The sequence below is a fragment of the Stomoxys calcitrans genome, chromosome 1, assembly GCF_963082655.1.
Source record: "Stomoxys calcitrans chromosome 1, idStoCalc2.1, whole genome shotgun sequence".
Taxonomy (NCBI): Eukaryota; Metazoa; Arthropoda; class Insecta; order Diptera; family Muscidae; genus Stomoxys; species Stomoxys calcitrans.
This window is the reverse complement of record NC_081552.1, coordinates 829,262-881,961: the sequence shown is the minus strand read 5'-3', so window position 1 is coordinate 881,961 and position 52,700 is coordinate 829,262. Positions and strand designations below refer to the sequence as shown.

At 38.5% G+C, this 52,700-nt stretch overlaps 1 protein-coding gene and 1 long non-coding RNA gene across 3 annotated transcripts; one reads left to right on the top strand and one right to left on the bottom strand.

The window, feature by feature from the left end:
* The first annotated feature begins 12,103 nt into the window (after positions 1 to 12,103).
* Positions 12,104 to 30,103, top strand: LOC106096200 (organic solute transporter alpha-like protein). 2 transcript variants are annotated; one of them, XM_013263836.2, is made up of 6 exons: positions 12,104 to 12,163; positions 27,546 to 27,705; positions 27,769 to 28,250; positions 28,308 to 28,433; positions 28,521 to 28,647; positions 28,792 to 30,103. In XM_013263836.2, the coding sequence occupies exons 2-6, from the start codon at positions 27,615 to 27,617 to the stop codon at positions 28,869 to 28,871; spliced, it is 906 nt and encodes a 301-aa protein (XP_013119290.1). In that variant the 5' UTR covers positions 12,104 to 12,163; positions 27,546 to 27,614; the 3' UTR covers positions 28,872 to 30,103. The 2 variants fall into 2 exon arrangements, with proteins under 2 accessions (XP_013119290.1, XP_013119289.1); XM_013263835.2 differs by having other exon boundaries at positions 12,121 to 12,353.
* LOC106096201 (uncharacterized) lies at positions 18,000 to 18,922 on the bottom strand. Its single transcript, XR_001222874.2, has 3 exons — positions 18,703 to 18,922; positions 18,272 to 18,392; positions 18,000 to 18,209 (listed from the first exon to the last, which is right to left on the bottom strand). It is a non-coding gene; the product is annotated as an uncharacterized LOC106096201 (long non-coding RNA).
* Positions 30,104 to 52,700: the final 22,597 nt, after the last annotated feature.

The following is a 52,700-nucleotide window of genomic DNA, read 5'->3' as shown; positions in this document are numbered from 1 at the left end:
TTCTACTACATAGGACAATAAATGCACCTTTTGCAGGGGGCCCAAGCCCTGAAATCGAGAGATTGGTCTATATGGCAGCTATATCCAAATCTGGAACGATATGAGCCAAATTGAAGAAGAATGTCGAAGGACCTAACACAAATCACTGTCTTGTGTTTCAGCAAAATCGAGCAATGAACGGGGCTTTTATGGGCTCAAGACCTTAAATCCCGAGATCGGTGTATATGGCAGCCATATCCAATTCTGGACCGATCTGGGCCACATTGAAGAAGGATGTCGAGTGGCCTTACACAACTCACTGTTCCAAATTTCAGCGAAATCGGATAACAAATGTGGCTTTTATTGGCCTAAAATCTTAAATCGGCCGATCGGTCTTTATGGAGGCTATATGAAGATATAGCCCGGCATAGCCCATCTTCAAACTTAACCTGAGAATCTGTGCAGAGTTGCAGATTAATCTATCTATTTTTAAAGACTGTAGGTCGGACATGGCTAGATCGTGTTAGATTTTTACGACGATCAAGAATATATAAATATTTCGATGTGTTGCAAACGGAATGACGAAATGAACATACCCCCATCCTTTGGTGGTGGGTATAAAAACAAAAAGAATTTTTTGTTTGAAACGCATGCCCTTCAATTCTTCTAGTTGAGTATTTTAGGTCCGAGCATAAAATTGGTAAATTGCATTTATGCATTTATATAGAATGTGCTACAAAACCACAAACTGATCCATGCACCACTACTGTGGCTGTGATAAAGTGGGTAGTTTGACTCAGAAATTCCTGCTAATCCCGCTTGCTTTCTGTGCTTATAGACCGTCTGTCGTTTTTTGTTTTGTAACTAAGGTGGAGATCGCGCTTGTTATCCAATCATCACGAAAATTTGCATGCCTAACTTTTTCCGTTTTCAACGGATCGCATTTGTCGAGTTCTTTTCCCGGAATGGACTCTAATCATGTGAATCAAGTCGTCTTAAAGTGCCCTGTTCAAACTCAGATGTGAGCTTTGCAATCTATTCTAGTTGGGTTGGTATGTGAGGCACCATGATCCATTTGACAAATTTCTACTGATGAAGATTCGGGCGAATCAGAAATCGCGATACAGAAAGCCGGTCAAATGCTTTGAAGCAACATCACACATTTCGCCTTACTTTTGAATGTTCTTTGCTGTGCCATTCTTTGAATAGAAAGCATTGAACGAAAGCATTGGTTTATAGCCGGACGCAATTGCAATGGAATCGAAATTAATACGAATACTAATTGAACAACTACCTCAACTAAAGAATTTGTTGAAAGTCTACAAAATTGCAATGATTTCGTCTGTTAAGTCTGTTGTAGAGGCTTACTTACCTACTCCAACAAATAAAGTATCCGATTCAATGCTAAAATTCGTTGAGAATTTAAAGTTCCACATACAAATTTGGCAGCAAGAAATGTATTGAACAGAAAAAGTTTGGCAACAGCTGTTATTATACCCTACACCACTACTCTGGTACAGGGTATTATAACTTAGTGCATTTGTTTGTAACACTCAGAAGGAAGAGAGCTACACTCATTGATAAGTATACCGATCGACCCGCCTATCTGTCCGTCTGTCTGTCTGTCCATGTTAATTTGTGTACAGAGTACAGCTCATAATTTGCATCTGATCGTCTTCAAATTTAGTATGGGCCTCTTTTTTGCCCATGACACGAAACCGATGGAAATTGGACAAATCCGGTTCAGATTTGGATATATCTCCCATATATATGTTCATCCGATTTGTACTTATACTGGAATAAAAACGTTATTTGTAAACCGATTCCCACGAAATTTGGCACATGGGAGTCTTTTATGGGTTCACATACCGATATAGAGCCCATATATATATTCTTCCGATTTGGACGAATTTCATTTAAAACGATTCAGAATTAGATATAGCACTCTATATTTGTCGCGCGATTTTCTCTTCTAGTGCCACTTGCCAACATTTTGCATAACGCTTTCCTAGACGTCTACCACAATATCTAAGGAGTTTGGTGGAATTCAGATTTAGATATAGCTCCCATACGAACATGTCTATGTCCGATTTTGAGTTATTTGCAATTATGTTGGCATTTGTCAACTGATTGTCACGTAATTGTTACATTTTATAAAAATCGAGTCAGATTTGTATTTAGTTTTCATACCTCCCTATTTGCGATTATGGAGCGTAGTTATTCAAATCTGAACATTGAAATTTGATGGGGATTGTTTCATAACCCGTCTGAAAACCTCCGCCTAAGTGCATCAAAGTTGGCTCAGAATTTGTACTTAAAAGACGGTTGTAGCGTATTATGTTGAACGGCTTTTTTATTTTAGCCATTCAATTCTATTCATTCCACTATGCTCTAACTAAGTAGATGCACATTCGTTTTGGACATCCTTCAACAGCCGTTCGAGTTTCAATATTCCCACAACTCGCACTGCACTGCATTTACGATATTCGCTTTGCTTTAAAAACGTAATGCCAGCAGCCATTCCCCCCGATTTCAGTTCAGAAATTATAGCTTGATAGCTACAGGTCGCCATTTAGAGTGAATGAATCCTTTGTTATATTTCCTTCCAAATGTACAAGCAGATCCTTGAATGGAATAATTCTTTTTTTTTTTTTTTTTTTGTTGCAACCTGTTTTCATTTCGGATTAAGCTGCCTTCTTGTGACTACCGACCGACCGACCGACCAACTTGAATGGCATGGCAAAAGGCACATTTCGGTGATGGAGGTTCTCGCTGAGGAAAATGTCCCCATAAAAAGCTTTCAACCACAATCGTTTTAACGCTGCCGTTAATCGAAACAAAAGACAAATGTGATTGTTTTGCGGGCGTCCAAAATGGGCCAGTAAGCAAATACGTCCGAGTGGGGGATAGGAGGGTGGTGTGTATCATTAAAACTTTTTCGGATTTGCTTCGTTAAACATTCAAAGAAATCTGCATAAGGAAAAGGGTTAGCACACGCGCCCCAGGGCTACTATTTCGTTGGAACGACAGCATTTGCTTTTAACAATTTGATACTTTTTCTTTGATACTTAACAAGTGGCTTCAACAACAAAAAACGACACACGCACCCACACAAACATACAAGTGTGTGCCGTATGTGCTATAGGATATTATTTAAAAACAAGTAAAAGCGTGCTAAGTTCGGCCGGGCCGAATCTTATATACCCTCCACCATGGATCGCATTTGTCGAGTTCTTTTCCCGGCATCTCTTCTTAGGCAAAAAAGGATAAAAGAAAAGATTTGCTCTGCTATTAGAGCGATATTAAGATATGGTCCGGTTTGGACCACAATTAAATTATATTAATGTTGGAGACCTGTGTAAAATGTCAGCCAATTCGAATAAGAATTGCGCTCTTTGTGGGCTCAAGAAGTAAAATAGAGAGATCGATTTATATGGGAGCTGTATCGGGCTATAGACCGATTCAGACCATAATAAACACGTATGTTAATGGTCATGAGAGAATACGTCGTACAAAATTTCAGGCAAATTGGATAATAATTGCAACATCTAGAGGCTCAAGAAGTCAAGATCCCAGATCGGTTTATATGGCAGCTAAATCAGGTTATGAACCGACTTGTACTTTATTTGACATAGATGTTGAAAGTAACAATAAAAAACGTCTTGCGAAATTTCAGCCAAATCGGATAGGAATTGCGCCCTGTAGAAGCTCAAGAAGTCAAATCCCCAAATCAGTTTATATGACAGCTATATCAGGTTATGAACCGATTTAACCAAATTTGGCACAGTTGTTGGATATCATAACAAACACGTCGTGCAAAATTTCATTCCAATCGGATAAGAATTGCGCTCTCTAGAGGCTCAAGAAGTCAAGACCCAAGATCGGTTTATATGACAGCTATATCAGGTTATGGACCGATTTGAACCATACTTGGCACAGTTGTTGGATATCATAACAAAACACGTCGTGCAAAATTCCATTCCAATCGGATAAGAATTGCGCACTCTAGAGGCTCAAGAAGTCAAGACCCAAGATCGGTTTATATGGCAGCTATATCAAAACATGGACCGATATGGCCCATTTGCAATACCAACCGACCTACACTAATAAGAAGTATTTGTGTAAAATTTCAAGCGGCTAGCTTTACTCCTTCGGAATTTAGCGTGCTTTCGACAGACAGACAGACGGACGGACGGACAGACGGATGGACATGGCTAGATCGACATAAAATTTCACGACGATCAAGAATATATATACTTTATGGGGTGTCAGACGAATATTTCGAGTAGTAACAATCAGAATGACGAAATTAGTATACCCCCATCTTATGGTGGAGGGTATAAAAAATTGGACAGACCTGGCTGAAGATGGGTCAATAGCATAAAATGGAATAAAATGCAAAAAAATTGTGAAATTTTCACGCTTAGAGGGAAAAGATTTAAAAGCTACTAATTCAAATGCAACAAGCAAACGGGGGCAAACTTCTCACATATCAATGAGTGCTGTCCGATTTAAGTTTAAGCCTCGTTTTTATAGCCGAGTCCGAATGGCGTACCGCAGGGCGACACCTCTTTGGGGAGAAGTATTTACATGGCAAAGTACCTCACAAAAGTCGCCAGCATTGGGGGAGGAAAACCACCGCTGAAATTTTTTTCTGTTATTCTCGCCAGGATTTGTCATAGGCGGATAGAAACTTAGAATGAACTTTAATCAAATTTACTTTTTTCACACTTTTTTTCTAAAGCAAGCTAAAAGTAACAGCTGATAACTGACAGAAGAAAGAATGCAATTACAGAGTCACAAGCTGTGAAAAAATTTGTCAATGCCGACTATATGAAAAATCCACAATTACTTTTTGGGCAACCCAATATATCAAGTTATGGTCCGATTCGGACCATAATTGAATTGATTGAATATGGGAGACCATAGTAGAAGACTTTGTGTAAAATTTCAGCTTGTTTGAAGTGGTACCAAAACACTACATGCATAATTTCAGCTAAATAAAAGTCAAAACCCAAGATCGGTTCAAAACATAGACCGATATGGCCCATTTAAAATTCATGATCTTCTTTTGGTTATAAAATTTTAGACCAAAAACTTAGACCAATGGGTATTTTTTATACCCACCACCATTCCGTTTGTAACAACTCGAAATATTGTTCTAAGACCCCATAACGTATATATATTCTTGATCGTTTCGACATACTGAGTCAATCTAGCCATGTCGGGCCATATCGGTTCAGATTTAGATATAGCTCCCATATAAACCGATCTCCCGATTTGATTTATTGATCCCCTGGAAGCCGCAATTTTTATCCGATATGGCCGAAAATTTGCACAAAGTATTCTGCGAAGACTTCCCACAACTATGTTGAGTATGGTTCAAATCAGTCTATAACCTGATATAGCTCCCACATAAACCGATCTCCCGATTTGACTTCTTGAGCCGTTGGAAGCCGCAATTTTTGTTCAATTTGAATTAAATTTTGCACATAGTGTTCTGTTATGTTTTCCAACAACTGTGCCAAGTACGGTTTAACTCGGTCTATAACCTGATATAGCTCCCAGCTAAGCCAATCTCCCGATTTGACTTCCTGAGTCCTTACAAGCCGCAATTTTTGTTCGATTTGGCTGAAATTTTGCAGGTGGTGTTCTGTAACGACTTCCAACAACTGTGTTAAATACGGTCCAATTCAGTCTATAAACTGATATAGCTCCCATGTATAACGGTCTCTCGATTATCCTTGTTCGGTGTGGTATTTAGAATAAAATTGTGCCCTTCGACTAAATTTATTTGGTGTAAATTTTTAGCAGAATCCATGGTGGTGGGTTCTCAAGATTCGGCCCGGCCCGGCCGATTTTACTTGTTTTTTACCCTACACCACCACTGTGGTACGGGGTATTATAGGTTTGTGCATTTGTTTGCAACGCTAAGAAGGAGAAGAGCTAGACCCATTGATATGTATATTCAGAATCACTTTCTGATTCAATTCAGCCATGTCCGTCTGTGAATCCATGTATTCTTGTAATCAATGTGCAGGTCGTATTTGTTGTCCAATCATCACGAAATTTTTCACAAATCACTTTTTTGGCTCAAGGACGAACGCTATTGATTTTGATAAAAGTCGATTCAGATTTAGATATAGCTGTCATATATATGTATCACCAGATTTGCACTTAAATGGCCGTATCAACCGATCTGCACAAAATTTGGCACGGATTGTTTTGCTACTGATCTTAACATATCTGCTAGATTTTAAGGCAATTTTTATTTTTGGTAACATAACATAAACTAGACCATAGTACCAACGTTGGTTGCCACAACAGCAATGTTGCGGTTGGCAAAAACAAAAATGGTTGAGGCAACAATTCTGTTTTCTGGGTGAGAGAACATGAGAGTGCGTGAAAGCGAGCTGTTTAATTCAAATACATAGCCAAAGAGAGTAAAAGCTGTTCCTACTGGCAAAACTTTTACTGGAATCTAACTGAGCCTAGCAGACCTTATCTTTTGAGAGTTATTTAAACTTGAGATTGGTATACGCAGGGATGATCTTTATAACGGTCGGTATGTGAAATTGACAACGCTCACATAAACACCTTTGTGCACAGTGCTCCCGCCCATACGACATACCGATGTCGGCAATCAATGATTTTAATTAGGTCGATCTTAGAATATGACAAACTATTTAACTATAATAAATTTTTCGCAATTTATAACGGAACTTTTTGCCTAAAAGCTCCATAACCACAATTCTTTTTAACCAAAATATCGCATTTGAAAAAGAAGAAGAAAGGTGGCAGAAAAAAGTCAATATCTCCGTGAAAACAAAAGTGATAAATGGGAGTTGTAAAGAGGAAGGGTTAATAAAGAGAAGATAAGACCTTACCGATCAAATGCTGAAGAACAAGTGATCGTTCTAAGTTGTTAAGAAAGGAAATGAGAAGTTAGTGTTTCAATCCCATCTTGTTTTGTTAGTACAAAATGCAGAGTTGGAGAATTTAAATTATAATTCATTCAATTCAAATAAAGTATGTGCAGTACATTTTAGGGGTTAGGACAAATTCATAATTTAAGGACAGGATTGTCCACAAGGACAGGCTTTTTTCATGCAACTACATGTGGATACTTGGATACTAACAATATGAGCTGAGAAATAATGCCAAATCTTAAAATAATAATATTTTCAGAAAAAAATTCCATAAAGTTTTAACAACTAGCACAGTCTGACACAGCGACCGTATGTACATTGTTTAAACGCCTCGGGTCTCTAGAAAACGAAAATGTTGTAATCGGCTGCAGCCGTTTGCAGCTATATGTGCAGTATTCGCTTGAGAGATATAACCTCAATGTGAGAACTAACTAAATATTGAGTTGACACAAGGGTTGAACTTTAGTAATTCTTTTAAAATGCCTGTACATGTTATACATTGTTGTTGTGTCTTAAGGTAATCTATTGGGTTGCTCAAAAAGTAATTGCGGATTTTTCATATAGTCGGCGTTGGCAAATTTTTTCACAGCTTGTGACTCTGTAATTGCATTCTTTCTTCTGTCAGTTATCAGCTGTTACTTTTAGCTTGCTTTAGAAAAAAGTGTAAAAAAAAGTATATTTGATTAAAGTTCATTCTAAGTTTTATTAAAAATGCATTTACTTTCTTTTAAAAAATACGCAATTACTTTTTGGGCAACCCAATATATTCTTTTCGTTGTATGTACATTCTATAATATGATATATTTAATATCGAGTTTATATATATATATATATATATATATATATACATCCTGGGATTTTAAATCCGATTTCATTCCTAGCAGCATGGTTGGCAAATGTTTTACCCTTTGGAGGGTTTTTGGGGGAAGACCAGTGCCCCAAATACATGGTCCCACAGTTGGATTTTCGTATTCAACTCCCAAATACCTTTATTTGAGCCCCATATTGCGATGATGAGTAAATAATTGCTGTTTGTGGTCTATTTTGGGAAACGGGTAGACCCGCAGAAAATTGGTCCCGAAAGTGGGTATCAATTTCACATGGGTGTTTTGGGGAGAGGGGTGGTCCCCCAAACACTAAGCCCCTCAGCTACGTGCTCTATTCTCATGCATATATATATCATTTATTTTAACCCCATATTGGCATTGGCCTCGAAATTAGATATAAAATTCGTTTTCTAATCTCAAATACCTTTCATTTAAGTCCCTTATTGCAAAAGTCACCAAATATGTCCGGTTTGGGGTATGGACCCTAAAAACTATTTGGGGGTTTTTATGGTGTTGAGACGTCCCCTAGACAGTTGGTCCTGAATGTTGATATCTGATTCGTGGTCTACTCCCAAATACCTTTCGTTTGAGCCCCATATTTCCATAGTCGGCAAACATGACCGGTTTGGGGGATGGGGCGGCCACTCAGTGACTCGGCCTTGAAAATATATATCAGATTCGTATCCTACTCTAAAATACTTCTTATTTGAGTCCCATATTGCAATGGTCAGCAAATACTTCTTATTTGTGTGGTCTTATGGAGGTGGCGGTGGTGGCCCCATAGAAACTTTTTTCCGAATATTGATATCAGATTCGTGCTTAAAGGTCCTTGGGAGACCTTTCATTTGAGCTCCATAGTAAATTTAGAAATCAGATTCGTATTTTACGCTCAAATAGCTTTTATTTAAGCCCCATATTGCCACGGTCGGTAAATAAGTCCTGTTTGGGAGGTATTTTGGGGAAGGAGTGTACCCCCAGAAACTTGGTCCCACATTTGGGTATCAAATTTGTATTCTAATCGTAAATGCATTTCATTTGAGTCCCATATTGCCATGGTCGGTAAATATGTCCGATTTAGTGGGGTTTTGGGGTGGTCCCCCAAACACTTGGTCCGACAATTGGATATCAGATAAGTTTTCTAATCGTAAATACCTATCATTTGAGTCCCATATTGTCGTGATCGGTGATACCCCATCCGAAGTTCGGATACCAATTTTTTTTTTTAGGTTACTATAAGAGAGCACGAAAAATGTCGCTTAAATCACACCACCAATCTCCGATATCTGGCGTTTCTTAAAATTAGGGTAAAGGGGAGGGTCCGCCCCTTTCAGATATCAAAAAATGCCCTTTTATGCACCATCTGTGAACATTTCGAAAAAATCGGTTCATCCGTTTTAAAGTCTATAAGGAACACACAAAACAAACAAACAAACACATGAACTATTTAAGACCGGAGGCGACACGCTGATAAGCCGTATGCATCAGCTTATCTGCGCAATCTGGCTAGAAGAACGCATACCCGATGATTGGTACCTCAGCATACTATGTCCCGTACACAAGAAAGGAGACAAGACGGAATGTGCCAACTACAGAGGAATAAGTCTCCTCCCCATCGCATACAAGGTTCTGAAGCATGGGTACTTGTGAAAGCAGATGAGGCAATGCTTGGAGTATTTGAGAGAAAGATTCTTCGTAAAATATATGGACCAGTTTGCGTTAACGGAGAATATAGGCGACGTATAAACCACGAGCTGTATGAGCTGTATGGCGACGATAGCATAGTTACACGCATCAAAATATAACGGTTGCGTTGGCTAGTCATGTTGTCAGAATGGATGAAGAAGCTCCAGCAAAGAAGTCTTTTGAAGGCAAACACGGTGGTACACGCAAACCGGGAAGACCAAAAGCCCGATGGAAAATCAAGTTGTGGGAGACACCTCGAAACTTGGTGTCAGAGATTTTAGAATGAGCGCAGAAGATCGAGGCGCTTGGAACGCTATTCTACGTCCGGCTAGTGGAAGAAATATTCTGTCATAGCCAATTAAAGTAAAGTAGGTAAAAGCGTGCTAAGTTCGGCCGGGACGAATCCACCATGGATCGCATTTGTCGAGTTCTTTTCCCGGTATCTCTTTTTTGGCAAACAATGGAAAAAGGAACAGAATTGGTATGCTACTGGAGCTATATCAAGTTATGGTCCGATTCGGACCATAATTGAATAAAATGTTGGAGACCATAGTAGAAGTCATTGTGTAAAATTGCAGCCAAATCAAATAAGAATTGCGCCATTTAGGGGCTTAAAAAGTGAAATCGGGAGATCGGTTTATAGGGGAGTTGTATCAGGCTAAAGACCGAATCAGACCATATTCATGGTCATGGGAAAAAATTTCAGTTAAAGCGGATGAGAATTGCACCCTCTAATGGCTCAAGAAGTCAAGATGCGAGATCGATTTACATGGCAGCTATATCAGTTTATCAACAGATTTGAACCATACTTAGCACATTTGTTGGAAGTCATAACAAAACAAAAACAAAATTTTAACAAAATCGGATAAGAGTTTCTCCCTCTAGCGGCTCAAGAAGTCAAGATCCAAGATCGGTTTATATGGCAGCTACATCAAAACATGGACCGATATGAACCATTTACAATTCCAGCCAACATACACTAGTAGGAAGTATTTGTGCAAAATTTCAAGCGCCTAGCTTTACTCCTTCGAAAGTAGGCGTGCCTTCGACAGACTGACGGACGAACATGACTAGTTCCTCTAAAAAAGTCATTACGATCAAGAATATATTTTCTTTATGGGGTCTTGGATGAATATTTCGAGGAGACGAAATGAGTATACCCCCATCCTATGGTGGAGCGTATAAAAATGCCACAATGAGTGCTGTCCGTTACAAGGTTAAGCTCAATAATAAGGGACTTTCATTTTATTGGCGACCTTTGTATTGTAACCTTTGTATTGTAAATATTCTGATGTACGCTCTGTGCCACAAAACTACTAAAATCACTCCCATGTGTTAGAATATTGTGTCTATAAATAGAAACTGAACATTGATAACGTGGTGGTGGGGAAAGGCGCGAACCTGTTTGAGTCTATGAAGTTATTTTTAGCAACGTTCAATTAAGATAGTATGCCATTATTTGTTGACAACTTGTATGCTTAGGCATAAGTACCTATTTTTTAACTATTGGTATGCTTGTGCGGAAGGACTTTTCTCCTAGGACATCGGCATGTAAAAGTAATCAGAAGCAATGCCTAAAAATAAGTAGTTATTTGTTTTTGAATGAGCTTACCTTTCTGGTTATTTGGTAATGAGAGCTTTTGCTGGGTTTTTTTCATTGCTTCTTGAATTGGGACTTTAGTACCAATAGTTGGTCCTTATAGCACAACCTTTTTACATCAACAATTTTAAGTGTTGCAAACTAATCCATTTACCCAATTTCAGATTTCCAGCTCCGTTCGTTAAGTGATACGGGAAAAAGTACAATTCGAACAGTTGTACGAAAAATCTTACCTTTTTAGTGGAAATGTGAACAAATCAAGTTCTATCTGGCCCCTCTTAATTCGTTAAATGTTAATGTAAAAAGTATAACCGATTTGTCTTCTATTATTCCCCCTTGAAAGATACATGTATACTATAATACAGGTAAATCATGACCCGATCATGTCCAATTTTAACATTTTTCACCTTTGTGCCAATGACCCTTACCCATAAATTTGAAGTCGATAGCTCAACTAAAACTATTTTTGTCGCACCTTCCCATACACATGGAACCAGTGTGCATCGAGGCATAAGGCATTTTCTTTCACATATCTAGGAGAGACCAAGCCATGACATAACCGACTGGCATGGCTGTTATTTACTTAATCTTTAGGAGAGATCAGAGTTGCTGGGTGCAGAGAGCAAATGTTGGCTTGGGCACAATAAATTGCGGCGCACTCTAATGTTCAAATAAATGCTTACTTATGTTGTTAACTTTGTTAGTCGACCGTATTATTCGCATAGGCAAACCTCAGCTTCTTAAGCTTGACTAAGAAAGGCGAAGATATGTGTTTGGGTGCGTGTGTGTGTGTGTGTGTGTGTGAGTTTTGTTAGCTAAACCTTGTAAATGAGAGATGTTAGGTGTAGACTGCAATGCTTGCTGAACGCCAAAACATTGGCTCTTTGTCCGCCTGTATGGCTTACCCAGCCGCAATTCGCCAACACACAAATGCCACTCGTTGGTACTTTTCACAGACTGTCAGAGAGTACAGGGTAATAACAGCCAACAACTACCCATCTACCTATCGCTTAGGCTAAGTGTTTGAGTACGTGTGTAAGACGATCGAGCGTTTCTTTTGTAAGTTTCGTAAATCTGGCTGGCGCCTGAAGACCACCAAGCAGCAACGATCAGTTGCACTTGGTTGCTCACTGAACTCGGTCGTGGTAGGTGCTGTGTGTGTTAAGAAAACTCGTCATCGCTCAATTCGGGTGCGGAAAAATTCAATTCTCACATTTAACCAAGAAATTGCTAAAATCTCAAAGAGCATGAAACTGGCAGCTGCGCGAGTACTCGCATAACAATAGCCGTAGCCGCTGCTGCCTGCATGTGCGTCATTTGTTTACCCGTGTTCAAGTATGTATGCCCGTACATATGTGTGTGCATTTGCAAAGATTTGTAATTTTCAAGAAAACGCAAGAGCTGCAGCATTTGAAATCACTGCTGACCCAGTTGGAGACTGGTTTCTGTTTACACAGAGCGTCGGCCGCCGTATTGACTTACGAAATGTTATGCAATGCCATGTAAACAAATCCTCAGATGGCTTTTCACTTTTCCCATTAACGGCCTGATTTTGTTTGTTTTGGTCACTCAACATGAAATTGTTTCGCTTGTATGTGTGGCACCACCAGAAAAGGTTCATCCTCTTCCGCATTCCGATGATGATCCCTTGTGTCAACAGTGGCATGTGTTAACCACCTAGCAATTTTCACATCACAGTACCAATGGCCTTTAGCCACCCGAAAGCTCCATCCCTTTCAAATTGAAAGTGGTCCAACGCATACGGGCAGTCGCCTTCATACACCTCGACTCCGTCCAACGGCACACAATGGGCTAGAGACGAGCCGGCTGGCCCATTAGATGCTCTAATGGCAAATTGGCATGATGTGTAATATGTATGTGTCACCATGATGGTGCGACTAAGACGGAATTGGCGATGATTCTCACACCGTCCACGGAATAACCTTTGCTTTAGTGTGCCAAAAAAAAAATGCATTACAATTTTCGACACAGTGTGTTGCGAAATAGATCCGGCTGTGCATTCTGGTTAGAGAGGACTATCAGCATTGGGTACGCTGCAGACATACACATGACCGACTATGCAGTGGCCATGTACCCAGGTACATACATGCGTGAATGTCTACGTCACAACGCAATGCAGCACGTTGACAAGAAAACGTGCAGATGTGATGTGAACGACTGCCAATGCGAACAAGACCTGCACAATTTGAACGACGTTGTTTTTGCGAGGACACAGAAATCGCTGCTTGACTAAGAATTTTGTGTGATTTTTTCATTGTCTCGGCCACAACTATTTTTGGGAACGGCCGACCGGCTGTAAAGTGCCATACACTGCTACGACCACCAATTGGATAATTTTTCACACTTTAACAAGCAAATACTAAATTTGCGTAAAAGGAATCACAACAAAATTATAATAGATTCTAATTGATTCTCATGGGGCCGGTGTGGTCAATGCTTGAAAATATTTAACAAACACACACACACACACACACATACACACAAAACAAATATTGGTTCATTATGGCTTCTGCAGCAATGCAATAAATTTGTTTGCCCACCAACGCTATGACTACGCTATTCAAAAGAGACTTAAATTATGTTTGAACATTCATTTATTGGGGCACTCGAGTATACAACAAATTTGCCTCCATATGGACCAACCTACACGTTTGGCTTATTTTAACAGCAGTTCCCTCTGTTTGAATGTTTCATCGGAATTTTAAACTGGTCGATTACAATGTGCCATCGTAACTGCCATGTAACTGAGTACTGAAGTGGGCCAACTATGGTACAGGGAGTTATAACCACCCTATGGGAAGTGGGACAGGTCCCAAACCTGTCACGGGATAGGTCCTCTGGTGATAGGGACCGGTCCCAGTTCTCGTCCCCTTACATGGAAAAACCTATCACTTTTATAAGAGTTAGTCGCACGAGGTGACGAATTCTAACATTGTAGGATGGATAGGTCCTGGGGCAGAAGAGTATACTTTGCAAGTACTTTTAAGGGAGATAACATTAGTTAACAGATATATTTAACGGATATGCGACTTTTTAAAAAATAATTAAGAATCGTAATTTATGACAATTGAAACTTTTCATTCCCAGTAGGTTATGTCCTGTGACAGGTAACTTATTCTCCAGTTTAGGTCCTGTATATTAGGGGCAATTGACTACACATTGCTGCCGTTTTTGGTAGGTTCCTACCAAAATTGGGGGATTTTTATTCTCTTGGTAGGTTGATGGGCTGACCTCTATTTTTGGTGGGTTTTTCCAACACATAAAACCAAGTTTATTACTGAACGAATGTCGTTTCTGTGTATTCGTGTAGAATAAAACCACGGATGTCGAGGGGCACTTCTTTATGTTTAAGGGAAAAGTTCTGAAATCGACTGTAACTGTAACGAATGTGAGTGTTGAGAGATGAAGTGCGGCTTTGGTGCATTTGATGCATTCAGTCGGAAAATAGGACTTTATGGCATCCGCATACAAATGTGGGCAGATCTTGAGATGTTAAGAGGTCCATGCAACTCATTGTATTTTTGGCTTAAACCCCTAAATTGGAAGATCGCTTTATCCAAACTCACACGGTTGTTCATTGAAATCGGGGCAAAAATAAAACTTTTATGAACTCGCAATGCGATTTCTTATCGGGAGATTGATAGAAACGGTGCTATATCAAGATAAAAGCCATCCTTTATATTTAGGCTGTAGAGTAATTTCAACAGATCGTCTATCAATACAACGACGATCCTGGTATGTATATTTTGTGGAGTGTATATTTTTTTAATGAGTTGCAAATGGAATAGTAAAAATGGCAACTCTTCGGTGGTGGGTATAAAAGCAAGTACCCATTTTTTGACTTTTAGAAAATTTGGTAAGTTTTGGTCAGATTTGGTAGATTTTTCTTAAATTTTGGTAGGAAATAATTTTCTCGAGTGGCAACACTGGTTATAACAAAGTGAATTTTTTTTTGTAAAACCTGGTTGGAGAAGAGAGCGACCCAGTGTAAGGGAATAACAATCAACTCAGAAACACTTCCAGATTTGATTCGATTATCTCGAAATTTGGCAATTGATTCAGTTTTGGATATAGCTCCCACATGCATAAATGTTCGCTCGATTTTGCTAATATTAGAATAATATTACCAATTAGCTTAAAGCACAGCAATCGGTTAAGATCTTCTCGACCGATAGTCTCAAAATGTTGAACAATATTTTCTTCTATGGCTTCCTCTAGACATATGGCGAACCATAGCCGCCAAATTTTATGATTTTCTACTCACTGCTAGTCATCCCGTTTGTAACTCCTCTGCGACTCCATATTCTAAGTCAATCTAGCGGTCGAACGAATAAGGATATCTACTTGAAATCTTGCACAGGTACTTCTTATTGATGCAGATCATTGCATAGAAAAAAAGTTGACCGAAATTTAAAGATTTTTCCTTATTCGAAGGGTTCTACCAAAGATACAACACTTTAAAATAAACAAGTAAAAGCGTGCAAAGTTCGGCCGGGCCGAATCTTGGGAACCGACCACCATGGATTCTGCTAAGATATGGGAGCTATATGGTCCCACTGATGCCTAAGTTTGTCTCAATCTCACGATAAGATGCATGACGATCTTGCAATATCAGTTGGTGCACAGCATCAATGGTTTTTGGAGTGAACTACGGCCTCGGTTGCATTCACCATACCATCGATAAACACTGGTCCATGATGGAGCTTCATTGGCAAAACTTGAATTAAGTTCATCGATGCACTGTTGTTGAGTTAATCCCCGTCGAAAGTTGTAAAAAATAATCGCACGAATATGTTCACGATTTAAATCCATTTTTGGGCGAGATGCATCTTTTAAGTTACTGTAAACAACACAAATAGCGCCCGTATGTCAAAACGTTCTGATACGTACTCAGAACCTCAAAAATTTAAAGCTTTACGATAGAGCTGTCAGTTGGCAGATTGCGAAATATGATAGGCAACCCTAGCTGTTATATAAGCCGATTTCCCGACTTAATTATTACCCAATTTGTCTGAAATGTTGCATGGTGACATCTGTTGGGAGTGCCAACAACTACCACAAGTATGGTACAAAACGGTCTCTAAGTTGATATAGCTATCATATATAGGCCGATATCCCCATTTAACATCTTGAGCAATTATTGGGTTGCCCAAAAAGTAATTGCGGATTTTTCATATAGTCGGCGTTGACAAATTTTTTCACAGCTTGTGACTCTGTAATTGCATTCTTACTTCTGTCAGTTATCAGCTGTTACTTTTAGCTTGATTTAGAAAAAAAGTGTGAAAAAGTATATTTAATTAAAGTTCATTCTAATTTTTATTAAAAATGCATTTACTTTCTTTTAAAAAATCCGAAATTACTTTTTGGGCAACCAATATTATCCGACTTGCCTGAAATTTTCTTAAAAACTCCACAAAGTATGGTCCAAATCGTTATATAACTCGCTATAGCTCCCATATGAAGCAATCTCTTGATTTGAGTTCTAATGTCTATAAAAGGCATTTAATTTAACTTACGACGTTATTCCTGAATTGTGTTTTCCGTTTTACTGATTTTGGGGTTAATGTAAAGTTTTGGGTGTTGGTGTATTCAGATATGCTAGAAACCCAATTTTAAGGTGTTTTTAACCCTGTTTCCAAAAGGGGGCCGAAAAAGCAATTTGTTACAAATTAATCCAAAATATTGAATGTGTGCAAGTTTGTGCAGCTGAAATTTAGCTTTTTGTATTCAGGATACTTTACTGAAGAACAATTGAAACGAATAAGGGCGACCCAAGTCGGCTCTTTTTAGATCCACTCTGCAGATATAGTTTTTTTTAATGCCTCTTATTAAATACTAACGGTACTTAGCGTATGTCCATGTCTGTGATACCTGCCGTTGATAGATGAGCTCTCAGTTATGTTCCTTTAGGATCTTATTCTATTTTGGTGCCCCAATCAAAACAAATCCAATTTGCTTACGTAACCAAATTCTAATTTTTATATGTAGCATCTATTTGTTAAAAAAAACTTCGTACGAAAACATCGGTTGGTTGAAGGCGGACCTCAAATAAATTTTTTTTATATCTTCTTATTTGAAGAGTTTTTCATTCTCGTTTTTTGCATTTTTAGTTTTGCTCGGTTCCTTAATGGAATTTTCATGGGCAAATTTGCAATTGGCAAAATTATTATAAACTTTGAATTTATGGCGCAATTTACATATGAACTTTTCAGACCATGTGTTACCAACAACTTCCATTGCAATAGCAACTGCAGTGTATCGTTGTCAAAACTTTGCCCGATGCAGAAAAGTCTCGAAAAGAAAATACTCCAATGAAGAGTTAAAAAGACTTTTTTTTTCATATAAAGCAAATTTTAATGGATATGGATTGAGGTGTCTATGCTTAAAGCAACAAAAATGCCTTATAATAAATCTATATATAAATCTCGAGCTTTCATAAAATAAGATTTGCTTAACAATTGGGATTTGACTCATGCATGACCTGCATGAGTCTGCAATCAAATCAGATTAGATAAACAAACTTTCGAATCAAGAACATGACAACATTTGTCAGACAGGCTATATAAACTCCAATGAAAAATGTACTGCCTAAATAGTGACGAGATAAAAATTCCTTAATGCTACACTGAAACAAAAAGTGACTCAATGATTGAGTTAAAATAAACTACTTTCGAATAAAGTTGAACTTCATTTAGCACTAAAGACATTTTTATTAATTTTTAGTTAATGTAGACCTAAAATATAAGTTCAAGTGAACTTCGTTATTCTTTATTCAGTGTATATGATGAACAATCGTGAAAGATATTTTGAACTGAAATCAACACAGTTGGTGGAATAAAATATCCGAAATATTTACTGTGCGGTTATACATCTGAACAAAACTTTGGCAAACCACGACCTCTATTCCTTTCAGTTTTAACCAATGCGCATGAAATAATTCATTTAATTGTACATGCACTATTCATTCTCATAACAATCCTTTGTTTTATTTTATTGATATATTTCAAATTTACACATTGCGATTATAAATTGCACATATATTGACAATTAAAATAAAAACTTTCACACCTTTAGTTATCAATGGCTTTGGAAAAAATTCCCAAATATGTCGTAAGCACCATAGTTTCCCAGAAGTTCCGTTATGCCATATCCTCAATATTTTATAGACTGCTGGAAAAGCAATGAAAGTGTCCAGTATAGGTACGTTGTCTTATTTTCAATCCAAGACTTACCATCCACCGTACACCTTTACGTCCGCCTGTAATTAGTAGTATGAATCCTTTGCGAAATCATTTGTGTTAAAATATTCCTCCGCTGCATAAATTGTAGATCACATTTCAATTTTAGAAGTTCCTACAAACAAATTTAAATAAAGATCAGTAAAACAAAAGAATAAATTTGGATTTTTCAATTGCTAATGCGATGAAAACTGATTTCTGTTGAGAATTGAACGAAATACACCTTTCGCTAAACGCTTTGCTGTACTATGTTACAATTTACATTAGTGTGCCTTTGTAATATAAAACTCTTTGTCAAATATGTTATACTTTTATAGAGTTGCAATTGCTGCTATAGCACTGAAGCATATTAAATTTCTTATATTCTGAGACCAGAATGGAAAATATAATTTGAACAGAAAGAAGAGATGGATATCGTGGCTCACCAAATTTATCTTCGTAATTTTATTTCATATTGTTTAGGTTCAATTTAAACATTCGATTTTAATTTCGTATATTCGTCTGATCCGGGTTTATTGACCCCTGCTTGATTGAAGTTCTCGTTTGAATCTTTCTACTCCCTTTAAGTGCAACTTTGTAGTTGAAATGTCTGATTTTTACGAACCTTTCTCCATCTAGAAGTTGTGTTCACTCGTTATCGTTCGCTTAAACACTACAGTCTATTCTTTCATGGTATTACGTATCGTTGTAATTATTCAAAGGTAATCTTGTTTACCCCCTCCTGTCGTGGAAAACTGAATAAAGCTTACGGCCAAATAAACTTAACCATAGTTCTTTAATTATACCCTCCACCATAGGATGGGGGTAGACTAATTTTGTCATTCTGTTTGTAACTCCTCGAAATATTCGTCTAAAACCCCATAAAGTATATATTGTATATTCTTGATCGTCAGGACATTTTAAGTTGATCTAGCCATGCCCGCCCGTCTGTCTGTCTGTCTATCGAAAGCACGCTTACTGTCGAAGGAGTAATGCTAGCCGCTTGAAATTTTTGCAAAAATACCCCTGTTAGTGTAGGTCGGTTGGGATTATAAATGGGCTATATCGGTCAATGTTTTGATATAGCTGCCATATAAATCGATCTTGGATCTTAACTTCTTGAGCCACTAGAGGGCACAATGCTTGTCCGCTTTGGCTGAAATTTTGAGTGGGGTGCTTCCAACAACTGTGCTGAGTATGGTTGAGATCGGTCCATAACCTGATATAGCTGTCATATAAACCTTTAGGGTTTCTAACATGGATCTTTTTATCCCTTACAAAGTGAAGTCACAAATCAAACGTTCATGTATTATGATATTCCTAGTGTTTAAGCATGCGATTATTGTATGACTGGCAAATAATGTGTCTAAGAAGCACCCTTATATTGGGTTGCTCAAAAAGTAATTGCGGATTTTTTAAAAGAAAGTAAATGCACTTTTAATAAAATTTAGAATGAACTTTAATCAAATATACTTTTTTACACTTTTTTTTTAAAGCAAGCTAAAAGTAACAGCTAATAACTGACAGAAGAAAGAATGCAATTACAGAGTCACAAGCTGTTAAAAAATTTGTCAACGCCGACTAAATGGAAAATCCGCAATTACTTTTTGGGCAACCCAATAATTGCATTAAAGCTACGTTTGGTACTGAGAATAATGGATAATCATCTCTGTTACAAAATCTCTCAACCAAAGATTATTTTAAATAAAATTCTAAGTTAAAACTTGTAATTGAACTAAATTTATTCAATAATACTCAAATATGGGAAATTCGTAAACTATTTCGAATGAATATTTATTCAAATTGAAGAATATAGGTTTGTGGCAAGCCTTGAAGTCAACATAACAACATGCTTATATTGGGTAATTAATAAAAACGTTGTTTGCTATAGGAATATTTAGCTTGTAGAGAAGAAACTTGGGCGAGTGAAATGACTTCCCAAAACCAAGTTTATGAACTATTTTCCACTAATTACAGATGAGTAAAACTTACTAAAAATTTGCATTTGTTCCTTGTTTTGATCAAAATTTAACCAAATTAGTTTAAAATTTGCTAACTTCTTTGGAATAAGTGTTTTACTTTATTTGATGAGCCCCATTTGTTTCTGAGTGTAGGAATGACAGGTGCTCACGGTATTGCACTTTTAAGCAACATTTTGTTCCATATGACATTCAAGAGGATTTGTTTGTTGCATTCTTATCTGTCATCTTAGTTGAACGTGATAGTTACATTTTTTTAATTTGCCCTATTTTCACATCTCAGTTGGTCCAAACCACTGTTCGAAGTAAAGCATTCCTCGTCAACCAGATTGTCGTTGATGATGATTACCAGATACAGACACAATTGATTGTCATAGAAATTGGAATAATTTTCTCCAATTTCATTGCTCCCATTAACTTTCTTCTTATCATGACGGCGGTGCTTGTTTGCACTCACAGACCTTGACAAGAGTCCATCAGCTTCGATTTTGTTATTGTTCTAAGCAGTTAATTGGCCAATTTTGTGTTTGCCGCTGTTGTTAGCAACAACAAGGAATGGAACATCAATATTTACAACCGGAGAAGCATCAACGAAGCCCACTTTTTAATTATCAGCCAATTAATGGCAAACACTTGTCTACTTCACTTTGTTGTCTTGCGATGATTAAGGGCACAACTCCTTCTACTCGCCTCCACCATTAGCAATCAATGCCAGACCGTAGAGTCAACATGAATCGGTAATAGTGATGAGCAGGGTTGGATGGGTTGCGCTTCATCGTGATGATGCTTTGAGGTATTTAAGAATGGCGAATGCGAAATATGCATAACAACCAACAATTAACATGACATTCAATCAGCATTTTGTGCGGCAGCAATATTTGCTGTTAAAACAAGAATTTCATACTCCTTGCATGGACTCCACGAAGAGAGTCATAGATCAAAAAGGACATGCGCAAACGCCGTATATCGCATAACATAATTGTAAGCCTTAGTTATACCCTAACTAAACCTGGCAGCATTTCTTCTGTTCTTCTTCTTCTCTTTCTTCTTCTTTTCGGTGTTAAAATTTCTCACAAATTATGCTTCTTCTAACGGTTATGGAAATCTGCATAATTTATTACAATTTCTAAGAATTTATTAAAACATTCAAACGATCGACCTACCAGTTAGGCAGACAGGTACACATTTGCAGCTGCTCACATCGAGAGCATCGACCGTTATTATAATGCATTCATTAAAAATAGGCTTGAAACGAATGACCTCATCTCGATGGCCATTGAAAAAAACTGAAGCCAAAAACTGAAAAATGATGTCAAGGTCATAACTTTGTTTACTTGTATCATTCATGTATGCCATCCAGCAGCCGCAATCCAAAAGAAAAAAATTTTAACAAGCAGGGCTTTAACGCCAAGCCACAATCTGAGTTTGTCATCTTGAAACCGGTTGCAGTGTAGATCTGACGCTGGCTCGCAATAATCCCACACTGCTTTGATTCAAAACAAAAACTAAAGCTCCAATTTAAAACTCAGTGGGGACAAGAGATGATTTGACAGTCTTGCATCTGGCATCTTATATTGCGAAGCAGACAGACAAGCAAACTGCAAGTTCCATTCCATCATTCTAGTCGAAAATAAACCCAAACTTAAAATATTTCCTAATTGCCGTCATACATGGCAGCTTGTCGGCTTAATTTAGGTGATTGGTAATTTATATTCGGTGCCCGTTGTTGAGTCGTTAGACTCACTTGAGACCTTAAGGGAAGGAGAGAAGTAAATACTCCTTCTAGTTTCTCTTTTTGAACCAATAGCACTTAAGTCAAGGTATGGTAGTGGAAGCCAAACGATCTCTGTGAATTGGTAAACATCGAAAAAAAGTTGTCACTGATATGTCAAGCAATACTTTCTCAGGATGAAGCAGAAAGAACAAGTAAGAAGGCGTTTGGATACCCACCTCCTCGGGTATATATGTAAACCACATTTCGTCATAATCCAGTGAAAAATGCATAATTTATGCCCCCATAGCAGCTCTATCGAAATACGCTCTGATAAGTACAAGCCATTGTTCAATTTTGTACAACAAAACATTGGTCCCTTTGATAGATATATGTAAATATAGACCGATGTCGGATGTCGAAAAACCTTACATAAGTCTCTGTGTCAAATTTCAGCAAAATCAGATTATAAATGTGGCTTTTATGAGGCCAAGACTGTATCTATATAGCAGCTATATCCAAATATGGACCGATTTAAGCCAAGTTGCAGATAACTGTCGAAGAGCCCAACACAACTCACTGTCCCAAAACCTTAAGTCGAGAGATCGGTCTATATGGTAGCTATATCCAAATCTAGACCAATTAGGGCCAAATTGAAGAAGGATGTCGAACAGCCTTACAAAACCTCACTGTCCCAAATTTCGGTGACATCGGGCAATAAATGCGCCTTTCATGGGCCCAAGACCTTAAATCGAGAGATCGGCCTATATGGCAGTAATATCCAAATATGGTCCGATCTGGGCCAAATTGCAGAAATATGTCAAGGGGCCTAACATAACTCAGTGTCACACATTTTTCCAAAATCGGCAATAAATGCGCCTTTTATGGGCGCAAGATCTTACATCGAGAGATTGGTCTATATGGCAGCTATATGAAAATCTGGACTAAATTGAAGAAGGATGTCGAAGGGCCTAACAAAACCTCACTGAATCGAAATCACCATAAGATATCTGCAGAAAAATATTGGGTTGCCCAAAAAGTAATTGCGGATTTTTTAAAAGAAAGTAAATGCATTTTTAATAAAACTTAGAATGAACTTTAATCAAATATACTTTTTTTACACTTTTTTTTCTAAAGCAAGCTAAAAGTCGCAGCTGATAACTGACTGAAGAAAGAATGCAATTACAGAGTCACAAGCTGTCAAAATTTGTCAACGCCGACTATATGAAAAATCCGCAATTACTTTTTGGGCAACCCAATATCTAAACGGCAAGCAATACAAAGTTTTGGCAAGCAATACAAAGTTAAGCTCTTGTTTTATGAACAAATGTTATCGCTGATGAGTCTCTCCCTGGACCCATTAGTGACTAAAATTTCCATGAAAAAAAATTGCAATATGTTTATCCATTTCACAGTAACAGAAGGATTTTGAGAATTTATCGATATTAAGCATTTCAATGGAATGCAAAACACACGTTTCATATACGAAAACGATAAATAATTTTAATAAATACAAGTAAATAGGTGCCGAACTTTGGATACCCACCACCTATTAAACGTACTTAGTTCGGCCAGGCCGAATCTTAGGAAGCCACCATTATGGATTCTGCAAGAACTTTACACATAACAAGTTTTGTTAAAGGTCATTATTTTACTCTACATACCTAATTTCTGCCAAATCAGGCAAAAATTAAAGCTTCTAGCAGCCGGTCAAGGATAATCTAGAGATCGGTTTATATGGGAGCTATATCAGGTTATGAACCGTACATGACACAGAACACTACATGTAAAATTTTAACCAAATCGGACAAAAATTGCGGTTTCGAGGAGCTCTAGACGTGAAATCAGGATACCGGTTTATATTGGAACCGGTTTTAGAACAATGTTTGAAGTCGTAACAGAACAATCCGTGCCATATCTTTGCAAATCACTAAATACGAGGTTTGTGATATGTGCATAGTTTTAAAATTTAGTAAATTCTGCAGAAAAAACTTTTGGGGCGTTTTTGAATCCATTCACTTGTTTGAAAGATGTAGCGCTTTGAAAATTATTCGGTTGAAAAGTTAGAATACTGACAGTGTGGCAGCTCTGCATTACACGCACCTAAACTCTCTCTTTCTTTTTTTATATGAACTAAAACATACATATACATAGTTGCCAAAAAAAAAAATATGAGCACTTATTTAAAGTGGCCTTTTTTCAGAGAATGCCTCATATATGGAAGGGTATTTTGTAGGACTATTGGAAAAACTCCAACCATGAATTGTATATTTAGGGTAGGTTAGGTTGAAAAGAGGGTGCGGATATTAATCCGCCTCATACCACTATGGGCATACACCTAAGACAGTAATCGGCTTGTTGTGTGCTCTAATTAGTAACAAGTAAAAGCAGGTTATAGGCCGATTGAGGCTGTACTTAGCAAATTTATTGGAAGTCATAAAAGAACATTATGTAAACAAATTTTAGCCAAATTGGACATAAATTACGGCTTCCAGGGGCTCAAGAAGGCAAATCGGGAGATCGGTTTATATGGGAGCTATATCCAAATCTGAACCGATATGGCACATTGGCAATCCCCAACGACCTACATCAATATTAATTATCTGTGCAAATTTTCAGGCGGCTAGCTTTGCGCGTTCGACCGCTATCGTGATTTCGACAGACGGACGGACGGACATAGCTAATTCGACTGAAAATGTCGAGACGATCAAGAATATATATTTAATTTATGGGATCCTAGATCAATATTTTGAGGTGTTACAAACGGAATGACTAGATTAGTATGCCCCCATTCTATGGTATTGGGTATAAAAAATTACAAAATATGTTTTTTTTATATATCGCAGTTTATAGATATTATTGTGGCTTAAATAATAGAAACAAGTAAAAGCGTGCTAAGTTCGGCCGGGCCGAATCTTACATACCCTCCAACATATACCATCGCATTTGTCGAGTTCTTTTCCCGGCATCTCTTCTTAGGCAAAAAAGGATATAAGAAAAGATTTGCCATGCTATTAGAGCGATATCAAGATATGGTCCGGTTTGGACCACAATTAAATTATATGTTGGAGACCTGTGTAAAATGTCAGCCAATTCGAATAAGAATTGCGCCCTTTGGGGGCCCAAGAAGTAAAGTAGAGAGATCGATTTATATGGGAACTGTATTGGGCTATAGACCGATTCAGACCATAATAAAAACGTATGGTGATGGTCATGAAAGGATCCGTCGTACAAAATTTCAGGCAAATCGGACAATAATTGCGACCTCTAGAGGCTCAAGAAGTCAAGATCCCAGATCGGTTTATATGGCAGCTATATCGGGTTATGGACCGATTTGAACCCTATTTGACACAGTTGTTGAAAGTAAGAATAAAATACGTCATGCAAAATTTCAGCCAAATCGGATAGGAAATCCGCCCTCTAGAAGCTCAAGAAGTCAAGTCCCAAGATCTGTTTATATGACAGCTATATCAGGTTATGACCCGATTTGAACCATACTTGGCACAGTTGTTGGATTGCATAACCAAATACTTCGTGCTAAAATTCATTCAAATCGGATAAGAATTGCGCCCTCTAGAGGCTCAAGAAGTCAAGACCCAAGATAGGTTTATATGACAGCTATATCAGGTTATGAACCGAATTGGACCATACTTGGCACAGTTGTTGGATATCATAACAAAACACGTCGTGCAAAATTTCATTTCAATCGGATAAGAATTGCGCACTCTAGAGGCTCAAGAAGTCAAGGCCCAAGATCGGTTTATATGGCAGCTATATCAAAACATGGACCGATATAGCCCATTTACAATACCAACCGACCTACACTAATAAGAAGTATTTGTGTAAAATTTCAAGCGGCTAGCTCTACTCCTTCGCAAGTTATCGTGCTTTCGACAGACTGACGGACGGACGGACATGGCTAGATCGACATAAAATGTCGCGACGATCAAGAATATATATACTTTATGGGGTCTCGGATATATATTTCGAGTAGTTACAAACAGAATGACGAAATTAGTATACCCCCCATCCTATGGTGGTGGGTATAAAAAGAGAGATATTGAGCTGAAACTTTGCACAGATTCTTGTCTTGCCCATAGGCAGGTTAAGTTCGAAGATGGACCATATTGGACTATATCTTGATATAGCCCCCATATAGACCGAACAGCCGATTTATGAACTTAGGCCCATAAAAGCCACATTTATTATCCGATTTTTCTGAAATTTGGGACAGTGAGTTGTGTTAGGCCACTTGATATCCTTCGTCAATTTGGCCCAGATCGGTCCAGACTTGGTCTTGCGCCCATAAAAGGCACATTTATTGTCCGATTTTGTGTCGTATATGGTTTAGATGTAGCTACTTAAAAGATCAATATTTTGTTATACACAACTGAACAATGACTAGTACTTATAAGTATTTGGTCCAAATCGGAACATATTTCGATATAGTTGCTATGGGGCATACGGTATGCATTTTTCGCCGGATTTTGACGAAAGGTGGTTTACATATATACCCGAGGTGGTGGGTATCCAAAGTTCGGCCCGGCCAAACTTAACACCTTTTTACTTGTTAACAAAAAATTTGGTCACAAATAGTTTGTGGTAAATTTGTGGTTTGACTGATAACATCGGTATATTGATCCACTTTTTCGAATCAATGGGATCAATATGGACAACGTGATGTTGTCCATGGGTGTATATTCATTCACCAATTTGCTCAAACCTCTCTAAAAACATTTGTTGTTTCTAACGAACTCGTTGCTTCCAGCCTCAAAGCTTTCCATCTTCTTCAGACCAGGTAGTGGCTTGTTAAAAGAGCCACAATGAGCCAATGACAACAAAGCTATTAATGGTGCCGCTTCCACAGCTCCTAGTTTGTGACTTCAAGTCATATGCGGCCAGCTCCTGCCCTAAATAAAGGGTGATTTTTTTGAGGTTAGGATTTTCATGCATTAGTATTTGACAGATCACGTGGGATTTCCGACATGGTGTCAAAGAGAAAGATGCTCAGTATGCTTTGACATTTCATCATGAATAGACTTACTAACGAGCAACGCTTGCAAATCATTGAATTTTATTACCAAAATCAGTGTTCGGTTCGAAATGTGTTCAAATTTTGACAAATTTTGTTCAGCGATGAGGCTCATTTCTGGTTGAATGGCTACGTAAATAAGCAAAATTGCCGCATTTGGAGTGAAGAGCAACCAGAAGCCGTTCAAGAACTGCCCATGCATCCCGAAAAATGCACTGTTTGGTGTGGTTTGTACGCTGGTGGAATCATTGGACCGTATTTTTTCAAAGATGCTGTTGGACGCAACGTTACGGTGAATGAACACATTTCGAACCGAACACTGATTTTGGTAATAAAATTCAATGATTTGCAAGCGTTGCTCGTTAGTAAGTCTATTCATGATGAAATGTCAAAGCATACTGAGCATCTTTCTCTTTGACACCATGTCTGAAATCCCACGTGATCTGTCAAATACTAATGCATGAAAATCCTAACCTCTAAAAAATCACCCTTTACATGCCAGCTTCTTCACTAGGTTTATGTTGTGTGTGTTTAAATTTAAATTTTAAAAGCTTTTCTTCTTTCCAGAAAAATGTGTGTAAATTGAACTATTGGCCTAAGTAATCAACATAAAAGAGATATCCCAAGGATCGCGCAATGACAGATTCCGTAAATAATAGCAACCAAACGGAAGATGATCGCCTGCTGATGATCTATACACATCCCACCTTGTGGGAATACTATACGAGTAAGCCCCTCAGACACATGCGTCATGTATCATACAAATGAGGGACACTTTGACTCGTTTCAGATCTTACACCATTTGTAATACTTTCGATGTTTGTGGGCTCCCTGATAGTGGTGCTGAACGTATCCATTTTCTGTTCCACAGTCTCGAAAATACGTAGACGCTGTGATCCCAGCGTTCAACTTGCCTCCATTGTATTGTGCTCACTGTATCCCGTAATCTGCTGTGCTGCACTTGTGACAATCTACTTGCCCAAAGGATGGCTGGTGTGCCACACCGTTATGCACTTAAGCTTCACCGTAGGTGCAGTCATGTTACGTCAATTGTGTTTCCGCTATGTGGGCTCCGAGCAGAACTATGTTAAGGAGAGTGACGGTGTGGCAGTATCCATAAACACTCCGCCTTGTTGTTGTTGCTGTGTGTGCTTGCCAGGTCTGGTACCGTCCAAGGCCAAGTTTTCCCTGCTGAGCTGCATGGTGTGGCAGATGCCCATTGTGCAAGGCTGCATTATGCTGGTCCTAAATCTCATCTACTACATGCAAAAGGTATCAAAGGGAACCAAAATCACTTGGGACTGAACTGAATCTTTTGTTTGATTGCAGGAGCTGTACGAAAGCGTCTCCCTTTACTTCATACCCTTCCTAGTGTGCTCCATACTGATTGGCATCTGGGCCCTGAACATAGCAGTGCGTATGGTGAATGCCACTCACTCCGAATATGGCCTGATGGTAAGTGAAGCCAATAACGAATATCCACGGTGTGGCAGGGTACCGCACCTACAACCCTTTAACGGTCATCTTTGTTCCCTTTTGCAGAGGAAAATGTTTTGTCTGCAGCTAATCCTGCTGCTGTGTAAGCTGCAGTATATGCTGCTGAACTCTCAATTGGATAACATCCCCTTGGGTGGCTTTTATCCAATCAACCACACCATATACAAACAGAGTAAGTGTTCCCAACGTCTTCCACTTCACCTCCCCCTCATCATTCATCCAAAAGCCCATCTCTTATTACCCATATGGAGGGTATCTATCTTAACGCCTTATGAGTAGTTGCTCTGTTCATCATCGATTTCCATTGTACTTGCAGCCATAATCAACGTTCTGATACTGGTGGAAATGGTGTTGGTATCGCTACTGGCTCAAAACGCCTACAAAGGGCCAGTTTAAAAAGGCTAAGCGGAGCTGAAGCAAAATTTGGCAAAGAAAACAAGGAAACTTCAATTGTGATACACCCACATACCCTAAATTATAACCGAGTGCATCTGTACCCATGAAATAAGTACTTGACTTGATGTGGCCATCTGTATATCTGTGTGTGTGTGTGTGTGTGCCCTGCAAACATTTTTCATAATTTTGGAAAAGCATTCGTGCCCGCGATGAATAAAACAATCTTCTGGAAGATTTTTACGCAATTGGTCTTCCGTATTAGTTTCGCAGCACCCTTCTACGATGTCATTGGACAATCCATTGCTTGTGGACAATCCATTCGCTACGATTCTCTTACAACTCATTGCGTTTTAATCGTTCATGTGTGTCGTGAAATACTCTTCTAGAATATCATTGGACAATCCATTGCCTGTGCGGAAATTTAAGGAACTCTGCGCGACGTTCCTCTCACAACTCATTGCGTTGTAATCGTCCAGAAGATTTGTGTATAAATCGCCTGAGTTAACCTATCGCGATGTCTTTTATTTTCATATGTGGTGCGTTTAGGATTTGTATTTCGATGTATATGTATTTGTTATTCGATGTTTTGTTATGAGTGGACATCTTTAGCAACACCAAATAGAATTCTCACTTGGCTTATATGGCGATTGGTACTTAGTATGACGAGTGAAAGTTAAATTTTTTAAGTTTTTTCGGAGTCGTTACGTTTCTGATGAACAAACTAAAGCATGTTTAGATCTTTCATATCTATATCTTCCAAAATACTAATACTTGTCCCCACAGTTCTTGGGCGATTCTTCTCACTTACTCGTAAGCAGCACAACAAGCCGATTACTGGCTTAGGTGTATGTCCACAGTGGCATGGGGCGGATTAATATCTGCACCCTCTTTTCAACCTTTCAACCTGCTCGTAAGCAGCTCACATGGAAAATGGAAGATTTGCAAGAAACAATCACGACGGGGGGATCATCTACGACTCTTAGACGATCTCGTACGCGATCATAACCTTCATCTAAAAGATTCGCGGAAGATTGTTTGGCGATCAAAACTGTTTGCAGGGTGTAGGCAAGTCAACGACCACACACACGCACGTGTGCAAATGTTGTACATATGAGGAAACAAACACATTCATGCATATTCATAACCATACATTTTAGAATCATTCAAATTAAATACATCCTTATCTTATAGCTATAAAAAAATATATTCTCACAAAAAAACACAAAATAAAATACATAGTGTCTTTTTTTACTCGAGGGAATGCTGTTGGGTATTTGTTGGCCATACCACCTTCACAAAATGGGTTTGGGAATTAAATTTGGACCCGTTTTTTACTGAACCAACAAATGTGTGAGCTCAAATTCATCGATATCGCACTACTATGATACGATTCAGATAATCTATTGCCCCTTTCCCTTTTGTCTTTAAACCCTGCGGATCTTTGGGAAACCAGCAACAAGTATAGTCTGTGATAACTTTGATGTGGACAGTGTGGATTCTTTTATCCTTCCTTTCCAAAACAAATAAAATGCAGTTAGGATAAAATTGTAAAGAAATTGTAAAAACCTGCACCGATTTTTAGTTTGTACAGTCCAAAATTTAAATGTTTACCGAATGGGCCAATATGGCAATCAAATGAAAAGTGTGTGAAAGCGCAGTACGAATAGTGTTGCCGTTTTCGGTAGATTCCTACCAAAATTGGTAGGTTTCGATTGTCTTGTTAGGTTGTTGGTAGGCTGACCTCAATTTTTTGGGTAAGTTTTTCCAACATATAAGTATAAGTTAGATATTTACTGGAAAAAAATTGCCAGGGATTACTCAAAATTATTTCACTTCTTGTCGCTTCTGTGTATTCGTTGTGAGTGCAGAATAAAACCATGCATATTGAGGAGCCAAATACTGTCTCACTGCTTTTATCTTCAGTAAAAAGGGCGTACACCGAAAGAAAAACCGATACCGATCCTCGTCAAGCTCCTGTAGGTGAGCAAGCTTCGATCGCCGCGGGAACTGGGTGGCCATTGGTTTCTTAAAGGCACCAACTACCCGTCTTGTCATATCGTGCATCATAGACATCAAAGGCCTTCATTGGTGACTGTTTTTGCTGAACTCGTAAACACTGAACCCATGCTGTATTTCAAGACTACTCAAGTGTGAGACACTCAAGATAGAGTAAGACGAACAAGTTGCTGTTGAGTAGATAATGTTGAAAAATAACCACCATTCAGTACTTGGGAGTATATTTATCTCGAATTCAAAGCCGCTACAGTGAATTATTAGAAATTACTCGCTGTATATGAAAGCGCCTCGTTGTCATTTTCAAAATATGAACTAATCACATAAATGATTTGTAAACTGTTTGCTTTCTCATATAAAAAAAAATAGGTGTGTGTGTTTGCGTTTAGCCATGCTTTTGCCGAATCAAAACCGTTGCCTTCCTTCGACAAGAAAAATAGTACTTTATCTGAAGCAAAATGAACCCGAATACATGCATTGTACAACGTGCACCAACTGAAATCCGTATCAATCTTTCTGTTTGCTGAAGGGCTCATTTTTGTGCATTCACTCATCTCGTTACTTGGTGTCTTGATTATCTGTTCTACTCTGTTCTCAATTGTCGCATACAATGTTGTATTTTTTAACGAAGAGTTCAGTTCTTGAAATACTCTATGATTGGTAGTTTGACTTGAAAGCACAAATGAATGGTCTTCCGCAGGCCTTTGACAGGCACTCAGTACTTGTGCAAGAGCCGGTGCCGCCCAGCCTCTCAATGAGACTCTCCGCGCGATACCTATTATTGTCCGCGACTGCCGTTGCAGCTACTCCGTATGGAGCATTCCACTATCCGCAACCTTTGGACGCGCTCGGTATTACGACTTTTATGAACTCAAGATTTCGTTATGACTTCCAACAACTGTGCCAAGCACGGTCTAAATCGGTATTTATCCTGATATAGCTCCTATGTCTCGATGATACTTGTTCGGTTCCTAGAAGCTTTAATTTTTGCTGGTTTGACAGAAGTTTGGTATGTAGAATAAAATTATGCCCTACAACAAAATGTATTTTGTATAAAATTTTAGCAGAATCCATGGTTAGCACGCCTTTACTCGTTTGAGTTAGGATCACTTTCCTGGGTTAAGAATTTTCAATAAATTTTGACGTAACTCTCTTAGTTTCTGAGATATTGAGATGATTGAGTTTGTTCCATATCCACTTAAAAAAAATTCTGCACGTAAAACAAACTTCGTTATATATAAAATTCAATTTGTGTTTGTTTGTTTGTTTGTCGGTTTGTTCCGTATGGACTCAAAAACGGCTGAACCGATTACCTTGAAATTTTCACAGATTGTGTAGGTTGGTCTGAAAGGAAACATAGGCTATATAATTTTTTGATATCGGGAGGGGGCGGACCCCTTTCCCCTACCCCAAAAGTACTACCCAAAAATAAAAGTGGACCGATCGCGACAACATGGGATTCAAATGAAAGGTATTCAAGAGAAGAGTACAGAATTGCATAATAAAAGTTGGGTCCATGTACCTGGGGGGCCGCCCAGCCCCAAAACCTCTTAAAATAGGTTTATTTCACGACCATGGGACTCAAATAAAAGGTATTCGGGAGTAGATTACGAATATGGTCAGGAAGTTGGAATAGGCTTCATAATTTATTGATAACGGAAGGGGGCGGACACTCCACCGTTACCCCAAAAACACCACCCAAATTCAAAGTGGACCGATAATGACAATATGGGTATCAAATGAAAATTATGCGGGAGTAGATATCGAATCTGGCATACAGATTCATGTGAAGTATAGGGGGTTACCTCACCCCTACAAAAACACCCAAAATGGGCACATTAGCCAGTCCGTATAGACTGAAAAACGGCAGAACCGATTTCCTCGAAATTTTCGCATATTGTGTAGGTTGGTCTGGAAGAAAACATAGGCTATATAATTTTTCGGTATTGGAAGGGGTATGATTTCCTGACGCTTTCTATGATATGTGGAAATATGTGTTAGACCTCTTGACAATCGTGCTGAACATGGTTTAGACAAGACCATATTTGGACGTATATATTTCGCCATTTCTCTTGACGGCCGTGCTAAAATGGTCTAGATTACACTATGTTTGGATATTGCTGCTATATAGACAGGTCTGCCGATTAAAGATTCTTTACCCATAAAAGCCTTAGCTTTTAACCGATTTCGTTTACTTGAGGGTTTACATGAAAACCCAGGAACTGAAATCTGTTTTAGAGTGCCTGACCATAATACGGTCCTGCAGGCAGAGATCCGGGGGATCACGAAATGCGTAAAGTGGTGTGGTGCTAACGCGAGGACGTCAAGTGTGAACATCTTTAAGGGCAGTAAAATTTGCCATGATCTATATCGGGACGTATTAGGACATAACTTAACTTATTAGGACATCTCCCGATTTAATGCCTTTGGCATTAGACATAGTATAACCGAGTCTCCGAAAACCGGCCGACCGAATTACATTTATTTCTTCTTGTTATATACTTTGTGAGAAAAATCCACTTTGTTTCATATTGAAATGAAAATATTCCATTTTTTTAAATTTCAATACTCGTAACAATATTCTACCGTGGAGGTGGAACACATCTCCAATGTAGAAAATTATGTTAATTCAATGCTATATTAGTACACATTTTGTTCCACGTAATACAAAATTCCAAAAATGCTAAAAAATGTGGATACGGAACAAAACAGCAAAACCGAAAAGCTTCAAACTTTAAGGGAAAATTGTTCAGAAATGCATGAACATGAAATGCGTAAACAAAGCAACCATCTTTGACGGCCCAGTTTTGAGTAATTGAGACTCCAACTTAAAATGCGTTTTTCTCGATTGCACAAAATGAAGTATGGAACATGATAGCACTAGGCCGACGATATATCGCATTTTTCGCTTGTAGAACATTTGGTAGGTTTTGGCCGGGTTTGGTAAGATTTTTCTTAAATTTTACTAGGAAATACTTTTCTCGAGTAGCAACACTGAGTACAATCATAGAAAAAAGTTTGCTGAAAATAGCAAACACTCTTTGCTGAATGTTAGCAGCTAAGTTTGATGCTATTATAGCAGTAGTTCTGCTATTACAGCAGTAGTTCTGCAAATTCAGGGCAGCAAGGCGACTGCTGAAAAGTCAATTGTTTGCTGAAAATTACGGCTGCTTAATTATGAAGGGGATGTTTGAGGAAAAATAAAACACATATGTAAATGTGTGTCTCAATGGATAACCACCACTGAATGAATGATTCCCATAACCTTTTCTGCTGTTTTAGCAAACATTTTTGTTGTTTTGAATGACACATTTGGTTGGGTGTACGAATCTGAAAAACAATTGTAGTTCCAGATGGTTGGGGCCACCAAAAAATTTAGTCAATATTAATATGAGGGTTATTAGCGCTGTATTTTGGAACTCAAATACCTTTTATTTGAGTTCCACAATACCGACCCCAAACAATCATTTTCAAAAAAATATTTCAAAATTTTTTAGGGTGTAGCGAAGCAAAGCGCAACGCGCCATCTATTACATATTTAACAATTAAAAACGTGCTACGTTCGGCCGAGCCGAATCTTGGAAACTCACCACCACGGATTCTGTTAAGCACTTGCACAAAATTAATTTAGTCAAAGGGCATAATTTTACTCTACATACCGAATTTCTGCCAAAAGCTTCTAGAAACCGAACAAGGATAATCGGTTACAGAGGCTCCATACGTGAAATCGCGAGACCGATTTATATGGGAGCTATATCAGCTTATAGACCGATTTAGACCGTACTTGGCAAAGTTGTCGGACAAAAATTGCGGCTTGTAAGGGCTCAAGAATTCGAATCGGGAGATCGGTTTATATGGGAGTTACATCCAAATCTGATCCGATATGGCCCATTTGCGATCCCCAGCTGTATTAAAATTTAATTCGCCGGTTAATCATTGGGAATTAATCTGACCGCGCAATAATTTCGCAATAAATACGGCACTAAGCATTAAGCGTCTCCTTTCGAACGTTGCTAAATCAATAAATTTCAAGCGGTACTCGTAGGGGAGAAGAACTTCAGCAGAATTCCATGGCAAGCCCCTAAGCGCAAAAAGAAGAAATTGTACCTTAACTGATTCAATCCAATCTGAATAGCTCTTGTAGAATGGACTCAAACCACACAACCGCATTCCAATGTAGGCGGGACTAAGCGTTTTATAAAAGCCAACAATGACTTTGCCTTATTGATCCACGAGTCAATGTGCAAATAGAAACGTAATCTACCATCCAAAATAACACCAAGATTCGTTATCCAATTTATAAGAAACTATGTAATAGTCCCCTAGAACAGGTCTAGCCCTGAAAAGAGATAACTTCTTGCACTTCTTAAAATTAAGCGCCATGCCATTAACACCCCATCAGTCCACCAGAGAGTGCAGATCGCACTGCAAGCACAGTGACCGATCCGGAGAATCCAAATTACAAAACAGCTTAACACCATCTGCGAACATTAAAATCCTTGAAGACTGCATAACTGATGGAAGATCATTCAAGGAATGAACGAACAGCAATGGACCTAAATGGCTGCCCTGTGGACTACCAGCTTAGGCAGCTTTATCCTTGGAAAGAATATTATTAAACTAAACTTTCTGTGTACGGTCTTGTAAATAAAAAACTATCCAATTCAAAAGAACTGATGGGAAACCCATCATGTCAAGTTTAGGCAGTAATAAATCGTGCACCACAGTATCAAAAGCCTTACTAAAATCAGTATAAATTACTGACACGTCAGTTCCAATAGATTGGTCAAAGTCGACCTCCTAATCGAATCGAGTCGAATCGCCTATAATTTTAGTTAGCTTAGGTTGAAAAGAGTGTGCAGATATTAATCCGCTCTATGCCACTGGGGAATCCATAAACGTATAAAAGCTACTGGAATTACTGACAAAATAATCAGAATAACATCTCCTATTCGCAGTGTTGTACTCAGCCCTCGCCCTCGAATAATTCGTATAATTCAATTAAGTATTACATTTTTTAAAAGTAGGCTTTACTTTTAACATTACGCAGCGTCTCAGATACGGGATAGATCATGCCTTTCCGGTCTCCTTGCAGAATAGGGCCTCACAGTGGGAACGGTTATTTTGAAATCATCATTCAGCACATTATGAAAAGATGAAATTCGCAAAAGCAAGTCGCAATCAGAGACGCAGCTAATTCCGAATAAAATCGATTGCAGCAGACCAAAGTCGACATTGCCAAAATTAAATCTTATTCCAGTGTCCTTTACTGGAATATCTTTCACCAAACAACCCCGCAGCTGACCTTCAACAGTCAAAGTCGCATGGCATCCATTCTCATGGCAAACATCTACATAAAGAAACATCCACGATCGAGCTAAACACCGAATTCGGAGCATATTAAAATGAGAATCTGGACGAAATATTTCGATTTGACGCATAAAAATTCTATACCATCATAATCCTTAAGTGTAGCCCGTTCAGAAGTCATGGAGAAGACCTCCACCAAGCCTACCTACTCTATCACATCTATAAACTTGATATTGATCAGAAAAAAGTTCAGTATTACCGAAGCCAGGTTTCCGTGAAAACGAATATCTTGAAATCACTACCGAAAGATTTCAAATAGATATCCCTAAGTTTAGTATTCAGGCCTCTAACCTTCTGGCAAACTATAGACAAAGATTGACTCATTTTTTTGAAACAGAAGAGACGGAAGGTCTTACAGCGTTAGTTGTCTTCCTGGACACGAATTCCTTAAGCAATACGTCATCCGGCCAAAAATTCACTGCACACCATTAAATCAAATACTGCACAATTAACTTCGTAGATGATATATCACGACGTGTGGCGTAATTAAACTTAAAAATCTTATAATCATTGTCTTCAACTTCATCAATCTTGGATCTAATGTAGGCAGCGATCCTCCTCTACAGATTTTTTTGGAATGAAGTCTGGACATAAAAACACTTTTCTCGGAGCCACTACGACTAGTCCACCACTACTGGTGGTCACGACAACTGGACGTATGCCTGCATCCGAGGTAAGGGCACAAACAATTATTGGAAGCACCAAAGCCGCAACGCCAGGAATAAAAGGTACAACAGCTTGAGTTGGGACATCAACTGGAGTAATAGCATTAGGACTCGTGGAGTTGTTTACCGACAATAATTGCGAGGAAAACGCCGGAGTCGCGGGAGAATTTAACATAATTAAATGATCACCCATAGCAATGGACGAGGATTTCTTCCGTTTTGGAGAACCATCTGTAAACTCAAATCTCTCAAACATCTTCTCAAACTTCTCCAGTCTAGTGAAAACTGAGTTGAAATCCCTCCTCAATGCAGCTATTGCAACCTTAGATTCCATGAAAAGACAATAGCAAAGCCAGCGTTTAACGATAAGTTGTAAGATCAAAGATTTTTTGTAGATAATTTTAACAAAACTACCACCATTCAGTGTTAGGGAGTATTTTTATCTCGACTTAATCGCCGCTATAGTGAGATATGAGAACTTACTCGCTGTACACTGAGTCATATGAAAGCATCTCAGTGTTATTTCAAAAATTACGCATGTATGTGTGTGTGTTTACCCATGCTTCGTACGAATTTCGTACTACGAAAGCAGAAGACAAAAAAAATAGTACTTTATCTGAAACAAAATGTACTCGAATACATGCATTGTACAACGTGCACTAACTGAAACCCAAATTAATCTTCCTTTTTGTTCAAGCGCTAATTTTATGCTTTCACTCATCTCAGTGCTTGGTGTCTTGTTTATCTGTTTAACTCAGTTAACAATTATCTCATGCAATGTTGTATTTTTAAACGAAGAGTTCAGTACTTGGAATACTCTATGATTGGTAGTGTGCCTTGAAAGCACAATTGAATAGTCTTCCGCAGGCCTTTGGTATTTAAGATTCGGCCCGGCCGAACTTAGCACTCTTTTACTTCTGTTGTTTTTGTTTTTATTCTATACAGAAACTTTTTTTTGAAAATCTTAAATTATATTTACAAAATATTTTTTGAAGATCTAAACCCTATTTCCAAGGAAATAAAATTTTAATAAAATAAAATTTCAATGATATTTTGTGTAAATCTAGCTGACCCATTGTGCGTTGTTCGCAAAACCTTAACGCGGCTTTTTAGAAAACAAGTATTCCTCTAAATCTTTTTAAGCCGAATCGAATCTAGATTATTTTGATTTGTTTATCGTATTTGTTTGGTGTCCACCATAGCGCAGAAGTTACCATCTCTACCTATGACCATATGCTCCATGAAATTTTGCACAGATGCTTCTTACTTGGATTTGCAAATGGAGCATATCGGTTCATATTCAGATATAGCTCGCTGAATTGTTGTTTGTTGTTGTTGTTGTATTAGGTTGTAACTTTGCAATCACTGCAAGTGGGCGTTGAATGCAATTCAAAAGTAATCTCTAACGCCTCCATCCGGATTTTATTCTTATTCTTATTATCTTTCGAAGCTGTACTTCGTACTCAGACTATTGCATGTAGCCACACACAACTAAAACTGCAGGATTTCCTTTTAGTCCTTTATGATGCTGTTCTGTACAAAACTGTTTATTTAGCGCTTCACCAAATAAGTCTAACAAAGCTTATTGAATTCACATTGTGTTCTTGAGCGAGTGTATGTGTGTCTGTGTGTGTGAGTGTGTTTGTGTGAGGTCAGTCAAAGGCACACATTGAAATCAACAAGGAGCTGTATTCCACTACAACCACACACATCCGGACACCACGCTCTTGGCCTATATCCCTCAGAAAAGGCAACTATGATGAGAGACCAGTTGCTTTGAGAATCACATGGAGTATAGGCTGTTGTTCATTCATTTCTCATTCTCCATGCCGTCCAGTTGACGAAGGAAAGGGAAGTTTTTGCTATTGGGCCCGCCGGCAAATAACTTTATAAGGCTTTTATTTTATAAGATTTTTTTTCTAAGGCTGTTGTTGATTATCTTAGTAGAAGGTTTTTGCTGCTTCGATTATAAAATCGTCTATGGTACGAACGGTGGTTAGAAGCCGATTGGATAACGTCACACAGTGGACCAAAGCGAAAACAATTGGCCCACTGTGAAACTTTTTAGCTCTTGATCCGGGCAGTAAAATGTTTTTGCAGAGGAGCACATAGGCCTTCAGGAGAATGGCGTTCTGTATCTTTAAAACACGGGTTGAGATACAAGGTGTCACAGTTGGCCACTTCTCCAATCTTCAAGGGGCTATAACGTTTGATTCACAGAACCGATTTACATGATTTAGTACTCTCGAGAAAGAGCTAGAAGAGATCGAAAAAACAATAATATCCCAATTTGTATTCCCACCACCATAGGATAGTCATACCGTTTGTAACACCTCGAAATATTGATCTAGGACCCCATAAAGTATATATATTCTTGATCGTCTCGACATCCCGATTCGATCTAGCCATATCCGTCCATCCGTCTGTCGAAATCACGAATGCGGTCGAACGCGTAAAGCTAGCCGCTTCAAATTTTGCACAGATACTTAAATTAGACGTAGGTCGTTGGGGATTGCAAATGGGTTATATCGGTTCAGATTTGGATATAGCTCCCATAAAAAACGATCTACCGATAATTTGACTTCTTTAGCCTCTGGAAGCCACAAATTTTGGCCGATTTGGCTGAAATTTGTCATGCGGTGTTTTGTTATGACTTTCAACAAATGTGCTCCCATATAAGGCACATTTTACAAATAGAGAGTTTAGAAAAGTCACTATAGTTGCGTAGCCAGAAGATGAAATCATAACCAGTAAGGAAAGGTAATAGCAGGGCGGTGCCGACTTTATAATACCCTACCTACACCTACCCTATATATACAAAGTGGGAGCTATATAAAATTATGAACCGATTTTGATGGACCTCGGCGGATGTTTTCAGATGGGTTATTAAAATTTCCATAGCATATTTCGAGCAAAGCAAATATGTTCAAAATGTAATAACTACGGTCGACAACAAATTACCCCTAATCTGATGAACATATGATATGGGAGTTTCATCTAAATCTGAGCCGATTTCGGCCAAACTTTATAGATATTGTGGTAGTCGTCGAGGAAAGCGTTGTGCACGATTTTGGCAAGATTGGTCAATAAATGCGCTTGCAGTGGTTTCAAGGATGACTACTACTGAATCTTCAGTGCTTGGACACCAGAGAAGAAAAATATTTACATTACTCTATGCTAGAATACAGCGTCTGTGTCTCCCATTCCCCGTAGCTTTAAGTAGTTCAAGTCCAATAATTTTTAGTCCACGCACCACTCCTCCACACGCCAATTATTCCTGGCTAAGAACAACGTTAAAACCTCCTACCATCAGAGAGACCTTTAGTGCCGCCGAAGCGGCCTTGCAATGATGAAGATTTATCTGCAGAAACCGAACCATTGTCTGGATACAGATTTTCCACCACTCTTGCGATAAACTTGGCGATGGGGGAGTTTCCTTACGCATCCAGGGGCAGTTGAGAAAGCAGTGAAACCACCCTTCCTCAGAGTACTGGGCACTTGTAGTGCGGACGACTGTCCCTTAGATGCTTAGCTACAGCTTTCGAAGTACCTTTTGAGTTCCGTCCTACCAGCTGGAGCTCACCTTAAGCCCAATCCAACCGGATGACTCACCCACGGGCCCCATCTAGATGCCTTCCCCTTCTTTCTAGATCGTGGCCGATCCTACAATCCGCTAGGCTTTTGAGATACTTCCTCATACAACTATTCAGCAACAACTACTCAGTCGTCTCCTGACTGCCCAAACCCACCGTATCTATACACCGCCTATTTGTTTAACTTCTTCAGACTTGTTGAGATATGTGAGACAGCCGGAGTTCAGTACGAATACTGCATGCCTCCAGTTGCCATCAGCCTCATTCAATCAAACATTCTTTCAGTCGGTGGCCTTAGTCTCACAAGTACAGATTCAGAATCTGAAGGACTCGTTGGTATCAATGCATGTGCTATTGGTCGAGAAGGTATATCTTCCTTCACAAGTGAATCAAGTGCTGCGCCTGGCCAGATCTCAAGCAATCTCATTAAGGGCGCAACGATTCGTGGCATTAGATCGTTGGTCCCAAATTGCAATTATTGGTTGCCCAAAAAGTAATTGCGGATTTTTCATATAGTCGGCGTTGACAAATTTTTTCACAGCTTGTGACTCTGTAATTGCATTCTTTCTTCTATCAGTTATCAGCTGTTACTTTTAGCTTGCTTTAGAAAAAAGTGTAAAAAAAGTATATTTGATTACAGTTCATTCTAAGTATAATTAAAAATGCATTTACTTTCTTTTAAAAAATCCGCAATTACTTTTTGGGCAACCCAATAGTTTTGTACCGTCCCCGATACCAGCCTGCATCGTTATTCATACGTAAGCAGCCCTCTTCTTCGCCCTTGTCGACAACTACCAACACCAAACTGTCCTTGATGACATTACCACACTTTGTCAATATTGTGGAAGTCGTCGAGGAAAGCGTTGTACAAAATTTGGGGAAGATTGATCAATAAATGCGCTTGCAGTAGCTCTAGGAGCGAAAACCGTCGATATATATTTATATATATAAATCTGGACCGATTTCTATGAAATTCACCAGTAATGTCGAGAAGGAGAAAATCCTTCCTACCAAATCTCAAGAGAATCGGTTAACAAATGACCATTTTATTGCATTATTACTGCAAATCGGACGAACGTATATATGGGAGCTATATCCAAATCTGAACCGATTTTTTCCAATTTCAATAGGCTTTGTCTCTAGGCCGAAAAACATGCCCGTACCAAATTTGAAGACGATCGGATGAAAATTGCGACCTGTAGTTTGTACACAAATTAACATGGACAGACGGACGGACATAGCTAAATCAAATCAGAAAGTGATTCTGAGTCGATCGGTATACTTATCAATGGTTCTATCTCTCTTCCCTTTGGGTGTTACAAACAAATGCACTAAGTCATAATACCCTGTACCACAGTAGTAGTGTAAGGTATAAAAACATCGGGCCACCTAGCTGAATATAATGGCCAAATACAGAAAAATATTAAAGCCAACTTCATATCAATTCATTAGGATTTTTCAGCCAATATAAATTACATTACTTTTCGTAATGAACAAGAAAAAACTAAGCACAAACCCATTTAGTACGATATCTGCAATGGAATGGGAGCCTGTTTAATAAATACCAATTCCTTCATTCCATTCCATTTGAGATTTTAACGTCATTTGTACTCAAATGATGTTTTTTTTCAACTTTCCTTCTTCATTACATTTCTTTTCATTTAGAGGGGGATGTTGGTGTCCATTCCACAATGAATTGCACAAACAGATACATATTGTTTTTCCTTGACCTCCCCCACCCCAGCCATACCCAGAGTGGGGTCTTACCCCAATCAGCAAAAGGGATTTTTTTTTCAGTCCTCCAGGTTGCCTTCTTGCTGAACATTTAATTTCATTTGATGGTTTGCGTTCTTTAAAACCTTCAATCAGTGTCAATTTGTGCCCAAAGGTACTGCAACCGACACCTTTCGACACTCCCAGTAAACATATCACTAGGTGGCGGTGGCGGTGGCGGTGGCGCTGGTGGCAACGGTGGAAGTGACAACGGGGTGTATGGAGCTCAGGTTATTTTGTCGAGGTGTTTGGCGTGTGTATCAGCTGAAATGAGCATTTACTCATCCATCTACATAAATGGATACATGCAACGGTAAACCAAGAAGGCACACTGGCTTGAATTGTTAATAATGTTATTATTTAATGATGGATTGATTGACTGATTGATTGATTGATCAATCGACCTAACGAAAGGGCCTGCCAATGTATATGAATGCCCCCACTAAATATGGAGCCTACAAATGTGGAACTATTAACTATAAAAAAAATCACAACAGTACATCTATTGGATGTCTGAAGGCAAATTACAAGAGTGTTCTCTATGCAGCAATCGAAGTAGACTCTATATCAGCTTCCTAATCCCAATCAGGGATACGGAGCGGAGCGTAGCAGGCCTATTTTTGCCGGAGCGGAAGCGAAATTGTTTTGAACCCGGAGCGGAGCGGTCTTCAATCTCATAATCCGCTCCGCTCCGACAAAATAAGAATCTTTAAAATACACATTTTGTTGGTTTACGAACTTGTTATTTTGGCTAGCAAAAATTTAAGCTGATTTAATTAGCGTGTGACAGCTTTAGATTTAACTTTCGTTAAATCACTATCGATAAGCTATTAAAGAACAGATATGTAGCAATTTTTAAAAGTTTCGTCTTTAAGCCAAAACAAGTGTAAACGAGCTAAGTGCGCTAGGGCCGAATTTTGTATATCATCCACCATTGATCGCATTTGTCAAGTTCGTTGCACGGTTTCTGTTTATAGAATGAAACTACACAAGTAAGGCTGTGCTAAGTTCGACCGGGCCGAATCTTATATACCCTCCACCATGGATCGCATTTGTCGACTTCTTTGCGCTGTATCTCTTTTTAGGGAAAACAATGAAGAACTGTTATGCTGTTGGAGCCATAGTAGTAGTCGTTGGGTAGGTGCTCAAGAGGCATAATCGGGAGATCGGTTTTTATGGGAGCTGTATCAGGCTTTACATCGATTAGGACCACATTGGACATGTATGTTGAAGTTAATGGGAGAAGCCGTTGTTCAAATTTTCAGCCGTTAAACATAATTTCAGCAAAATCGGATCTTAGCCATTAAATCCTCATTTATAAATCGATTTCCTTGAAGTTTTTAACTGTGACTTATATAAACTTCTCGGTACATGCACCGAATAAGATCCATATCGGTCCATACTTGGACATTAAAATAGATGTAGCACGTTTTCAATAATTAGGATAACAAATATATCCATGGTGGGTGGTTTCCGAAGTTCGCCACCGATGAACTTAATGCATTTTTTCCTTTTTTTTAGAATTGGGTTAGGAATTGCTTCCAGTATTTGCTTAAGAAGTAAAGTCGGATGATCTGTTTGTATACACGCAAAAAAATAAAACATTTGGGATATTTTTTGGACAACCAAAATACTTTAATCCCAAAGTTTTTCTTTTATTGTAATCGCGTAACGTTTCTCTTCAACTTATCAAACGTTAGGCATAAACGTAACATTTTTAAACATAATTAACTTTGTTTATTGTAAATCCTTTAGCAGCTTCGCCTACGGTAAAAGTTCCTTTCTTTTGTTGTAAAACCAAAAACTCTTTGATTGCAAAAGTCTTTCGTAAGCCGCAAATGATTATTCATTTGCCGGACCAACAATAATTATCTTGTATCAATCCTACTTGAGAGAATGATTGAAGGTGTACGTACACAAAAAAAATTTTCCCAAGCAAGGCCATGGGCTTGCACAAAATTGCAATTGTGTGCTCGTCACTGATATAGACACATTCTCACATACAAATTGTTTTGACTAAGCAAAGAATCAGTATGTTGAGCAGCTCGATCGAATGCGGGTGATAAACTCGGAAAGTCACAATTTTAAATGTTTCGCCTTAGGAACAAACAAAAATGCTGGTATGACCAATGCCAAAAATCATTAGAGCAACAGACACATGACTGCTAGGTACAAGAAAACACTAAAAGAATTTCTAAGGCACATACATTGTTTGGTAATATTTACGCGATAAAGAAATGTCCATCCCAAAGTAGGTAATTAAATGTGCGAAAACAACAACTCACATAAAAAATGTTTGTTTTATTTATAGCATAACGAATACAGCAGTTACAAAACCATAATGGAGTTGTGCAAATTTGTATTTAAAACAATACATAAGAAAGATGTTAAATTAATTCATAAATAAAGAAAACCTAGTTAAAATACTGAATAACATGTTCTATATATCAAGAATAAATGGTATTGTCAGGTAAAAAACTTTATATGTGTCACAAGAATTTATCGCAAAAACATGTACTTTTATCGTAAACAAAGTCCAACGATTTTTCTAATCGAAGTTTACTTGGCGAAAATGGAATTATTTTTTTGCGTATAGAAGCAATAGATAAGGATTTAGACCATACTTGATATGGATATTGGAGGTTACAGAAGAAACCATTTAGCAAAATAATTGCGCCCTCTAGACGCTTAGGAATTAATATCGGGAGGTCAGATTATATGGGAGTTAGCGGATACGAATTGCGCCCTCTGGGGCTCAAGAAGTAGAATCGGGAGATCGGTTTATATGGGGGCTATAAATGTTTATGGACATTTACAAAAGAATCCGGTTTGCAAAATCTCAGCCAAATCAGATGAGAATTGCGCCCTCGAGAGGCTCAAGAAATCAATTCAGGAGATGTGTTTATACGGGGCTTCATAAGGATATAGTCCGATATAAGGTGATCAAGAATACATATAATCGGAGTTGAATATTGCTAGATGTTTTAAACCGAATGACAAAATTAATATGACAATTATTAATATATACGAGTTGAGGCGGCTGCATCTGCCGGAACGTAATTGACCCAGAACCACTCTGGTTTGCCAGGGGTGGTCAATTTCTTCAGGTCACTCTCCAAGGACTACATTCACGCGGTAGCTATTCACCTCATCTGCTTCCGTGTCTGCATTAATGTTGTTTAAGGTTCTCTCTTGTAGCGCTGAACCTAGATCTGCCTTAAGGTTTCTGGCGGTGGATATCATTTACAAGATCGTGATTTGGATGGTATCTGCGATAACAGCACAAAAGGTATTGCTTAGACAGCATGGAGACCACATGAGAACTGAGAACCCGTCGCAGTTCGGAGGGCGGCATTCTGATAGATCTGAATATTATTTCAGTGCGTATCACAGAGCCGACGAGACCACACTGGCGCTGCATAACTTACCACAGACCAGCCAATTGCTTTGTACGTGGTCAAAAAGTTTTGCCGGCAAGTGTCTTTGACTTTATCGCAAATTGCTGTGGAATGTGGCGAGAATGTGTAAGAGCTGTCATATGTGACGCCAAGTATTTTGAGACATTTGATGGACGGAATCATTTCTCCATCGACCATCACAATCAGCTCGGCATTTACCTCAAGCGTATTTGTAGTGAACAATGTGGCTGAAGATTTGGTGGCAGATATCTTCAGATTTCTGGCAGCGAAGTATGAGGCAAATTCGTTGAGGTAGACGTTCAACCTATCGCAGGTGTCAATAATGGGTGGGGGACTATGGGGGGTGGGGGGTGGCATGATTATACAATCGTCCGAATACGATACGATATCTATGCCGTCTGGAGGGGGTGGAAGAGGTTAAACAGTGCCAGAGATATCACCCCGCCTTGGGGAACTCCCTGTTTCACTCTACGGTGCTTCGACTTTTTATCCCTAAATTCCACAAATGACTGGCAGTTAATTTGCAACCCAGCGTTTCAGGCCCGGCTGGAGGGACGTGTTGGCGATGTCCTCGCATAGTTTTGCATGGCTGACCGTGTCGAATGCCCTCGATAGGTCCAGTGCAAAGCAGTTGTTGTGCCATCCATGTTGATGCTCGGCGAATGAAAATTCTCGTACGAGGCTCGGAAATAGAAATAGAAATAGTATTGGGAGTAGTACCACAATTGGTACCATTTGGTACTTTCTTTGTAAATTGAACTAGAGCTCTGAATTTCGTGCCTTAGGTACCTTATGGCAAACTTAATTGGGTGAATATAAGAGTTTTTGGAAAGTTGCACATAACTATAACTAGGAAAAATATGATGATGATCTTTTCACAATTCGAACATTTTAGCACCAAAATTTATACCATTTGGTACTTTCTTTACAGATGGAGCTAGAGATTTGAAATTTAACATGTAGGTAAAGCTTAGAAATGTATTATCGGCGACTAAATAGTTTTTTCACAATTCGAACATTTTAGTACCAAAATCGGTACCAATTGGAACATTCGTCATAGATGGAGCAATAGGTCTGAAATTTGGCATGCAGGTACAAGTAGAAAAAATATGATGGGTAACTAAATGGTCTATTCACAACTCGTATATTTTGGTATTCACAACTCGTATATTTTGGCATGGAGGTACGAAGGAAATATATAATGGATATAATAGGTACTCCAATGTACAAAATGGTATTTTCTTAACGGAGTGAGCTCTAAAGTTCTCAAAATTGGGATACAATTGACTTTAAATTTTGGGTGACCGGAAGATTATTTAAAATTGTACGTTTAGGTACTAAAACGTACAAAATGGTACATTCTTTACTTTCAAAATTAGGATACGGTCATACCTTGACCGTTAATATTGGGCGGTTGGATGATTTGTTTTTAATTCGTTCATTTAGGTACTTAAACATCCAAAATGATACTCTCTTTACAGAATGATCTTAAGCTTTCAAAGTTTTGATACAGCTATACCTTGACTATAGATTTTGGGCGAACAGAAGATTTATTTCTAAATCGTACATTAATTTATCAAATCATACAAAATACGAATTGAATTGAGCTAAAGCGCCCAAAATTGGAATTCATTTATACCTTGACACTATATTGGGTTGCCCAAAAAGTAATTGCGAATTTTTTAAAAGAAAGTAAATGCATTTTTAATAAAACTTAGAATGAACTTTAATCAAATATATTTTTTTTACACTTTTTTCTAAAGCAAGCTAAAAGTAATAGCTGATAACTGACAGAAGAAAGAAAGGAATTACAGAGTCACAAGCTGTGAAAAAATTTGTCAACGCCGAATATATGAAAAATCCAATTACTTTTTGGGCAACCCAATATATTCGGGTGCCTTAATGATTTTTCCGATGTATTGTTTTACTTGTTACTATTTGGCACTTTCTTTACAGAAGGGGAAAGATTTCTGAAGTTTTATACGCAATCGTTGCAAAACATCATAGTATTATAAACTGAGTGAGTGAGCCTAGGTTTCTGGAAGTCCTACACTAAAAAGGAGCTTTAAAAAACATGGGTTGCGAAGCGGACCACCGGGATGCTAGTTTGTGTATAATTACCATTAACACAGAACTCTTGAATAATTTCTTGCCTCCTAAAAAAGGAAAATTTTCCAAAGTCATAATGGTGTTTAAAATTTTAACATTTAGCAGAACAAATAATTTGATTTTCTATAAAACTATCCAAAAAATAGTATTGTATTGAAACACATTTGTTAAACATTTCATTCCAAGTACATTGTTAAGTGATGTATTCCATGAATTACATAATGCCTTCTTCGAACATATCAAAATAATTTATTCTTTTCCTAGGACATGTACCGTGTTAAGAATAACGTATTCTGGAATCAGCCTATATAGCTTAGGCTATCGATTGCCTTTTCATATACCATTGATTAGCTTTTCCCACTGGGTGGTTATGATACTAGAAATAGTAGCTGCCAGTGCATGTGTATGGACTCGAGGTTTTGTGGGGATGAGAGCACCGAGCGACAGGATGTGTGCGTGTATGCACTGCATGATAGACGGAGGGAGTCATTCGGTTTGATTAGATTACACTCGATTCGATTCGATTCGATTTTATTATGTTTGTTTCATTTATATCCCATGAAACATGGAGCAAAATGAATATAATTCACTTATTGCGCCACGTTTGACAAGGGCACAACGTTTATTCCATCGTCGCTCATTGAATTTCTTGTTCAGGAACGTAAGGCGTTCCATAGTATGTGGTAAAAATATTTTAAATCAGGCTAGTGCTGGCTTGCTCGAAGACATTGACGAGTTTTGCGTTTCGGTCTAAATATAAGCAAATATAAATGACAACATAAACTTCCTGATTCCTTAGCACACATAGTTGAAACTTTGTTTCAATTAGAAATAAATATAATCACAAAGAACATATACAAATCCGGATTAGCTTCTCTTCCAATGCACTATGGTTTAATGACCCATTTTTGGGCGAAAAGTGAAAATTCAGTTTCAACACATTTTTGGTTTATTCCAATAGAAACGCTTCAAAACGGAGAGAAACAACAGTTTTTATTAAAAGCTTACTTACTAAGTTGGGTATCCCTGCAAAATAGATAGGACTTTGCAGGATGACGCTTGCTAATACACGCTCCGTAGTTAACATAGGATAGAGCCTCTCCGAACCGTTCAATATCAAATGAGGTTTCAGACAGGGAGACAGCCTATCCTGTGAGAGAAGATTATGCGAGATGCAGGTGTGAATAAGTATGGTACTCTACTCATAAGAGAACATATGCTCGCCTATGCCGACGACAGAAACAACGAAAATGGGTTTGGCAGTAAATGGAGGTAAATACAAGTGAATGATATGAATACCTATTGTACCAAAAGGATATTGGCCAAAAGGATGAATGGATTTTAATGAAATTGCCATCAATCGAAAGATATATTTCCAGAGAAGCGGCGAATATATATGAAAATTAATTTTTCTTAAAGAAAAGCCACGAAAATGAGGAATGAATTTTCAATAAAAGAAGAAGAAGCATAAAAACAGCAAATAATTGTTGGTTTTTTTCGAACGCATTCGTTTTTGGTGTGGCTGCAAGGCCATGATGGGAGTATTAGTGGTGAGAGTAAGAGGTGAGGGTGTGATGTGGGTGGCCTTATTCAGCATGTTGGTCAGCCAATTTCTAAAGACTCGGCTTTGTGAGGCATTTGCAAGTTTGTTGTTGTTTGTATGCATATCTATTGGGAGCCTACACAACAAGACAAAACAATTTTAAACTACAGTACAGGGCGTATCCAGTAGGTGGCTGGGTCACCTACGGCCAAGGGTATTATAAAGGCGATTTTGTGGTACACATTACGGCAGAATGGATTTTAATGAAATTGACATCAATCGAAAGATATTTTTCCAGAAATGCGACGAAGTTATATGAAAATTAATTTTCCTTAAAGAAAAGCCATGAAAATGAGGAATTAATTTTCACTAAAAGATGAAGAAGCATAAATACAGCAAATTGTTGTTGGTTTTTTTCTAAAGCATTTGTTAAGTTTGTGAATGCAAAACTATAGGTGGGAGTATTATTACTATTAAGGTGAGGGTATTGTGGGGGTGTGGTGTGTGTGGCCCTATTCAGCATAGCGGTCAGCCAATTTCTACAGACTCGGCTTTGTGAAGCATTTGCAAGTTTGTTGTTGTTTGTATCTATTGGGAGCCTACACAACAAGACAAAACATTTTGTAACTACAGTACAGGCGGTATGCAGAAGGTGAGTTGGTGTCACTTATTGCATTTAAACGTAGAAATGAAATATAAAACCAGTAAGGAAAGACAAAAGTCGGGCGGAGCCGACTATATAATACCCTACACCTAACCTACAATTATAAATTCGGGCAATAGATATATGTATATGAGAGCTATATCTAAATCTGAACAGACTTTTCCGAACATATCGTTTGAAAATTGTTATTACTACGGCCACATAAGTTCAAATCCGGCGATAAATATATATGGGAGCTATATTCAAATCTGAACCGATATTGATGAAATCCTGCAGATATGTTAAAATCAGTTCAGTTGAAAATTTTAGTTATTATGGCCATTTAAGGGCGAATCGAGCGATGCATATATATGGGAGCTATATCCAAATCAAATCGATTTTAATGAAATTTTGCAGATAGGTTAAGATCAGTAACAAAACTATTCGTGCCAAACTTTGAGCAGTTCGGTTGAAAATCTACCACGGTCATTTAAGTGGAAGGCGGGAGATACATATATATGGGAGCTTTATCTAAATCTGAACCGATTTTTAATAGCGGCCAAAAAAAGTGAAATGTGCAAAATTTCGTTTATAATTGGAAAACAAATACGACCTGTACCTTGATTACAAGAATACATGGACTCACAGACGGACATGGCTAAATCGAATCAGAAAGTGATTCTGAGTCGATCGGTATACTTATCAATGGGTCTGCCCATGTTAATTTGTGTACAAACAACAGGTCGCAATTTTCATCCGATTGTCTTCAAATTTGGTTCGGGCATGGGACGAAGCCTATTGGAATTGGGAAAAAACGGTCCCATGTATATGTTCGTCCGATTTTGAGAAATATTCTAATAAAGTGCTCATTTGTTAACCGATTCTCTCCGCCGGGGTCCACCACAATTGGTTTAGAATTATACAGGGTGGCTGATGAATATTGCTACAATGATGAATATTGCTACATTTTTTTTTCGGTGTATGGAATACATTTTTCTTTTATTCATGTTAAATTAAATTATTAAATTAATTATTAAATTATTATTAATTAAATTAATTAATTAATTAATTAAATTAATTATTAAATTATTATTATTAAATAGAAAAAAAGTTATTACATTTTTTTTTGGTAGCGGCTTTCATCAGCCACCCTGTATATAGATCCCACTTTGTGTTTATAGAGTAGGTGTAGGGTATTATAATGTCGACACCGCCCGAAAGGCATGATCCAAGCAGTACGGTGTCTCAAACGGAAGGTAAAGCGAATCTGACATAAAAATATGGCGTCATGTGCCTAGGGGTCATCCCAGCCACAGCGATCATGTTAAGGTAGCACTCACTTGCCAGGGGTTTATAAGAATGGTATCAACCAATGGCTTAATCTTTCAGAAAGCCATAACATAATACAAACTTTTTACTGCCCGAATTAAAGTTGTTATTTAATAACAAGAATTTTGAACCCTCTTATATAGAGGAAATCTTAAAACTATAAACTCCTATGGATTGTTGCCCAATTTTTTCTGAATATCCCAAGTTATGGACACTGTATCGTGGTTAAACTTGCAGACTAATTTGCCCATGAATATTCCATGAAGAAACTAGGGCAAACTACTCACATACCAATGAGTGCAGTCCGATTCTACAATAGTTTGAGGGCAAAGATAAGGGACCTCCTTTTCATAACGTCCGAACGGCGTGCCGCACCTCTTTGGAAATATCACCCGTATTAGTAGGTGATAATCACCCATGCCATTCCCCTAAGTTGGTTCATGTCTGGTATAGGGTCCCCACCTCAGTGCCGGTATCTGTTAGACGCGAAAGCCTGGCAATGACAAAGGAAATGCTGGAACGTCTCATCTTCTTCCCGGCAGTAATAGAATCGTCTTCTGGATCCCCTCATAGGATTTTCGCCGTCCTAACGACCGAAAGGCTTCGGGTTAACCAACTTTATTGACGGCAGTCTTATGGCCTTCACCACCAAATCATCTGCCCTTTCATTGTCCCTTACTCCGTTATGATCCGGCACCCAAACGATGTGGATTTTGCCATCCTCAGAGAAGGCGGTAATCTCCTTCTTACACTGCAAGACTATTCGTGATCTTACCGTCCTAGCTGTTATTGCCCTTGTGGCAATTTTACTGTCCGTAAAGATGTTCAAACTCCAGTGGGGATAGCGCCACACCACCTTACGCATTCCGTGATCGACCGGATCTCCGCCTGCAGGACCGTATTATGGTCAGTCAGTCTAAAACAGATCTCATTCCCTGGGTTCTCAATGTAGACCCCCAGAACCACTCTGTCCTTTAGCTTTGATCCATCCGTGTAACATGATCATTCAGATGGCAATACTAGAGTCCCGTCAATCCAACACTGTGCCGTTGGCAGCAGTGCCTCGCAGGTTAATCTCAGGTATCCGATCGGAAACCTCTTCCCTTCCTTCCAGTTTTCCTATCGACGCCTCATTTAGACCGCGATGGTATAAGCAGCTCTCATACTCAATCCATTCTCCCATCGCCTCATAGCCGCAGTGGCTGCCTCACACATAATCTGTATGTCAATGGGTCGGATATCTAGAATAGTCTCCAGTGCCCTAGTGGGCGTGGTGCTCATCACTCCGCCTATGGCAAGACAACATGTTCTCTGGACCTGTTGTATGGTCCTTGTGTTGCACTTTTTTTTTCCATAGCAGTCCACCAAACTA

What these genes read in the sequence shown, in the direction of transcription:
- LOC106096200 (XM_013263836.2), top strand. Translation starts at nt 27,615, where the DNA reads ATGACAGATTCCGTAAATAATAGCAACCAAACGGAAGATGATCGCCTG. An exon ending in CTTGTGGGAATACTATACGA is followed by an intron (nt 27,706 to 27,768) that starts GTAAGCCCCTCA and finishes GACTCGTTTCAG; the next exon opens with ATCTTACACCATTTGTAATA. An exon ending in CCACACCATATACAAACAGA is followed by an intron (nt 28,648 to 28,791) that starts GTAAGTGTTCCC and finishes TTGTACTTGCAG; the next exon opens with CCATAATCAACGTTCTGATA.